Source organism: Camellia sinensis, chromosome 14 (assembly GCF_055761805.1).
Source record: "Camellia sinensis isolate YWXY chromosome 14, ASM5576180v1, whole genome shotgun sequence".
Classification (NCBI taxonomy): Eukaryota; Viridiplantae; Streptophyta; class Magnoliopsida; order Ericales; family Theaceae; genus Camellia; species Camellia sinensis.
This window is the reverse complement of record NC_138974.1, coordinates 137,454,622-137,526,710: the sequence shown is the minus strand read 5'-3', so window position 1 is coordinate 137,526,710 and position 72,089 is coordinate 137,454,622. Positions and strand designations below refer to the sequence as shown.

General features: G+C 39.0%; 2 protein-coding genes, 2 long non-coding RNA genes and 1 pseudogene across 5 annotated transcripts; 2 read left to right on the top strand and 3 right to left on the bottom strand.

Annotated features, from left to right (window-relative positions):
* Window positions 1–690: 690 nt before the first annotated feature.
* On the top strand, window positions 691–5,593 carry LOC114289440 (uncharacterized). 2 transcript variants are annotated; one of them, XR_014350171.1, is made up of 4 exons: window positions 691–1,353; window positions 2,770–4,370; window positions 4,841–4,909; window positions 5,308–5,593. It is a non-coding gene; the product is annotated as an uncharacterized LOC114289440 (long non-coding RNA). The 2 variants fall into 2 exon arrangements; XR_014350170.1 differs by having other exon boundaries at window positions 2,770–4,655.
* A 33,354-nt stretch (window positions 5,594–38,947) lies between these two features.
* Window positions 38,948–42,226, top strand: LOC114289430 (ADP-ribosylation factor). Its single transcript, XM_028233163.2, has 7 exons — window positions 38,948–39,259; window positions 40,343–40,498; window positions 40,972–41,042; window positions 41,347–41,466; window positions 41,582–41,700; window positions 41,854–41,935; window positions 42,038–42,226. Exons 2-7 carry the CDS (start codon window positions 40,351–40,353, stop codon window positions 42,041–42,043), a joined length of 546 nt encoding a protein of 181 aa, XP_028088964.1. The 5' UTR covers window positions 38,948–39,259; window positions 40,343–40,350; the 3' UTR covers window positions 42,044–42,226.
* A 530-nt stretch (window positions 42,227–42,756) lies between these two features.
* Window positions 42,757–45,972, bottom strand: LOC114289423 (Pentatricopeptide repeat (PPR) superfamily protein). The gene is made up of 2 exons (XM_028233152.2): window positions 43,180–45,972; window positions 42,757–43,081 (listed from the first exon to the last, which is right to left on the bottom strand). The coding sequence occupies exon 1, from the start codon at window positions 45,158–45,160 to the stop codon at window positions 43,589–43,591; it is 1,572 nt and encodes a 523-aa protein (XP_028088953.2). The 5' UTR covers window positions 45,161–45,972; the 3' UTR covers window positions 42,757–43,081; window positions 43,180–43,588.
* A 13,290-nt stretch (window positions 45,973–59,262) lies between these two features.
* LOC114288910 (potassium transporter 5-like) lies at window positions 59,263–68,775 on the bottom strand (annotated as a pseudogene).
* Window positions 63,658–64,487, bottom strand: LOC145789176 (uncharacterized). The gene is made up of 2 exons (XR_014350168.1): window positions 64,398–64,487; window positions 63,658–63,962 (listed from the first exon to the last, which is right to left on the bottom strand). It is a non-coding gene; the product is annotated as an uncharacterized LOC145789176 (long non-coding RNA).
* Window positions 68,776–72,089: the final 3,314 nt, after the last annotated feature.

The following is a 72,089-nucleotide window of genomic DNA, read 5'->3' as shown; positions in this document are numbered from 1 at the left end:
GTTATTTAATTATGTGAATCCGTGGTCCTAAACCGATCCAATCCGTATTTAAATGGATTGGTTCGGATTGGTTCCATGATTTAAATGGATTGAATTGGTTCCAATTTTTTAGAAACCGTAAATAACGGATTGGTCTTGGTTTTACCCCAATCCGGTCCAATCCGGACCATGCTCACCCCTAGAAAAAGATACTCTAATTTATTTTGTTTCATAAACCTCCTAAAGAGAAGGAGCATAATTGAGTAAGGATAAAGTAAAAAATATCTTTCTTTTTTTTTTATTAGATAATATTGTCAAAGTAACATATTACTGTGAATTAAAGTAACACATTACTGTCAAACGGAGTAACATATTACTGTTTACATCAATTTCGACGATAATAATAATAATAATATATATATTTTTTAAAGAATTTCACAATCAACATAGATCTTATTTGATATATTTTGATGAGAAGATTTTAAAAATATTAATTTGGTTAAAAATCGACAACTAAATCAAAAGTTATATTATTTTCAAATTTAATTTTTTAATAATAATAATATGTGTTAAATTTTTCAATAATAAATTTTTCATATTTATTATTAATAAATTAAAATTTTACTATGACCGAGCATTGATCAAATCTCAAAAACATAAAACTATATAAGGTTCCCCACCCACCGTAGTCCCTCCCCTGCCACTATCAATTTCTGACCATCATCATCATCATCCACACAATAGCATACTACACCATACCCCTGCCCTAATCACTAAATAAATAAATACTAAGAGTATCCACAGTGGATGTGTTTGTGAGTGTGCTAGTGTCGGTGGTTAAACTTTTAGCAAGCCAGTCACTTTTTGTCTCACAATGGAAGTGTTAAGGGCAACGTTAGGGATAAAAAATAGTGTCAGATGCTAAATTGTGTGTTAACTGCAACCAGCATTCTAGCCAGCGAGGGAGAAAAGAGAAAGAGAAAGAGAGAGAGAGGGGGACACTGGGGTTGTGCAGTAGGGTCGTCCGGCCGGACGTCCGGATCCTTACTGTTCTGGGCCTGTTTTGCAAGGTTGAATTTGGTTTGGGATGATGCATGTTTAACACTCTGATGAAGCTCCAAACTCTCAGGTTTCATGAAGATCTCACTATAGTCAGGACAAGAACAGTGGAAGCAGAAGAAGAAGAGTTAGAAGACACTAAAAATGAAGCCCCATTTAGTTCACTCAGAGGAGCTTTCATGGATCTACTGGAGCAACCAATATGGTTGTTAATTGAATTTGAACCACCCATTGATGCTCTATTTTTGTTGTTGTCTTCTAAGGATGATGATGATGGTGGTTCTGGCATGTGCATCACCTTTGTGTTGTTGCAAAGTGAGCCTGAACACTTCATTAAATTAAATTATTTATTTATTTTATTTATTTATTATATATATATATATATATTCTTAACACACACCTTAACACATCCATTGCACCACCACTCACTCTCTAAAATTAACAAACTCTTAACACACCTTAACACATATTTTTAGGTCCCACTTTTATCACTTTTTGTCATATAAAACACACTTTAACACATCCATTGTGGATGCTCTAATCTTTAATTGTGATGCGAGTTCTAAACATCATGATGGCTCCTTCAATCGTGAAACAACCAGGAGCCCTCCTCACTCCTTACTCTCATCTCAATGACTTCCCCCTCATAATAACTACTACTTTCACTTCAATCCTTTTTCCCAACAACAACAACAACAACAATAACAACTTCTTAAGACTTTATCTCCTCCACGTCACTTGAAATACATCTCATCTTCCTCCAATAAGAGCCCACATCTCTCCAGGTTTATTTACCCTTTCCAGAAATTTGTTACTGTGTTTTTCAATTTCCATATCTTAATTATTTGTGGGTTTTTTGTGTGTGTTGCTTAATTGCTTGTAGATTACACTCCAGATGCTAAATTTTATAAAGTGGAGGTGATTTTGAGGTCCTATATATCTTTCTATGTATATATATCTTAAGTTTCTGTTAAATTTAACTCATTGAGTTTTGGCATTTCTCATTCTTATTTTTGCTTCTGCTATACCAACTAGGCCATGGCGAATCCCACAGGTTTTATTAGTAAGAAAGACTTATGTTGTATTTGGTTGGGGGATTTGAGAAATGATTTAGAAAGGGAAATGGAAAAGGTAACTGAAATGTAAATAAAACATATCTATATTTCACCTAATTTCACACACATTTTCCCTTTCGCTTTCCAAATCTCTCTCTAAATCATCCAACCAAATACAACGTTACTGAATTTTAATACAGATTGTTTCTTTGTACTACAATTTACGCATACAATTTATGTCATTTATTTCCATTTATATGTGCAATAATGCATGCAATTGATTATTTAGGAAATATAGAAGAAACAATAATATATGTAATTTGGTAATCTATTTATACTCCCAACTCCAACCTGATAACCTCTTTATTTAGATAATAGTAATCTAATGCAACTTGTCTTTCAACATGGCTTGTACACCACTATTTTATTCTCAACTTCTCATATGCTACAGTAACAAGTAGCCACCGTTACTCAAATCCTTTGAAAATAAAAAGGGTACTTGATGATAATGTTGATTAGGCAAAAATATACATAGACAAAAGGGGTACTAGATGCATTGCTTTTTTTAGATTGGCATGCATTAACTATAAAAGATAATCTTTGTAAGTTATAACACTTGGTAAGAATTTGTCATATTGATACGTTTTTGAATTGTTATTTTGTGAACCTTTTATAGACAATGTCCACACAAAGTTGACAAGACAAAGCTGGATTGGTAGAGAGGGTCACATGGGTCTGATTATTGGCATTTCTGGTGGTATTAGTGCCACGTGCAGAGTTGTTGATATTACAATGGCCCACATAAATAAAACATACAGTGCGTCATTAAAGCATTGATAGCAGGCATTTGGCGTATTGATGGTGTTTGGATTGGTACGTAGTGACCTTTAAATCACAGGAACCATTCATAATTGATGAGCCATGGAAGGACTTCGTGCAACATAGTCCAAATAGTGTCAGTACAATAAATGTAAATGGATTATAGGGAGGAAAAGTTTGGTTTTGGACATTTGAACATGGGGGTGTCGATGGCACATGTGAAGTTACTGGACTTGGGAATACCTTGTATAAAAATGTTTCCAATTATTGATGACTAGATTTGGAAGATCAACATTTTAAATGTTGGTGAGCTTTCATGGTATAATACTAGTTGGACTACCATGTCTCGTCAGCATTTTTCTAGTAGTCCAAATGGTATCAATGCAACAAAATCTCAATAAGACATTTTATGAGGCCAACCGTCCATGCCAGATTTCTCAAAATTTTGAAATGTGCCAACTATATGGATGTTTTATGGCCATGCTCTCATCTCTGCCATCAAACTTTGTCGTAATTCTACCTTTTTTGACTATTGTGTTCTGTGGACCCAATGCACAAGACTTGTGGGAATCTAGATGACATGTAATTCAAAATTCTGGAAAATTAAGAATGATTGCTTACTATTATAATGCATAGTAATGGACCTTTGTTGTATTGAAACAATTTGGACCATGAACCCTTCTTTTATAATGCTCCAAGTTGTGGGAACAGGATGCATGCTAACCAACATCTTGTAAGGAGCATCTTGAATGTATAATTTTTCAGAAATTTGAAACATTAGGAGATCTAATGCATCAATATTTTGTCATACATGTTTTAAGCAAACAAATATAGTAAAATGTAAAAGAGTTTTTGGTTTCACATGACCATGGGTCTTTGTAATAGTCAGTATGACATTTTTTACTTATGGCAAGTTAATATAAAGTTTATGAACTTGACTAAAACATACACATCATACTCGTAGTTCAATGTATTTTGCCTCCTTGCTATGTTTTCTTCATTAGTTATTGAAGTCTCCTTATTGTCCTATCTATCACGTTTGGCATACAAGGAAAAATGAAGAGAAGACGAAAGGCTTCAGGCAGAAGATTTGTTTTTAACAACAGAGGCAGTAGTGAAGAGATGCAATACTATAATGGTAGATGAAAGTGTCAAGGGACGGGATAGGCCTAGATTAATGTTGGCTAGCATTGTAAATAGAGATATGGATCTACTTAATTTGACTAACGAAATGGCTTTTGATAGGGTCACGTAGAGAAGAAGGATTCATGTAGCCTATCCCATTTGATGGGACTTAAGGCTTGGTTTGGTTTGGTTTACCAGTGACCCATGTTGATTTTAACTTGTAGTATCTTTTGTGAAATATGTAAGGCCTGCTAAAAATAGGTATTCATGGTATTACGATGTCAGATGTTCAAGGCTTTGGTACCTAAGGTGGTTTGACAGAACGGCAGGCAGGTAAGTGCTTGACTTGTTGAGGTCCTAAATGATTCTATATTTAATTTCCATTTCTTATCCCTTTTCTTATTTTCTTCCCCCCCAAATTCATTTACATTTTCAATTACTTCCAAAAAGTAGACTTAAATGAATTTATTTACACCTCTTCCCCTTTTTGTGATGTAGAACAAAAAAATGTTTAACATGATTCCCTTGCCTTCATCTTTATCCACCACAGGCTCTGAATTTTGCGAAGACAAGTTCTTAGCTAAAGTTAAGATAGAGATTGTGGTGAAAAAAGATCAGGTATAAAAAAAAATTTAAAAGCTCTAAGAGAACTCTCAAGTGGTTTTGTGATCTATAAACTGAAACTAATTTGATTTCCTCTTTCCTTTTGTACCTGTGAAGTTTCTTTACAAGTTACCGCTTAGTGAAAATACAGTTTTGTTGTGTATATTACTCACGCAGAACCTCACTGCATATTGTCTTAGGTTGAAGCTGTAATAGACAAGATCATTGAAGAGGCAAGAACATGAGAGTTGGTGATGGCAAAATTTTCCGTAAGATTTCAGGCTTTCTCTTTATTTTTAACCACTAATAGAAATTATGTGGGTAATTGATGTGAAAAATGATATGTAAGGTAAGTTGGATGATAATGGCCATCCATTGAGAATATAAGGCAATTACTTGTGTAACCAAATCATTACATGGTGATACAAGGACAAATAAGTTAATACCCCATGTTTGTGGTCAGGGTTATTTCCTTATGGAACTTGCATCTAAGAAACCATGCAAAAAATTAAAATGGATTAAAATTTGGTTATATTTCTAATGAGGTTTCCGCTTGTTGTGTAATGATGCTTATTACAGATGTAATAAGAGTTTGCACTGGTAAGTAATTGCTTGTGTTTTGTTTTTTTAATGATGTCTTAAGTAATCTTCAATGTGCAATTTTTAGGTGAGTGGGGAAGAAAAAGGCTGAGAGGATGGTGGGAGGGCAAGCTGACATGTCGTCTGTGGTGCAAAATTACGGTTTGATCTAGTCAAGCGGAAGTACTTTGGTGCTTGAGAAGTTATAAGACTCCTAGTTTCTATATGTTATATCTGGTCAGTAAAATAAAAGGAAGGATTATATGTAATAGTATCTATCTGATACCGTTAATAAAATAAATGGAAGTACTAATCATGTAATCTCTAGAAATAAAATCTAAATATAATTCCAGAAGAAGTTGCTCTCTTTGGTAGAACAATTGCATTTGACTATAGTCAGTCAACATAGAACTGGCTGATTATGAAGCAATTTTAGGAATTTAAACTGGTTTGCTTATGTATTTACATTCTCTGGTTAAGGTAACCATGTTAACTGGTTTGGATCAGTGTTATTTTGGATTTGTTTTGGTTTGGATCAGCAATGTGCTGATATGTTCTGGTTTGGATCAGCATATTGTGTATTTGAATGAGGTAAGAAAGAGGACAAAAAGAAAGCAAGAAAGAAAGAAAAGAAAAAGATATGTAACTGGTTAGCTCAAAAGTCCAAATCCTAACAGTGATATGCACTTATCCCATATAGGCTAAGCGCATTGAACGGTTTAACCATTACCCAAAAAGAAAAATGAAAAAATTTGCTCACAAAAATGGGAATTAGAAGTGAGAGTTGGATAGGAAAAAAAAAATCTGATAATTTTTATATTTTTGCCACTCTTATATCTCTCTCTCTCTCTAACTTGTTACCATGTGCTTTCCCATCACTACCCCGCCCTAGCCACATTAGCCTCTCCCAACCACCATAACCACCATCGTCACCATCTCTTACCACTAGTACCCTAACTCTTTTCATGTCTCTTATTTCCTATCCTTGCAACCTCTACTATCGAGATCTTTTATGTCACAACATGCGTAGAAAATTGGTAAATAATATGTTGGAACAATCTTCTGTGTAAAATAAAAAACTTGAAACAAATCAAACAAATAAAAATAAATTACTTACAGAATTGATTTTACCGAAATGAATAAGTACAAAAATAGATCAAGTCGAGTGTGTGACACTCTGTTCTTAAGACAGATTCGCCCTGTTTCGGTGCTTACGGATTAAATGACGTCTATCTCCCAGGATACAATGATCTTTCACAAATTGTAGTAGCATTCCAAACAATATGTACAGCGAACCAAACCTGTGTTCTATACTCTCAAATATTTCTCCTAAAAATAATATGAAGAATAGATAATGCAAAAGAGCAAAAATGGGAAGCAAGATAAATTTTCTAGATGTTATAAATGTTGGAAAAAGTTAGCTTTTATAGGCAGATTGGTGATCATTCAGATCTGTCCGAATAGGTATGAAATTGAATGAACAGATATGTTTTTGAAATGAACAGGTATGGTTCAGACTGAATAGGTATGGTTTGAAATTGAACCTGTTCGGTGCACTTTTTGAATCTGTCCGCTAGATTGTTTGAACCTGGACCCAAAGGGCACTGTTTTGGACAAAAAATTGAATTCAATTTGACGCAAAATTTGAATTAATTTCGTTCAAAAAAATTAATTTTCCAGCAAGAATTTTTAGAAAAAATTCAAATAAATTTTGTCCAAAAAATTAATATTAGAACCAATCCGACCCACAACCCACACCCGCGCCTGGCACGGCCAGCTAGTCGGACAAAAGGCGACGGCGGTGCGTGCGCGTGTAGTGGTTTGAGCCAAAGGTCACTTTGTCCATAACTCTTCATTTCTACAAACTTGGGGTGCCCCTTGGGGCCCAACTCAAGTGTTGCCACCTAGAACTTATATACATACACAAGCTCTTTTAAAGTTTCAATGTGGGATAAGCCTTACAAGGAAATCCACATTTTATTCTTTAATTGTTCATTCCATGAACCCAAAAACGACGTCAACTTTCCATTCACTCATAAATGGTTTTGATGAACCATTTGTACCATGTGAATTGCCATGCGGCAAGGAACACGCCACCTCTTTGGATCCCCCCCAAATAACGTTTGGGACCCACTCAAATTTGGGCTTAAAGTTGGCCCAAAATAAGCCTATAAAACCATAAATTCCAACAATCCCTCACATGAATGAAATTTGATGGAGAGAAAATGCAACAACATGATCTAATTACAGAGAGTACAAAAATTGAAAATATTCTGCAAATGATAGGTAGCTTTTGGTTTTGAACCTTCCCTTGTGAGACACTATCGGATTTACTAGCTAACCAGTGAACATGATATCTTGAACTGTTCAACTATTTGTGTAAACCAAGACAATGGAACTCACACAGTATATCACCAGACACAATTTAGTTCTCACTATTGTGTTCATTTTAGCCCTAAACAATCTGGTCTTCCAAGAGTGCTCCAAAAAATTGTAGCCCTTCACAAATCTCACAGAACCGGCCTAATTCATACTTATATAGGTGATTCTTCTTGTAACAACCCTCATACTATTTACCGATTAATGACTGATTGATTACCGATAAATATTTATTACTGTTAAACTGAACTGATTATGACTGACAATTGGACTGGTTAAAGTACTGAACTGACTGACTGAAAACTGGAACTGAATTGACTGAGTGTGTATGTTAATTTGTATTCTATCTGTTTGATTGATTATTTGATCTGTTCGTGTTTTATGTTTAAACTGCTAATTGAAGGCCTTATCGGCGGCCGAACCGGGAATTGGTTAGTGTTCTATGATCCTTAGAATTAATGTGATTTTATGGTATAATTATCTGAAAACTGTTAGGTATGATTAAATTAGATTAAATATTGATCAATTGCATAGTTTGATTTATTTTCCATTTTGCCACATGAGTGGCCCACTCAATACAATATACTTAAGCCTCATTATACACCTAGATCAAACATTTGCTCAGCCATTTCCCTTGTTCTTGCCGACCAAGAGAGGAGATAGGAGAGACTTGAGTTCATTTTGTTGAATTGGCTTGAATTGCTTGGAATTGAAGTGTAAATTGTCAAATTGGACTCCTAAACCTTGAATACAAGACTTAGGTAAGGGTTTCAACCTCTTAATTGTGTCTTAAAGTTGATTCTTGCATGGTTCATGTCATATTGATGGAGTTTAGAGCCAAAACATGGTTTAGATGTTGAATTGTAGCTTGATTGTTGCATGCATGTTGCCATTCTTGAGTTTTGAGGTTGTAAGTCCATAATTCCTCATTTGCATGTCCATCTTTTGGTCATACTCCATGAGTTCATCTTGTTTTTGAAGGTTTGAGCTCCTTTGAAACAGCATTAAAGCTTTGAAAATGATTTAAGGTCATGCATGTTTGGATGTTCTCCATGTTCATGAAAATGGTTTGAATTTGGACTTGAATTAAACACCCTTGGGCCTTGATTTCTCAAAATTGAGCTTTGAGCCATGTCATTCTATATGTTTACAAGTGTTTTCTGGAAATTCAGCCCAAGAGGATCGGTTTTGATGCATTTAAACATGGTTTTAGAGCTTGGAGGTACAATCTGGATTTTCCAGATTTTGCACTTCCGCTCGAGCGGGGAAATTGGCGCTCGAGCGTGGAATCCGAGCATCCAGTATTTCTCTGCACTGTTTTACAGTCCGCTCGAGCGGAGGATTGGGAGCTCGAGCGGAGATTTCACCCATCCAGTACTTTTACAGTACGCTCGAGCGGGAAAGTTGACGCGCGAGCGTGTACCTTTGTTGCATGTACGCTCGAGCGGGACTCTGTTTTTCTGAATATTCTGAAACTGCTTTTTGAGTACATCTTTGCATCCTCATCCCATTCTAGGCATTCTTAGACCTAGTTTAAGACATCTTGTTGAGGATATAGATGTAGAACACACCAAGGCAAATTAGGGATTAAGTTATGATATTTCCCAACTGTGTAGCTTAGTGTGTGTTCAACCTGTGAACTGTGTAGGGTTGGCGACTGGGGTGGCACGCTCTAGCATACTGTAGCCCAAACTCTGTGAGTAACGATTGTGTAAAGATATGTTCACAAATGATTATCTTCTGAACAACTGAACTGTACTGTTTTCTAAACTGATTACTGTTAATTGAATGAATGTATGTCCTATATTCTGAACTATATTGTGGCATCCTTAGCACCTACTGTTTACTGGTACTGTTACAGAGATCTCTGTCGGTTCCCTCGTGGGACCACTACTGTTTACTGATTGATGGCCATCATTACTGTTCGGTCTTTAAGACCTACTGTTTACTGCACTGTTATGCTAATGGGTGTACCACATATGACTGTACTGACTGAACAACTGAAATACTGTTTAAATGAACTGTTTTCATACTGTAAGGACATTCATTCTTAACCTCTTTACGCATTATGTTATTCACTGGGCTTTAGCTCACTGTTGATATATATATGTAGGTGCTCAGCCACCAGATCGGAGCTAGGAGCGTGGGTTAGACTCCAGTTTTGTCAAGCCAGCCTTTGTGCCTCACTGCGAGGTTCCGAGTTGCCATGCTATGGCTTTGGGGTGTTTTGTTTTTCCCCCGTCTGTCTCCATACTGTTTGGATTACTGTATAGACTGTCAGCTACTAACTGTACTGTTGTCAAGGGATTAGGTCCCTGTACTGTGTGACTGTAAATTTGGTATAGACTGTATTGTTTGTATGTACGAATGCATGAAAAATCTTTTTGGCATTCAGACTGTCACAGCTCAATGGACATTATTTATTTACTGTATTGGCTTCCGCCGGGCCCTGAACTCTGTTTTACTGTACTACTGTTAAGCAGGCCTTCGGTAATCTCGGATTACTGGCCGGTTACGGTGCTAAACCCATGGGGCCGGGTTTGGGTTGTGACAGAGTGGTATCAGAGCGATACTTAACCACGAGTTATACCGCACGCATGTGTCCAAATGAGCTATAGGGTGTCCTAGAAAAGTGATTAGGGCATTTCATGAACTTGAAAAGTGTGTGGCTATGTTATGACTGAATACATGTTGATGTGATAACTGTCTAAATATGCAACTGTTTATGTTACAATTGCTATAACTGTTATAACTGCTTATAGTGAAATGGACAATGCAAATGATCCTGAATCCTCATCTACTGAGGCAAGAACGGAAAGAATGGAAAGAATGATGGAACTGATAACTGCTAGACTTGAACAACAACAGAACCAACAGCCCCCACCTCCTCCTCCTCCGGTACAGTCAGAACCTAATGCGAATGTGAATGATGGGGATATTATTGCTCTCACCCATAAATTCAGCAAGATGAAACCGCCATCCTTTCAGGGAGGAGTGGAACCGCTAAAGGCTGAAGCTTGGGTGCTTGAAACAGAAAAACTATTTGAGGTGTTTCCGTGTTCAGAAGCGAATAAAGTATTGTTAGCTACCTTCACCCTACAAGAAGAAGCTAGAAGGTGGTGGATGTTGATCCGCGATACAAATACTGTTATGACTTGGGCTCAGTTCAAGGAGTCATTCTTTGAAAAGTATTTCCCTCAGTGTGTCAGGGATAGAAAAGTGACTGAATTTGAACAGCTGAAGCAGGGCACAATGTCCGTTGCGGAATATGAAACAAAATTTACTGAACTTGCCAGATATGCACCACACATGGTGGACACTGACTACAAGAAGGCCAGAAAATTTGAGGGTGGCCCTAATGTTGCAATACTTGACCGAATAAATGTTTTGAAACTACCGACTTTTGTGGGTGTTCTCGACCGGGCATTGATGGCCGAGTCAAACATTGAAGCGCTAAAAACTGAAACACCAACGTCGGAATGGCATGGTAAGAGGCAGGGTTTTAAATTCAAGAAAGACAAGCACAACCCGGCCAACAAGAAACAGAATACGGGGTCGACAACTAGCCCCAGTCAAGGGAGTGGGTTCATACCACCCTGTTCTGAGTGTGGCAAGAAGCACAAAAGGGTCTGCTACAAAATATCTAGAGCCTGTTACAGGTGTGCAAGGTGGGTCACATGGTTAAAGACAGCCCCTCTGCCCCGCAAGCCAGTAGTAAAGCTACGCCAAGCGCAGCAGCGTCAACTGTAGCACCAAAGCCTAACCCCAAAGCTACCGGGAAAGAGCCCATGAGACAGAGCCGAGTGTTCGCCCTAGTACCGGGAGACGTGCAAAATACTGAAACTGTTGTGTCAGGTATCCTCTCTATTTGTACACAAAATGCATATGTATTGATTGATTCGGGGTCTACACATTCTTATGTATCGCATGCTTTCTCACGAAAATTGAATAGACCCTTAGAACCCATGAACTATCTGCTAGCCGTATCATCACCCGTAGGAGGATCCATGACATGTGCTTATATGTACCCCGCATGTGAAATCATTGTTGGGGATATGCATCTATTTATTGATTTACTACCATTGAACATTGATCATTTTGATGTAATATTGGGGATGGATTGGTTACAAAAATATCATGCCACTATTGATTGTGTGACCAAGCAAGTTGTTTTCCGTCCACCTGGTTTGCCTGAATTCGTGTTTAATGGGAGTGGAGTAGTACCTCCTCCGTATTTGATTTCGTCAGTGAAAGCTGTTAAATTAATTAGAAAGGGGTGTAAAGGATATCTGTGTTCTGTGCTGACTGTGTCTACTGATGATAGTGTTAAAACTGATATGAATTGTATTCCTATAGTCAGGGAATTCCCAGATGTATTTCCAGATGATCTGCCAGGGGATTTGATTGACAGGGAGATTGAATTTGCCGTTGATGTGATTCCGGGTACACAGCCGATATCGAAAGCTCCTTACAGAATGGCCCCAACTGAACTGAAAGAGTTGAAAGTGCAATTGCAAGAACTGTTAGACAAGAAGTTTATCAGGCCTAGTACTTCACCGTGGGGTGCACCGGTTTTGTTTGTAAAGAAGAAAGATGGCTCGCTGAGACTGTGCATTGATTACCGTGAATTGAACAAGGTGACTGTGAAAAATAAATACCCATTGCCACGTATTGATGATTTATTTGATCAGTTACAGGGTGCACAAGTGTTTTCTAAGATTGATCTCAGATCGAGGTATCACCAACTGAAGGTTAAACCGGAAGACATTGATAAAACTGCTTTTAGAACGAGGTATGGCCATTATGAATTTTTAGTTATGCCATTCGAAGTCACGAATGCCCCTGCTGCTTTTATGGACCTCATGAACAGAATTTTTAAACCATACCTTGATGATTTCATTGTAGTATTTATTGATGACATATTGATTTACTCCAAAAGTATAGAACAACATGAACATCATCTGAGACTTGCCCTGCAGACCCTAAGAGAACAGAAAGTGTATGCTAAACTGTCTAAATGTGAATTTTGGCTTGACCATGTTATGTTTTTGGGGCATGTTGTTAGCAAAAATGGAATTTCTGTTGATCCGCAGAAAATTGAAGCTGTAGTGAACTGGCCTAGACCAACAAATGTGACTGAAGTCCGAAGCTTTTTGGGATTGGCTGGATATTACAGAAGATTTGTCAAAGATTTCTCCAAAATTGCCCTACCATTGACTCAGTTAACTCAGAAAGGGACATCATTTGACTGGATTGATCAAAGGGAATCAGCATTCCAAGAGTTGAAAACTCGACTTGTGACTGCACCGGTTTTGACTTTACCTTCAGGTACGGATGGTTATACTGTATTTAGTGATGCTTCTCATAAGGGTTTGGGGTGTGTTTTAATGCAGAATGGGAGAGTTATTACTTATGCTTCCCGACAGTTGAGACCACATGAAAAGAACTACCCGACCCATGACCTGGAACTTGCTGCGGTGGTGTTTGCGGTGAAAATTTGGCGTCACTATCTGTATGGGGCGACATGTGAAGTATACACTGACCACAAGAGCTTAAAATATTTCTTCACACAGAAGGAACTAAATATGAGGCAGCGTAGATGGCTAAAACTGATCAAAGACTACGATCTACAGATTCTGTACCATCCGGGAAAAGCCAATACTGTTGCCGATGCATTGAGCCGAAAGTCAATTGCCAACTTAGCTTGTTTGCTCACCGGACAGAAAGAGCTGCTTGGTGACCTTGAAAAATTTGAAATTGAAGTTGTTTTGAGAGAACAAGGTGGAACGCTAGCCGCTATTTTTGCTCAACCAGCCTTGATAGAAGAAATTAAAGAGAAACAGCAACAGGATGACTTCTTGAAAAAGATCATCGAAGAAAGAGAGTCTAAGCCGAGACCGAGTTTCAAATTCGAGAACAATGTACTGAAATTTCAAGAAAGACTGTGTGTGCCGAATGACACTGAACTGAAAAGAAGAGTTCTGCAAGAGGGCCACAATTCAAAATTGTCTATCCACCCGGGGAATACGAAAATGTACCAAGATCTGAAACATAATTTCTGGTGGCCGGGAATGAAGAAAGAAATTGCCGACTTTGTGTCCAAATGTCTTCATTGCCAACAAGTCAAAGCTGAACATCAACGACCTGCCGGATTATTGCAACCCCTACCCATACCAGAATGGAAATGGGAGCATATCACGATGGATTTTATCGTTGGGTTACCTCGCTCCAGAAAAGGTATGGATTCAATTTGGGTTATTGTTGATAGACTAACCAAATCTGCTCACTTCTTACCTGTCAAGACAATCTATAATGCGGACAAATTGGCTGTTATCTATATTGATGAAATTGTGAGACTACACGGAGTGCCTGTGTCTATTGTTTTTGACAGGGATTCGAAGTTTACATCGAGGTTTTGGCAAAGTCTACAGACTGCATTGGGTACTGAATTGAGGCTGAGTAGTGCCTATCATCCTCAGACAGATGGACAGTCAGAAAGAACCATCCAAACTCTGGAGGATTTACTGAGAATGTGTGTCCTTGATTTTCAAGGAAACTGGGAAAGCCATTTACCTTTGGCTGAATTCGCCTACAACAACAGCTACCATTCGAGTATTGGTATGGCGCATTTCGAGGCATTGTATGGCAGAAAATGTAGATCTCCGATTTGCTGGGTAGAAGTTGGAGATGGGCCTTTGCTTGTGCCCGAGATTGTTTATGAAACAACTGAGAAAGTGAAATTGATACAACAAAGATTGAAAACTGCACAGAGCCGACAGAAGAGTTATGCGGATGTCAGAAGACGAGACAGAGAGTATGAAGTGGGTGATCACGTTTTTGTGAAAGTGACACCAATGAAGGGCCAGACTCGTTTTGGAGTCAAAGGCAAGTTAGCGCCAAGATACGTCGGACCGTATGAGATTATTGAGAAAATTAATCCGGTGGCGTATCAAGTTGCGCTCCCTCCTGAAATGGAGCACATGCATAATGTTTTCCACATTTCGATGTTAAGAGATTATCTCCGGGATCCCTTCCATGTAATTGAGCCTACTCGAGTAGTGTTGAGTGATGACTACACTTACGAGGAACGGCCTATACAGATTGTAAACAAACGGATCAAGAAGTTGAGAAACAAAGAGATCCCATTGGTGAAAGTCGACTGGCAGAACCATGGTGGTGTGTATGCCACTTGAGAAATGGAAGATGACATGGCTAAAAGATATCCTGAACTGTTTCCACTGAACCCTGTTTTCTTCCAGAATGAAGGTAACTCGAGTTTAGAGGACAAAACTCTTTATAAGGAGGGGAGACTGTAACAACCCTCATACTGTTTACCGATTAATGACTGATTGATTACCGATAAACATTTATTACCATTAAACTGAACTAATTATGACTGATAATTGGACTGGTTAAAGTACTGAACTGACTGACTGAAAACTGGAACTGAATTGACTAAGTGTGTATGTTAATTTGTATTCTATCTGTTTGATTGATTATTTGATCTGTTCGTGTTTTATGTTTAAACTGCTAATTGAAGGCCTTATCGGCGGCCGAACTGGGAATTGGTTAGTGTTCTATGATCCTTAGAATTAATGTGATTTTATGGTATAATTATCTGAAAACTGTTAGGTATGATTAAATTATATTAAATATTGATCAATTGCATAGTTTGATTTATTTACCATTTTGCCACATGAGTGGCCCACTCAATACAATATACTTGAGCCTCATTATACACCTAGATCAAACATTTTCTCAGCCATTTCCCTTGTTCTTGCCGACCAAGAGAGGAGATAGGAGAGACTTGAGTTCATTTTGTTGAATTGGCTTGAATTGCTTGGAATTGAAGTGTAAATTGTCAAATTGGACTCCTAAACCTTGAATACAAGACTTAGGTAAGGGTTTCAACCTCTTAATTGTGTCTTAAAGTTGATTCTTGCATGGTTCATGTCATATTGATGGAGTTTAGAGCCAAAACATGGTTTAGATGTTGAATTGTAGCTTGATTGTTGCATGCATGTTGCCATTCTTGAGTTTTGAGGTTGTAAGTCCATAATTCCTCATTTGCATGTCCATCTTTTGGTCATACTCCATGAGTTCATCTTGTTTTTGAAGAATGATTTAAGATCATGCATGCTTGCATGTTCTCCATGTTCATGAAAATGGTTTGAAATTGGACTTGAATTAAACACCCTTTGGCCTTGATTTCTCAAAATTGAGCTTTGAGCCATGTCATTCTATATGTTTACAAGTGTTTTCTGGAAATTCAGCCCAAGAGGATCGGTTTTGATGCATTTAAACATGGTTTTAGAGCTTGGAGGTACAATCTGGATTTTCTAGATTTTGCACTTCCGCTCGAGCGGGGAAATTGGCGCTCGAGCGTGGAATCCGAGCATCCAGTATTTCTCTGCACTGTTTTACAGTCCGCTCGAGCGGAGGATTGGGAGCTCGAGCGGAGATTTCACCCATCCAGTACTTTTACAGTACGCTCGAGCGGGAAAGTTGACGCGCGAGCGTGTACCTTTGTTGCATGTACGCTCGAGCGGGTAAACCTGCGCTCAAGCGGGACTCTGTTTTTCTGAATATTCTGAAACTGCTTTTTGAGTACATCTTTGCATCCTCATCCCATTCTAGGCATTCTTAAACCTAGTTTAAGACATCTTGTTGAGGATATAGATGTAGAACACACCAAGGCAAATTAGGGATTAAGTTATGATATTTCCCAACTGTGTAGCTTAGTGTGTGTTCAACCTGTGAACTGTGTAGGGTTGGCGACTGGGGAGCCACGCTCTAGCATACTGTAGCCCAAACTCTGTGAGTAACGATTGTGTAAAGATATGTTCACAAATGATTATCTTCTGAACAACTGAACTGTACTGTTTTCTGAACTGATTACTGTTAATTGAATGAATGTATGTCCTATATTCTGAACTATATTTTGGCATTCTTAGCACCTACTGTTTACTGGTACTGTTACAGAGATCTCTGTCGGTTCCCTCGTGGGACCACTACTGTTTACTGATTGATGGCCATCATTACTGTTCGGTCTTTAAGACCTACTGTTTACTGCACTGTTATGCTAATGGGTGTACCACATATGACTGTACTGACTGAACAACTGAAATACTGTTTGAGAGGGTAATTTATGATCTGGAGTTGGGCCGAGATAACGACCGAGCAGATTGAGAGCCCAACGGTGCATGGGGCCGAGATGATTGACTATCCGCCAAGAGATGGGCTGCCAGAACTTGGGCCGGGCAGAACTTGGGCCGAGCGTGTACCGCCCCAGACCGTAAAGAAGCTGCTCGGCAAGGCAGTGCTCGGTTGGACCGAGCTGCCCGATCGGGGGATGGCCGAAGCCAGACAAGCAGAGTGACCGGCGCCTAGAAAGGCGTGGCCAGCCGAGGTAACTGATTGACCGGCAGGAAGGCTGACCACAGGAGGAGCCTCGGGCTAGGCTTTGCCGAGATGCCGCCTAGCCCGGTCCTCCTTGGGCTTAGCCAGTGAAGTGCTTGGGTATGAAGCACGGCACGGCACATCAACGGGTAGAGCAGCTCGGCTGCCGAGCTCCAGCTATGAAGGCAGGCAGTTGAGATTAGGTGATGTTCAGCAGGGTTTATGCTGACAGATGGATAGCGGAGCCATGTGTCAGGAGATGACTGGGAGTAGATATGGGGCACAGAGGGTATATAAGCTTGTCTGCGCCCCCCATACGCGACACGCGAACATCTCTGTAAGGATTTCTTACGCTCAAACACTCCTCCCTCTCTCTCTCTCTATCCTAAGGTGTGTGCTAACTTGATCGTCATAGGGTTTTTCCGGCCACACACCGCCGGGTAGCTCACTGTTATTTGCTCGCAGGTGATCGGACATAAACGGAGCTTGGAAGAAAGGAGTACGGGCTTGCCGGAATATTTGCTCCCCGTACAATTGGCGCCGTCTGTGGGAAGCTTGACAGACAAAACCTTGTCTTCCAGGTTCATCTGATCGCCGTCCATGGCGAACAACGATGAGTTTCCGTTGTCTGCCATAGATGGAGCTACCCCGGAGTTCACCCGAAGGAGAGAAGGCCCTTTCGCCATCCATCCAATGGCGGACTTGGGGACGCCCACCGGAGGACAGTCAGGAGACGCGCGGGATAAGTGTGGAAGAAGTCATGGACATTCACGGAGTCCAGATGGTCACCGGCGGAGGAGAGACTCACACGCCAGGCGACTGGAGAGCAAATTGAGGGACCAAGATGCTGTCATCCGGCGAATGGCGGCGGAGATGGAGGACCTGAAGCGGCATGTCAAAGGGAAGGGAGTAGATGGAGTGGGAGACCACAGTGAGCGCACCCCATCCCGTCGTTCAGGCGGTCAGAGTCAGCGACGTACTCAGTCCATATCTATTACCAGAAGTTACCAGGTTGGTGACTCCGACGCGCATGCAGAAAAGTCTAGCGCGCAAGACAGCACCTACAAACCCTCACGTCCGGCGACGACGTCGAGGTATTCTTACTCTGCTCAGTCAGGGGATTTACGGGCGGTCTTAAAGGAGCAGGTTCGTCGGCGCGAGGCCCAGAGAATACCTGCTTTCCAGCGGCTTTCATACGAGGTCCACGCCAGCGAGGAGGTCGGAATGCCTCCACCCCACCAAGTAGTGCCACTCTTTGAAGATATGGACTTGGCTAGGCTGAGTGCCACCCCTTTTTCCCTGGAGATAGAAACAACGCCGCTTCCGGTAGGCTTCCACCAACCTAAGTTCACACTTTACGACGGAAAGACCGATCCATACATGCATGTGAGCCACTTCCGACAGGTTATGGCCGGACATAGGCGCAATGACGGACTTATGTGTCTAATCTTCCCGTCAAGTTTAGGCGAGCTGGGCTTAAAGTGGTTCGAGAGGTTGCCGGAATGGAGCATACAATGGTGGCATCAGTTGGCCGAGGCGTTTGTTACACGCTTCAAAACCAACACAAAGACACCAAAGGAAGTCGATCATTTGCTAAGTGTCAAGATGGAACCGAGCGACACACTGAAGGTATACAACTCAAGGTACTGGGAAACCTTCAATGAGATCTTGGACTGCCCGGTCAACCTTGCAATCACGCAATACAAGCGTGGTCTCCCGGTCGGACATAGACTGCGGGACTCGCTTACCATGCACCAGCCGACATCCATGGGCCAGCTCATGCAGCGCATCAATGAACACATCCGAGTAGAGGATGACGCGTCAGCCTCTACCGTGAAGGCCACTCCGGTAGCAACAGACAAGAAGACAGCAGGCAAAGTGCACGCAGTTGGGCAAGAGTCCAGTCGCTCAGGTGACCGAGCAGAGGAATCGGACCGTGGTTCGAATCGTAAGAACCGGGGTAGAGGATGTCGTAATGACCGGGATAGCTACCCCCGAGATGATGTAGCGGACGCAAACAGAAGGATGAAGGCAAGGACTGGCATAACCACGGTCTTCAAGATTCCAATCTATCGCATACTTAGTAAAATCTGAGACGAGGAGTATGTCCGGTTTCCTGCTAAGTTGGGCGATGGACAAAAGGGCTATAATCCGCGGTATCGTTGCACGTTCCACCAGGAGAGAGGCCACCAGACTGAGGATTGTTTGCCTTTACGGCAACACTTGGAAGAGCTGGTTGCGGCCGGGCATCTGGACCTTTACATTGATGGCGGCGTGAAGCCGAATCAGGCTTCGGTCGATCCCAGGGGACAGGATGACCGAGACGCACCACCACAAGGAGTTATTAATGTCATCCACGGCATCGTCGAACCGGAGCGTGTCTGCGAACTCCGGGGCATGATAAAAAAGGCAGAGCATATGAGGAAAGTTTTGTTGGTACAGTCTGCCATCAAAAGGGGGAAGACTGAAGAAAAAGACGTGATTAGTTTCACCTTAAGGGATCTAGAGCGTATCCAGACGCCGCGCAACGATGCCCTAGTAGTAACACTATGCGTCAAGGACTTTGATGTTAAGCGGATCTTGATCGATCAGGGAAGCTCGGTTGAGATCATGTACTATGATGCGTTCAAGCAGCTTAAACTCCGGGAGACAGACTTGGCTCCGGCAACTTCGCCACTGGTCGGATTCAACTCGCAACCAGAGTGGCCTTTGGGAAAGATTATCCTGCCGGTCAAAGCGGGATCCGTGGTCAAACAAGTTGAGTTTTGGGTGCTGCAAGTGCCTTCGACGTACAACCTTATCCTTGGAAGGGGATGGCTACACGCCATGCAAGCCGTGGCATCAACTTTTCACCAAGTAATGAGATTCCTCTCGGCTATGGGGGCAATCGAGGAGATTTGGGGCGATCAGGTCATGTCCAAGCAGTGCTTCGTGGCGGTCAACGGCAGCCGGGCTGCCAAAGGATTCGTTCAAATGATTGAGGGACCGGAGGACCTGGGTGTCTTGGATGATGTGGGCACCGAGGCCGAAGACAAGGCAGTTGAGGAATTGATTGAGGTGCGAATTGATACAGAACAGCCGGACAAGTTCTTCTTGCTCGGCTCAAGTCCCACGGCCATAGAGAGAACCGAGATGGTTGAATTTTTGGTGGCCAACATCGAAGTCTTCGCATGGTCGCCTTACGACATGCCTGGCCTCGATCCAAGTTTTATCTGTCATCACCTCAACGTCTTCCCTGGAGCAAAGCCAGTCATCCAGTGAACAAGGAGATCGGCACTGCATCACGCCGAGGTAGTTGCGGAGGAGGTGAAGAACCTGCTTGAGGCACGAGCAATCCAGGAAGTGCACTACCCTCGATGGATTTCCAACACAGTTGTGGTGCCGAAGAAGAATGGAAAGTGGCGAGTTTGTGTCGACTATAAAACGGTCAACCGAGCTTGTCCCAAAGATAGTTTCCCTTTGCCGCGAATTGACCAGCTCGTGGACTTGACGGCTGGACACAATAGGCTTAGTTTCCTGGATGCCTACCGCGGCTACCACCAGATCGCCATGCATGGGCCTGACCGAGAGATCACCTCTTTCACGACTCCAAGGGGACTCTTCTGCTACCGAGTCATGCCTTTTGGTTTGAAGAACGCCGGGGCAACCTTTCAGAGGATGGTGACCAAAATGTTTGCTCCTTTGCTTGGCCGGACAATGGAGGCTTACATCAATGATATGGTGGTAAAGAGCCGACTGGAAGCAAACCATTTGTCCGACTTAGCCGAGATGTTTGCCATTCTAAAGAAGCACAAGCTGCGTTTGAATGCGTCAAAGTGTGCCTTTGGCGTGGGATCCAGGAAATTTCTGGGATTCTTAGTCACGAACCGAGGCATCGAAGCAGACCCTACTCAGATCAGAGCCGTGCAAGAATTGAAGCAGCCTAGCTCGGCTAAGGACGTGCAGCATCTTGCCGGGATGGCCGCCGCACTTAATCGGTTCATAAGCCGGTCATCAGATCACTGCCGCCCTTTCTTTCAAGCATTGAAGTCGAAGTTCTCGTGGGACGCGGAGTGTGACCGAGCTTTGGCCGAGATCAAGGAATATCTGTCTACTCTGCCACTGTTGGTTACACCAAAGCCGGGAGAGGAACTTTATCTTTACCTTGCCGTCTCCCAGCACGCAGTCAGTGCGGTGCTAGTCCGCGCCGAAGGAATCAAGCACTTCCCAATTTTTTATGTCAGCAAGACCTTGCTGCCGGCTGAGACGCGATATCTGCCGCTGGAAAAGCTTGCCTTGGCATTGATGATGGCTTCAAGGAAGTTGGCACATTATTTTCACGCCTATACCATCGTCGTACTGACCGAGTTCCCCCTCAAGGCCTTGTTTGAACGGGCGGACTTCTCAGGCCGAATTCTTAAGTGGGCGGTGGAGTTGGGGCAGTTTGAGGTGAAGTTCCAGCCGCGCACTGCTACCAAAGCGCAGACTTTGGCCGACTTCGTCGCCGAGTTCTCGCCTGGCATTCATCCGGTATGCCCGGTCGAAATTACCGAGGCAGATGATGAGATGCATGCAAGGCCAACCAAGGTACAACCAGTTAGAGGAGGTAGCGACGCGGAGTTTGCGCGCATCATTGAAGCACCCTCAGTCTGCACGGTTATACCACCTGGTGATGCGATGACGGAGTTGAGTATCACCGACCCATCCACTCTGTCCGGTCCCGCATCACCGAGAGGGGACGCAATTGAACCACACAGCTTAGGACCTGCGGTCGGAGTAACACCGCAACCTGATGATTCGCCTACGGACATAGGCATTACAGATCAACTTGCCGAGTCCGGTGTCGAATCATCAAGGGGGGCAGGAATGGATCCACACAGCTTAGAACCTGCGGCCGGCTTAACACCGCAACTTGATGATTCGCCCACGGACTTGAGCATTACAGAACTTGCTGAGTCCGGTGTCGAATCACCAAGGGGGACTGAAGTGGAACCGGTTAACACAGAGCATGAAACCGCACAGCCGAGCAGTTTTGATCCCATTGCCCTTTGCAACTCTCAGGACCCATCCGACAGCTGGAAGCTTTTTGTGGAGGAAATGTGGAAGCTGTTCGTTGATGGAGCGTCCAACCGTCATGGTGCCGGCCTAGGTATCGTTCTTATCTCGCCGGATGGCCTAACCATTGAACATTCTATCACGCTTGGCTTCCCAGCATCTAACAACGAGGCTGAGTACAAGGCACTTCTCGCCGGGCTCAAGAGCGCAATTCAAATGAAGGCTGCCGAGCTCTTGGTGTACAGTGATTCCCAGCTTGTAGTTAACCAAGTCTCTGGGATTTACGAAGCAAAGGACGACAGGATGGCGAAGTACCAAGCTCTGGTCAGGGAACATATCAAACAGTTTGAGGCGATCAGAGTCTAACAGATCGGCCGGGAAGAAAACAGCCGAGCTGATGAACTGGCTGGCCTCGCTTCCATGGTAGATAGGACATCTCCAAACCCCCTGTTGATTGACTTTCTTCCGCGGCCAAGCATTGAAGACGCCGGGCAGACGGATGTACTCTGCGCCGCGCTAGTTCCTTCCTGGATGGACCCCTTGATCTTGTTCCTCAGAGACCGAACTCTTCTCACTAACAAGAAAGAAGCACACAAAATTCGGGTGAAGTCAGCGCGGTTTTGGCTCTCTCCATCTGGCGCGTTGTATAAGAAGTCCTTCACTGGTCCTTATCTCAAGTGCGTGCACCTGAATAGTGTGGAGGCCTTCTTGTTTGAAATTCACGAAGGCCTTTGTGGCAGCCACATAGGGGGCAGGTCTCTGGCATACCGAGCTATTTCGCAGGGATACTGGTGGCCGTGCATGCAGGCCGACGCACAAAAGTACGTCCGCAAGTGCGAAAAATGCCAGAAATTCGCCCATCAGATCCATCAGCCTGCTAGGGAACTTCTTCCCCTCACCAGTCCTTGGCCCTTCGCCATGTGGGGGCTAGATATAGTGGGACCACTGCCAACAGCACCGGGCAACCGGAAATTCTTCATCGCGGCCACAGATTACTTCACGAAGTGGGTTGAAGCTGAGCCCTTGGCAACCATTAAAGAGAAAGACGTGAAGCGGTTTGTCTGGCAGAACGTGGTCACGCGGTTTGGCGTCCCCAAGATCTTGATCTCTGACAACGGCACCCAGTTTGATGGTTGCCTATTCAGAGGATTTTGTGAAGATTTAAAGATAGAATTCTACAACTCCACCCCGGCTTACCCGCAGTCCAACGGTCAAGCCGAGGCATCAAACAAGACCATACTGGATGGGTTGAAGAAACGCCTGGAAAAGGCCAAGGGAAAATGGGCTGAGGAATTACCCAGCATCCTTTGGGCATACCGAACAACCCCGCGACGTTCTACCGGGGAAACTCCATTTGCTTTGGCTTACGGCATGGAGGCGGTCATACCCTTGGAAGTTGGAATGCCCACCCTTAGAAGCGAGAGTTTTGAGCCCGAGCTGAACGCGGAGGCTATTGCCTTGGAGCTGGACCTAGTGGAAGAACGTCGGGAGAAGGCCCTCATCCATGTGGCCGCCTACCAACAGGAGCTCTCAAAGAAGTATAACAAGACGGTGCACCCCAGACCGTTCAAAGTTGGTGATTGGGTTTTGAGGAAGATTACGGGCAACACCCTGGTGCCAGGAGAAGGCAAACTAGGGGCAAATTGGGAAGGACCCTACAAGATCACTGGTCTGGCGGGCAAGGGGGCTTACCACTTGGAGGATTTAGAGGGAAGAGCAATACCCCGGCCATGGAATGCAGCCAACTTGAAACTGTATTATTTTTAAGCTTTTGCTTTCTTTTCTTGTGCAAAGAAATTTTTTGGCTTGCACCACAGCATGTAATTCTTTTTGTCAATTTATAGAAGTAATTTTGCTTTAGCACTTGGACTGTTGTTTTAATGTTACGGACCGTGATGATGTATTCCGGTTGGAAGAGTTGGTGTTTTGTCCAACTTTGGATTCCCAACCGTACGGACCGTGATGATGTATTCCGGTTGGAAGAGTTGGTGTTTTGTCCAACTTTGGATTCCCAACCGAGATGATGTACTCCGGTTGGAAGAGTTGGTGTCTTGTCCAACTTCGCTTTCCCAACCGAGATGATGTACTCCGGTTGGAAGAGTTGGTGTTTTGTCCAACTTCGGATTCCCAACCGAGATGATGTACTCCGGTTGGAAGAGTTGGTGTCTTGTCCAACTTCGCATTCCCAACCGAGATGTTGTACTCCGGTTGAAAGAGTTGGTGTTTTGTCCAACTTAGGATTTCCAACCGAGATGATGTACTCCGGTCGGAAGAGTTGGTGTTTTGGCCAACTTTGGATTCCCAACCGAGATGATCTAATCCGGTTGGAAGTGTTGATGATTTGTTCAACTTTGTTACAACCGAGATGGTTATTTCGGTTCATGAAATTGTTTTGTTCTGCTGAAGTGCTTCATTCGAGGTATGAATTCCAGTCGACGAGGTGTTTTGTTCAAATAATGATTTATACCGAGATGTTTTGCTGAAGATAAATTGGATGAATACCGTGCAAACACTTGGCAAAATTTGAACTTTTCATTGACAAGAAAATCAATACAAAAGGTGGGGACAGAGCCCGGTTACATCAAAAGCGTTGAAAGCAAAAATATAAAAGAAAAGAAAACTAAACTAAGGGGGAGAGATTGGTGAACTCGTCCTCGCCAGCATCAGCGTCAAGGTTGATGGCTGGACTTGCTTCTTGGGCGCCGGGCTCCTCATTGCCGGGCTGCTCTTGCACCTCGGCCTCCTCTGCCTCGGAATCTGTCTCGCCGCCTCCCTCTTCAAGTCCTTCCTCGGCCTCAGCTTGCAAAGTGCTGAAGACGTCGTTTGCATAAGACACGAGGTAGACCGGTAGCGAAGCTGGAGGAGGGTTGGCAAATACGTCGGTGTCAGAGCCCTGGCCGAGGTGTTCGCAGGCGGACTTCCAACCGGCCTTGAAGTAGATGTCTTGTGTTGCAAAGACCTGCTTCTTGTAGCTCTGCTCGGCCTCGTTAAAACCGGTGTTGTTGGCAGCCCGGCAAGCCTTCTTCTTCGACTTCTTCAAGGTGTCCACCTCGGTCTGGAGCTCGTTTTGTTTTTTCTCAGCCTCATCCAGCTGACCGAGTAGTCTGTTATTGTCGGTGTTGGCCATCTCAAGGGATGACTTAGCCCGGCCTAGCTCGGCTTGAAGGCTCTCGACCTGGCTGGCTGTGTCGTTGGCCTTCTGCCGGAGTCTGTGGATGCGCTCCATGACCAGGTGCTGCTTTTGGATGGCCTGCAAAATTAGAATTTGATCAGAGAAGAAATCGTGCAAACACTTGCAAAAATTGAAACAGAGGATTGAACTTCTTACCCTGGTCATGGACTTCACGGCGGATTTGACCAGCCGGGTGTCAGGGACATGGTCGCTTCCAACCACATCGCTGGGAAGCAGCAAAGCCTTGGAGAGATCGAAGGTGAGTAAGTGCTCCTTGTCTCCCTTGATCGAAGCATTTGCCGGGATCTCTTTTCCCCGGTGCTTCAGCTGCGGCCGCCATGCTGGGATGGAGCTGACCCTGTCGACCGGTTGCTCGGTTGCCAGCTCGGTGATGAGCTCGGCAGAGGGATCGGCCCGTGGTCTTTTGCCAGCCCGGCGTGTTTCTTGGCCAGACTGCCCGGCAGCTGGAGAAGCTAGACCAACCACGGCGGCGCTCGATTGACCGGCAGCCGGGGAGCGAGCAACGACACTTGGTATCTCGGCTGAGGTCGCGGTTAGATGGTTTTTGATTCGACTTCTTTTGGCCATTTCTTGCTCGTCTGTTAACCGGATTAACGGGACGTCGGGTAGGGTTGGATCTGGAGGTGGCGAAGGAGCTCTGAGGAAGTCAGTTACTCTACTCCGGCGCGGAGCAGAATATCTGTAAGTCGGGGTGTAGCCGAGTAAATCGTTGCAATCTCGGTGGGAATACCGAAGCACGGTCCGAATTGCCTCAACGTTGGGAAATTGATAATTGGCTTGCAAGGCTTGGATTGCTGCAAAAGAAACAGGAAAACCGGTTAGTTACAGAGTAAAGAGTTAGGCTGACCGAGCAAGTTTGAGTGGCTTACATGAAGAACCGAAGTCCTTGTTTATAAACCAGCCCGGCACCTCGGCTGTTTCGTAATTGCCCGACACCCAGAAAAAATCGTCGTCGTGAAGATCTTTATTCGGGGTGCCGGTTACAATTTTTTCCTTGCCCGGCCTTATCTTCAGGTAATAAGCTAGGCCGTCCCCGGTGTGGCCCATTGTGTATTGCCTCAATATCTCGGCTAGACCTAAGTTGGTGCCTAGCCGATTGTTCAATTCGTGAACGCCGTTGATTATTCTATAAGTATTGGTGGACACTTGTGTGGGTGCCAGCCCGGTACGGCGGAGGAACTCGGTTATAAGTGGATTGAGCGGGAAACGGAGGCCCCCTTCGACAATTGAGAGCATGGTGAAGGGGCATTGGTCTAGTCTGCCCCAAGGTGTTGTCTCCTCTTCAGCCAATTCGAGATGGACGTCGGCCGGGATGCCGTACTCCTCTCTGAAAGCGGCTAGCGCGGCCGGAGTATCCACTAGGAAGCGGAATTTTCCCATTTCTGGCCGGCTTGTTATAGCCCGGTTGAAGGGTTTGGCACTGTGGTAATTGGTTGTTGCTCGGTCCTGAGAGCCTCAGGAATGACAGTGGCCCCCTTGGACTCTGCAGGAAAAGCATGGCAAGGTAAGTGTGAGCGCGGTCGCGCAAAACGAGCTGGACTTTAGCTCGGTCATTTAGAGTGCCAAACCACCTCGGTTATCTAACTTGGGAGCCCGGTCGCCCAAGCAGACCAGATGTTAGCCCGGTTGAGCGACCAAGCCCCTTTATTATCTCGGTTTTTGTTGGGGTTGGGTCAAACTTGTTATTTGCTCGGTTAGGCTGGTTTTTTGGATCAAAAAAGGACCAGGAGCCCGGTTCGCCCCAGTTCTTCAGTGTTCTTCATGAATATGAAGAACACCAAGAACAGTGGGAGGTTTGGGACGGATTCTATGGCCTATGCCCTAAGAGCTACGTTTTTGTACCCTAATGTGTGTAATATGAAAGAAAACAGTAACTATAGATGGGTTGAAGGTCTTACCTGTGAAAGGCAGAAACTGCTCCTTCAAGCACGAAGAATGGCAGCAAGGTCTGGATGAAGATACTAGAGCTTTGGAGTCGAATAGCAAAATGGCAGTAGGAGGAAAGTGAGTTTGGGGAGGTCTTGTATGTATAGACGAGGGAGAGACCGCCCAAATTCAAATTCAGGTAAAAACGGCAGGTTGGCTGCTCGAGGACCAATGGTAGCCTGCCACGTGTCCCCATTTATGGAGACATCAGGACTGAAGCGACGGGTTGAAGAGTCGAGGAGCCAACTGAGCTACTTTCAAAGAAAAAGATGTCAACCGAGGAGTATAACCGGGCAAGTTTGCAGACAGTTATATTAACTAGACCGGTCGCGGTTTGACATCTGGTAGATCGGAGAAATGTTATCTCGGTCGACGTGAGTAATCCCAGTCACACTTTCGCAGACGGAATTAAGGGGCAATTGAGAGGGTAATTTATGATCTGGAGTTGGGCCGAGATAACGGCCGAGCAGATTGAGAGCCCAACGGTGCATGGGGCCGAGATGATTGACTATCCGCCAAGAGATGGACTGCCAGAACTTGGGCCGAGCATGTACCGCCCCAGACCGTAAAGAAGCTGCTCGGCAAGGCAGTGCTCGGTTGGACCGAGCTGCCCGATCGGGGGATGGCCGAAGCCAGACAAGCAGAGTGACCGGCGCCCGGAAAGGCGTGGCCAGCCGAGGTAACTGATTGACCGGCAGGAAGGCTGACCACAGGAGGAGCCTCGGGCTAGGCTTTGCCGAGATGCCGCCTAGCCCGGTCCTCATTGGGCTTAGCCAGTGAAGTGCTTGGGTATGAAGCACGGCACGGCACATCAACTGGTAGAGCAGCTCGGCTGCCGAGCTCCAGCTGTGAAGGCAGGCAGTTGAGATTAGGTGATGTTCAGCAGGATTTATGCTGACAGATGGATAGCGGAGCCACATGTCAGGAGATGACTGGGAGTAGATATGGGGCACAGAGGGTATATAAGCTTGTCTGCGCCCCCCATACGCGACACACGAACATCTCTGTAAGGATTTCTTACGCTCAAACACTCCTCCCTCTCTCTCTCTCTATCCTAAGGTGTGTGCTAACTTGATCGTCGGAGGGTTTTTCCGGCCACACACCGCCGGGTAGCTCACCGTTATTTGCTCGCAGGTGATCGGACATAAACGGAGCTTGGAAGAAAGGAGTACGGGCTTGCCGGAATATTTGCTCCCCGTACACTGTTTAAATGAACTGTTTTTATACTGTAAGGACATTCATTCTTAACCTCTTTACGCATTATGTTATTCACTGGGCTTTAGCTCACTGTTGATATATATATGTAGGTGCTCAGCCACCAGATCGGAGCTAGGAGCGTGGGTTAGACTCCAGTTTTGTCAAGCCAGATTTTGTGCCTCACTGCGAGGTTCCGAGTTGCCATGCTATGGCTTTGGGGTGTTTTGTTTTTTCCCCGTCTGTCTCCATACTGTTTGGATTACTGTATAGACTGTCAGCTACTAACTGTACTGTTATCAAGGGATTAGGTCCCTGTACTGTGTGACTGTAAATTTGGTATATTTACTGTATTGGCTTCCGCCGGGCCCTGAACTCTGTTTTACTGTACTACTGTTAAGCAGGCCTTCGGTAATCTCGGATTACTGGCCGGTTATGGTGCTAAACTCATAGGACCGGGTTTGGGTCGTGACACTTATGAAGAGTATCTTGCCATACTCTACTAGGTATTTCTAGATATAAGAATCATTAAAAGTATTTACTTAACCTAAAACGCTGTAGACATCACTATTTCATCATAGAAATGGGTAGGAGTTTGACTTCCCAGTGATCTTTATGAATCATACACAACTTGGTTGTCCTTTTGAACTTAGATCTTGGGATCTCTAGTCAACTAGGTTGGGTTTTCGTTGTGGTAACTCTTATTTAATAGGCTTAAGTCCCATTCCTCTCGATGAATTCTTAACTACCTCTCTTGCTAACCCTATGATTAGTGGATCTGCTATGTTGTCTTTAGACTTCACATATTCAATGGCAATAATTCCATTAGAGAGTAGTTGTCTTACGGTGTTATGTCAACGACGAATGTGTCGTGACTTACCGTTATACATATGACTCTGTGCTCTACCTATTGCTGATTGACTATCACAATGTATGTATATAGTAGGCACTGGTTTTGGCCACATTGGAAAATCTTCAAAGAAGTGACGAAACCATTCTACTTCTTTCCCAACTTTATCTAAAGCTATAAATTTTGATTCCATAGTAGAGATTAGCACATTCACAAATGTGTCGAAGCTAACTCACTCGCGTCCTAATGTGATGGGTAATAGTAATTCACTCCATATAAGCACATATTCACATAAACACATACGAATTTCACTCCTAGATAATGATCGTTCCGCGGTGTTGCTAGAGTTCCAATTAGAAACAACAGTGATCAAGTGCTCTTCTAATAAGACTTCCAGAAACCCGTAGACCCAATTAATATCTTAGGAACTAAACCTCATACTCATATAATCATATAAGCATGTTATCACATAAGCATACAATACATACTAACGTTTCAACCAAGTGAGACAAACCCATTGTGGTAATAACCACTTCCCACGTACCCAAGTATTCAAACGCAGTACGCTCTGATACCAAGTTGTAACGCCCTCAAGTAAATACACAAACTTATCTCATAAATGGAAATATAATTAAATTAACATGCTTTCGTTCATCAGAGTTTAATATACATGAGAGACAGATACAAGAAGGAATAAAAGTTATATAGATATTCATTTGCCCTAATAGCTTACATCTTTCCAAGTTCCTGCTTAGTTATAACAAAAATGAGCCTAGCTCAATACAATTTTAAGCCCTCGGCTATACAAAATAGATACAACAAAAATAGAAGCTTTTGCTCCAAATTTCTCCAAGTTACTGCCTTGGTGGAAGCATATCATCAACACCTGAAAATGTTTCTCTCATATAGGGTGAGCCAAAACCCAGTAGAAATAATTTAGTACAACATATGAAACTTAACGAAGATATGAGAGTAAAGATGCAATTATAATGCCACTGATAAACCGTTTCATAATTTCTTTACAAAACATGCAGCACCAATAGTATTATTACACTTCATAACAACAGTCCATTTTATTCAGACGACCAAACTGAGACTACAACTCAATAAGTCTTTAGCCAGAATAATCATCATACAATCACTTCTATCTACCATTTTACGGACATTTTGTCCGCGAGAATCGACACCCATGTATAATCATGATTTTCAGAACTTTCACCCTGGACGCTCTGGCCAACTTAATTCAATGGATTCCATCCCCTATCTCTTCCCAAACATGAAGTACATCCCTTATCTCCTCTCAAACATCATATATATATATATATATATATAATGTAATTAAAGACATAATCGTACATGGAATACATCCCTTATCTCCTCCTAAACATCATACATATACAATGTATTTAAAAACATAGTCATATTCAATGACAACGGATGAGAAATGAGTTTCAATTTACCTAATCCTCATGCAATTTTTACAACAATCATGCTACTCTTCACCGATAACCCAGAACATATATTTTTAAATAGATATACAATCTCAAGACAGATAAATTATGTAAATTTCCATCGGGTGTGAGGTAATACATACCTAATTCCACTATTTATATCAACATTCATCCAATTTCACATTTACAATACCAATTTCATTTATTTATACAAAATAAATATTTAAAACATTTTAGGACAAACTTTCCATTTTTCCAAACTATTTAACCCAAGTATCAAAATCAATTATTTGGTTACCATATAACCACATAACCATTTCCATAACCATTTTCAATACTCCCATTTGAAAACCTCTCTTTTGAATTTACACCAAAACCCTAGGTTTGTGCCAATCCTCCCAAAATCACAATGATGTTTATACAAAACAAATACCTAAGTTAAAAGTCACATAGAAGCATAGAAAATCCCTACCTTAAGTTTAGAAGACCAAAGGAAGCAATGGAGGAACTCCAAAGACGCCGAAATCAAGTTCTATCCAGAACAAAACGTAGCCCTTGAGATGCTTTATCTTTTTAACAAAGGCACACGAGTAGAGAAATCACTAGATCTAGGTGAAAATATAAAAAGAAGGTAAGTTTTAGAGAGAGAGGCTCTAGATCTAGGGTTTTGAGAGAAAAAGATATGAAAAAGTGATGTAAAAAAGTGTTGTTGCGATCTGATATACGCACAGTCCACTCGAGCGCAAGAATTGACGCTCAAGCGTCAGACACAATAAGTTATTCCACTCGAGCGCAAGAAGTGACGCTCGAGCGTAGAAAACACACATCCAGTAGTTTTGCAGATAGAAGGACATCACTCGAGCGCAATAATGGCTGTTCGAGCGTAAGAAACGCTGCTCGAGCGTAGAATACACTCTCCCAGTATTTTTACAGACCTGAAAAAGTGCTGAGAGTTTGCAAAGCCTGCTCGAGCGTAGGAAGTGCTGCTTGAGCGGAGGATCAAAAATCTGGGCAACAAAAGATTTGAAAAACAACCGACCAACCTGTCCAAACACAACCACAACAACTTAAAAGCCCAATTCAAGGAGATACAAGGGAATCAAGAGGTAAACAACAATATGAAATCATTAAACCTGAATCCGGGATGCAACCAGAGTCCGGTCAAAACCGAGATCACTATAAGTTTCATACCAAGTATTATATCAGCAATCCCTAAGTCTTTCATGTCAAAATGTTTATTTTACATCTTCTTGGTAGTTTTAATTATGTCATTATTACTACCTACGATGAGCATATCATCCATATAAAGACATACTATAATATAACTTTTGTCTGTGTTTTTAATGTAAACACATTTGTCACATTCATTAATTTTGAATCCATTTGACATCATTGCTTTGTCAAATTTTTCATGCCATTGTTTTGGCACTTGTTTAAACCATATAATGATTTAACCAATTTACACTTTCTTTTCTTTTCCTAGAACAGAAAATCCTTCTAGTTGTTCCATGTAAATTTTTTCATCTAACTCACCATCTAAGAAAACGATTTTCACATCCATTTGATGACTTTTTAGATTGTACAAAGATGCAATGACAATTACCATTCTAATGGATGTTTATTCTAGTAACTGGTGAGTATGTGTCAAAGTAATCAAGACATTCTTTTTGTCTATATCTTCTAACAACAAGTCTTGCCTTGTATTTGTCAATTGATCCATCCGCTTTTATTTTTCCCTTAAAAATCCACTTGTACCCAAGAGCTTTACAACCTGGTGGCAAATCCATCAATTCCTAAGTGTGATTTTGCAACATGGATTTAACTTCACTATTGACAGCCTCTTTCCATAAAGGAGGTTCAGGACTGGACATAGCTTCTTTGAAAGTTATAGGCTCATTTTCTAACAAAAATGTTAGAAAATCTGGACCAAAAGATTTTGAGGTTCTAACACGTTTACTACGCCTAGGTTCATCTTCCTCAGTTTGATCTATCTCTTGCTTTTGTTCTTGATCTTTTTCTTGATCATGACTAGTAATACTATCATAAGATCTTTTATTAACACTAGTTTCTTATCCAGTCTTATTTGGAAATATATTTTCAAAGAATGATGCATTCCGAGATTTAATAATAGTATTTACATGTATTTCGGAATATTCTGACTTATGAATCAAAAACCGATATGCACTACTATTCTTGGCATAACCAATGAAAATGCAATCAATATTTTTAGGACCTATCTTAGTCTTTTTAGGACTAGGAATAACAACTTTAGCCAAACACCCCCACACTTTTAAGTATTTGTAGGATGATACTCTCCTATGCCACAATTCATAAGGTGTGTTATTCAGTTTCTTTCGGGTGTACTTTATTTAGAATATAATTAGCAGAAAGTATTGCTTCCCCTCACAAGTTCTGAGGTAATCCAAAACTTATTAACATGTCATTCATCATTTCTTTTAAAGTCCTATTTTTCCTTTCAACAATTCCATTTTGCTGACATGAGTAAGGTGCAGTGGTTTGATGAATTATTCCATGTTCTTTACAAAACTCACCAAAAGGTGATTCATATTCACCACCTTTATCACTTCTTAGTTTTTTAAATTTCTTACTAAGTTGATTTCCAACTTCATTCTTAGACTGAATGAAAGTTTCTAAAATTTCATCATTTCCAAAGTTTCATCCTTGGTTCGAATTAAATAAACATAACTATATCTAGTATAGTCATCTATGAAAGTGATAAAATATTTTTTCTCACATCTAGTTTGAATTGATTTAAAATCACAAATGACACTATGAATTAATTTAAGTGGCTCCGTACTTCGTTCAATTGAATGAAAATAAGTTTTAGTTAATTTTGCCTCAACGTAAATTTCACATTTATGATTTAAATCAATGTCAAATGTAGGTAAACATTCCATATTAATTAATCTACGCAAAGATCCATACTTAACATGTTCTAGTCTACCATGCCACAAATTTGAAAACTAATGCAAGTAAGAAGAAGATGTATTTTTATTAATAATAGAGGGTACAATAATCATTACATTTAGTGTCACGACCCAAACCCAGTATCCAAAGGCTCGGCGTCGTAACAAGATAAAAACAAAATAATTCGGATAATTCTGTAGTCACAGCGCAAGCGGATAAATTAAATAAATTAAAATAAATAACTGGGTACCAACTGTTTATTTAAAAAGAAGTAAAACATAGTTACTTGAACTTCATTGTATTACAAGAGTCTAATAATAAAAGATAGAAAACAAATAACATAGCGATTCATTTTCCATCTTGATCCCACTAAACCTCGTCACCTGAAAGGGGTAACAATTATAAGCACATAGCAGAGTGAGAAATATCATACTATGAGTGTAGGGGCACAAAATGGCCATGGATATTTATTTAAGCTAAAACATTAACATAAATTGAGTTGAATTGAATACACAAATTAATTAAGTGACAGAAACTGAAATAATCATTATAACCACGGTACATCACTAAAGTAACAATCACTATAGAGGTCAATGGATCCATGACAACACTGGACCACAAAGTGGTCAAACACTAGTCAATGGTTATTTTAAGTCCCTCAAGACGTGGAACTCCCGTGGTGGTACTTACAAAACATAATTGCTTATAAGGTCATAATCAGATATTCTTTAAAATATAAACAAACATATCCATGGGTTTCCTTTTAAGCAAATAGGGTTCAGAAAATAATCCACGTAACTGAAACCTTTATAAAACATAACTTTTATTAATATACTAATAAAACATAACTAGTATAAAATAAATTTTGGTAAGTCAAAACATTAGTAAAATACATTTTGGTAACCCAAAGTATAATATAACTCACCTTAAATTAATTTCTTTATTCCTTCTTTCCACTACTCACGATCTGCACCCGCCCCTTTCTCTTTTCTACTCTCTATTTTCGTTGCCTTAAACCTATCCTTCTTCCCTATTTATAGGATGAAAATCGTGGGTGACAAGTATATGGAAGGTTCCGTATTTTGAAGCGTGGAGATCAAATCTTGCTGATCACTTCAGTTGATCACTCCAGTCCACCACCCTTATCTTATTTATTTATTAATTTGTTTTTATCTCTTTGACCATTGACTACTCTTAAAACTTAGGACTATTTTGACCACTTTACTAATTTTAAACATTATTATCTTCCTTGGTAATTCATGATGACACCTAAAATTATATATGACTATAAGTTAGGTTCATGTCTAAAAACTTTACGACCCAACTTCACTTACCACTTACTAAAATATTTAAGGTGTAGTTTTTTTCACAACGTATTTATTTTTATTTTTATTTTTATTTTTTTTTCTTTTAACCATAAAATTCCCAATTTCCTAAATTATGCCTTTACTTATTATTATTTATTTAGTTACCATTATTGTCATTGTATATATATATATATATATATATTATTTTTAAGTTCTATTTATTGTAATTTAAGACATTCGGGTGTCACATTTAGTTTGAAAAGATCATCAGACATGTAACATTTCCCTACATACATCCCGTTTTTGGTAAGTACAAATTTGCCACTTTCAAAAATTAACTTAAACCCATTTTTACTCAATAGAAATCCGGAGACTAGATTCTTGCTAATGTCCGGTACATGTATTACATTGTTGAAAGTGAGTTCCTTTCCAGATGTCATTTTCAGAATAATCTTTCCTTATCCTTCAACTTTAGAAGTCAAGGAGTTGCCCATAAAAAGTTGTTCACTGTTGTCCATTACAAAATAAGATGTGAACATCTTTTTGTCGGCATAAATGTAGCGAGTAGCACTAGTGTCCACCCACCATTCTTTAGGGTTTCCGACAAGGTTTACCTCGAAAACAACTGCAGAAATATTTATGTCCTTAACACCATTGGAAATTTTTTCTACTTTGGTCATATTGGCTTGGGTAGGCTTCTTGCTTGATCTTCCTTTGCCTTTGCATTTGCTGTGACAATCTTTGACCCGATGTCCCTCTTTGTCATAGATGTAACATCTACCATTGAACTTGTACTTTTTAGTTTCCTCTCCTTTAGAGCCTTGTGCGAAACTTTCTCCAGAAAAATTTCGTTTATTTGCTTTTGGAGCATGTTCCATCACATTTGCCTTAGACTCCATGGGATGCTTACCAGCCCGCTTCTCAGAATTGTGGTTGTCCTCCTCAATCCTCAAACGCACAATCAATTCCTCTAAAGTCATTTATTTGCGCTTGTATTTGCGGCAGTTCTTGAATTCCTTCCAGCCTTGTGGTAATTTTTTAATTAAGACAACAACTTGGAAGGATTTACTAAGAGACATGCCTTCTGCATGAATGTCATGCAGAATGAGTTGGAGATCTTGAACTTGGCTGATCATAGTCTTAGAATCAACCATCACAAAGTCCAGAAATTTGCCTACTATGAATTTCTTCGAGCCAGGATCTTCTGTCTTGTATTTTTTCTCCAAAGACTTCCAAAGTTCTTTTGCCATCTTGATAGGACTGTAGATGTTGTATAATGTGTTGTCAAGTTCGTTCAAGATGTAGTTCCGACAAAGGAAATCAGTATGTTTCTAGGCATCGACAACAGTAATCACTTGCCGGTCGGTTTCATCCTCTTTTAGAGTAGGAGCATTTTCACGGAGGAAATGTGCCAGATTGAAAGTAGTAAGATAGAACAGTATTTTCTGTTGCCATCTCTTAAAATCAGTTCCTAAGAATTTTTTTGGCTTTCCACTGTGATTGACCGGCACAGTCATAACAGGAGAGGGGGTTGGAGCAATTGCAACCACTATACCAGTACTAGTTTGAGCATTAGATTTAGTAGCCATGAATTCTAAATTATAAAACAAAATTATAATAACATTTTATACTACACAGAAAATTAAACCAAAATCACAGAATTAAATTCTGTAAAAAGAAAAGAAATAAGAATTGTAACTTTTATTTCTAATTAATTTGAAAATAAAATAAAAGTTTATTTAAACAAATTAATTCCACACAGAAAAATATTTCTGTAACACTTCAAAAATTAAAATACTGAAAACAAAATTTTAATTAATGAAAACTCAGAAATTATTTTTGAAAATCAAAATTAATTTCTGACCAATTTCACAAATAAATATTATGAGTTGTTAATAACTACCAATATATTACTACTAGTTGTCAAAGAAAATAAACAATATATTACTACTATTTATTTTTCCAACCATAACATTATTTTGTAAAATCAAAGAAAATAATTTCTGTAAGAAGAAGAAAAGAAGAAAGGAAACAAATGAAAAATTCTATTTAAACAGAATAATTCGAATCTATCTTAAGATTGTTGGAACAATCTTCTGTGTAAAATAAATAACTTGAAACAAATCTAACAAACAAATATAAATTACTTATAGAATTGATTTTACTGAAATGAATAAGTACAAAAATAGATCAAGTCGAGTGTGTGATACTCTGCCCTTAAGGTAGATTCGTCCTCGTTTCGGTGCTTACAGATTAAATAACGTCTATTTCCCAAGATACAATGATCTTTCACAGATTGTAGTAGCACTCCAAAAAATCTGTACGGCGCACAAAACCTGTGTTCTATACTTTCAAATATTTCTCTTAAAAATATTATGAAGAATAGATAATACAAAAGAGCAAAAACGGGAAGCAAGATAAATTTTTTGGATGTTAGAAATGCTAGAAAAGGTCTGCTCTTATAGGCAGATTGGTGACTATTCAAATCTGTCCGAATATGTATGAAATTGAATAAACAAATCTATTTTTTTAAATAAATAGGTATGGTTCAAACTAAACATGTATGGTTTGAAATTGAACTTGTTTGATGCACTTTTTGAATCTGTCCGCTGGACTGTTTGAACCTGGACCCAAAGGGCACTGTTTTGGACAGAAAATTGAATTCAAATTTGGCGCAAAATTTGAATTAATTTCATTTAGGAAAATTAATTTTTCGGGAAGAATTTTTGATAAAAATTCAAGTAAATTTTGTCTAAAAAATTAATATTAGAACTGATTTGACCCACACCCGCGTCCGGCACAGCCGGTCGATCAGACGAACGGCAGCGGCGGCGCGTGTGGTGGTTTGAGCTAAAGGTCACTTTGTCCATAACTTCTCATTTCTACAAACTTGGGGTGCCCCTTGGGGCCCAACCTAAGTGTTGCCACCTAGAGTTTATATATATGCACAAGCCCTCTTAAAGTTTCAATGTAGGATAAGCCTTATAAGGAAACCCACATTTTGTTATTTAATTATCCATTTCATGAACCCAAAAATGACGTCAACTTCCCATTCACTCATAAATGATTTTGACGAACCGTTTGCATCGTGTGACGTGCCATGTAGTAAAGAACACGTCACCTCTTTGGACCCACCCCAAAAGACGTTTGGGACCCACTCAAATTTGGACTCAAAGTTGGCCCATAATAAACCTATAAAATCATAAATTCCAACATAGTAATGGTTTGGGGTGAGGGGTGGGATGAGAGGAGTTTGCGGCAATAGTTTTGGGCAAAAGCTGTGGTCAGTGGTTAAGAGAAAGATAGAGAAAGAAGAGAGAAGAAAGAGGAAAAATGAAGAAAGATATACAAGAAAGAGACATAGAAACTATTTTGGTAAGGGAAAATGAGTGAGATTTCATTTTTGGAAGACTCCACGACTCCCAAAATGATCCACACCGCTTATAATGTGTGGGGCCCACATCATGAGTGGTGTAGATTACTTTGAAGGTTGTTGAGGTCTTCCAAAAAGGGATCTCTATCATTGTTGTTTGGTAAGTGCAATATATTTATAATAATAATAATAATAATAATAATAATAATAATAATAATAATAATTCCCTACTTTTTGTAAATATTAAATATTATTGCCAAATCTCTCTCTCCCTCTCTAAAAAAAAAATCTCTCAATTGAAAATTACTTTGATAAAATAGGAGTAATATTCACCTTATTTAGTTCTAATTTTTGGAATTTAATTTTTTGTATTTTTTTTTTGTTTTTAGTAAATATTTTTAATATTTTTAATAATTTTTTTACTTTTTAAATGTATCTAGATATACTTAAAAAGTAAAATATTTGTAAAATAATAATAAATATACAAGAATATGAAAATATATTGAATTTTTATATTTTTGGTATTTAGTAATTTTTTTAATATTTTTTAATTGTATTTAAAAAGTAAATTTAAAAAAAAATATGCAAAGAAATTATTAAAAATAAAAAAATATGAAAAATAAAAAATTTAATTTTCAAAAATCAGAAAATTGAAATTATTTATATTGAATTTAAAAAAAAAAATTAAAATTTTGTTGCGAGGGAGCGTCCGTTTGTTAAGAAGAAAGAGGGAGGGAGGGAGGGTGGGCGAGTGAATAAGCGTGTAGATCGAGAAGTATCCATATAAATATAGAAAGTAGTCGGTCCCTTATTTTCCTCCCCCGCTGTTGTTTGTTGAGTTGAGGTCTGGAGTGGAGGACAGACCCATTGCCATTCTGTGGAAGGAGGGAGGGGGAGGGGGAGAGAGAGAGAGAGAGTTTGAGACAAAGCTTGAGAGAGACCCAGAACAAGTTACATAGATCTGCTTTTCTCTTATCCCCACACCCCAATTCGCTTCCTTCCTCAGGTAAATTCCCCTCTGTTTGTGTGTGTGTGTATATGTATCTATGCATGCATTTTCTTTTGCATCCGTGTTGTTAGAATTCGAAAAACCCTAGATACATTTGGATCTGTGTTTTGACGTCGATTAATTGGTGAATTTTGTGTACCTCATGTTAGATCTGTGTGCCGGTGAATGCCAATGTTTGAAGGATTGATCGATGCTCCATTTTGTTTACAATAAATTCGTTATTCGTTTCATGTTCAAGTTTGACAAATCTTTTGATTCTTCGAGACTGAATTCTCCTTTGTTCTGCTTCTCTTCATCTTTACATTCACTAGATCGGATTGATTCATAATTACGTATGCAGATCTGGATCTTGTTTCATCTTAGTCTGTTGGGATCTCATTCCTTGTTTGTTCCAACATTTGACCTCTTGCTATGTGAATTCGTTAAAGACTTTGTACTCTAATGATGATTTTTCTTTTTAATTCGGTAAATATTATTTGAAACATAGATCTGATTAATGGGGATGGTTTTTAGATCATACGGGGTTTATAGATCTTTTCTTTCCTTTTATGCTGTGTGTTTGGTTCATGGATTATGGATTTATGGATTTGGGAAGGGAAAGGAAAATGTGTGGGAACCAAATCTCTACTTTTTTTTCATTTACTTTCACCTATCTTTTCTATTTTCCTTTCTAAATTCTTATCCAAATTCATGAACCAAACACAACATTAACTCTTTTTTTTTTAATTTTTTTTTTGTTTTTTTTACTATTAGGGAAATTCCTTTTTATTGTTTTGCTTTTTGTTTAATATAAATAATTTTTGCTTTATTTGTTCTAGTGTGTCCTGTTATCGCAAGTTTGTTGTGGAGGTAAATCTTTTGGCTGTATCTAATTCAATTAAGCTATCATCTTAAAGTGCTGAAGAGTTTTGGTGGGTTTTATATGACTCTCTGTCCACCCTCTAAAAGAAACAATTTAAGCTTGCATTGCAAGAATACTGCTTGCATTTTCCGGTTGAAACTTATGAGTATGGCAATTCATGTAAATACTTAGGTTCATAGTGAATTATGGTTTGATTTTGTTTTGTTGGAGTTTTACAGACACAAAGATGGGGCTGTCTTTCACCAAGCTTTTCAGTCGGCTGTTTGCGAAGAAAGAGATGCGCATATTGATGGTGGGTCTTGATGCAGCTGGTAAGACGACCATTCTTTACAAGCTTAAGCTGGGAGAGATAGTCACTACAATTCCTACTATTGGTAAGTTTAAGGAAGTTTAATTTATTTCTTGCTATTTGTTTGTTGTATGTAGCACCACAAAATCCTGATGCGAGTTTTCTTATCTAGAAGTTGATTTTGAACACATTGACTCTTGGTATTACTGAAGATCTTAAGTAGCATTATTGTTTTCCTCTTTTATGTTTCATACTCTTTAGATTGTAGTAACACAAGCTTTGGACTCTTAATTGTTTGGAAAATAACATTGGATGGAACAGTTTCTTTTTTCAACTGAATGTTTTGGTCTAAAATTTAAAACATTCATTTTGGAGAAGATGCATCATTTGCAGTTCGTTGATTATGGTATCGTCAAAGGTTGCCATAGCCAATTGTATTGTTAAGTGAGATGTTTTATGTCAGTCTTTTCATTCAAGTGGCATCCTTCTTACTTTATAAAAGTTTTTTGCAGTGGACTAATTCTTCTTTGCATTGGGACTGATTTGTTATTTGGTCAGGATTTAATGTGGAGACTGTGGAGTATAAGAACATTAGCTTTACTGTTTGGGATGTTGGTGGCCAGGACAAGGTATGTAGGCTAGTGCTGATTGTGAAACACTGTCATTGTTGCAACCTAGATGACAATAAATGGCATAGTGCATTGCCTTCAGTTCCCTAAATGATATTCTAGTAAAATTTTTGTTCCTTTCTGCTCATCTTTTTGTTGTACTTGCTATAGATTCATACGCTTTGAATGAAGGTGAAACCACTACTCTGACTCGCATTATTTCACGATTAAGCATCTTGTATATGGAATTCAATCTGAAGTTAATAGCAATGCATGTTGTCCAATCAACTGCATAGATGACCATCTAGGATTTTTGTTTCTCCAGATCCGACCTTTGTGGAGACATTACTTCCAAAATACGCAAGGACTTATCTTTGTGGTTGATAGTAACGACCGAGATCGTGTGGTTGAAGCGAGGGATGAGCTGCACAGAATGTTGAATGAGGTAAGAAATTATAATTTCATCAGTTGGAACAATGGTATTGTCCTGTGAGATTGTCTCACATTTAGGAATGCATGCTCTCTGTCATTTGGTAATTAGAATTCATTGGCCGTTGCAGGATGAATTGAGGGATGCTGTGCTGCTGGTATTTGCAAACAAGCAAGATCTTCCAAATGCAATGAATGCTGCTGAGATAACTGATAAGCTTGGCCTTCACTCCCTCCGCCAACGCCACTGGTAAAATAAATTGTTCTCTCTCTCTCTCTCTCTTACACACACACACACACACACACAAAAACACACACAGCTTGTGCAAATGCATGCACATGGTCATAGATGGTGGACGTAGCTAAATTCAGTCAGAATCTCATTATGCATTGGATGCTGCAGGTACATCCAGAGCACTTGTGCCACTTCTGGCGAAGGGCTGTATGAAGGACTGGACTGGCTTTCAAACAACATTGCAAATAAGGTGAACTCATACAACTGATTCACACTATTGTTTGCAGATATGAGTTCTGCAATTTTCTCCTATCATCTTCCCCTTATACTATTTGTATAATCGTATTTGCAGGCATAGACAGCCGGATGCTGAGTTTGGATTCCAACTAGTGCCCGGATAGAGTTTAACATTTCTTTGGTGTTTGGATTTTCAACTTTTTAATTTGATACCTACCTTGAAATTTGGGATTGTTTCTGTTGCAGATATTGCCATTTGTTTCATGTAGTTTCAAAATAATTCATAAATTTTTATTCATCCTCATCTATATCTTGTTTATTTGAGATTGTTTGGATTTGAGGTTAGATTTTATAGAATTATAGAAAAAGTTAGGTATTAATATGATTTAATAAATTTAAAATTGATGATTGAATAGAGGTAGGACAGATATTTTGTTGAATTGTATTCATTATTGGTTGGTATGATATATATTTTATCAATATCAATATGCAAGTACAATCTTAAATGGAAGGAATTAAATTAACAATTTTTGCATGCTATTTTTAAAATCCATTAATATAGAGCTATCTAATTCATTCTTACAATTTAAATCTAAAACATGATATGGAATTGAAGTTTATACTTGTTAATTTTATTATTATTTATTTTTTGGCAATATAAAGGACTTGCTAAATTAAATGTCAAATTCATAAATTTAAATGTAACCCGAATTTAGAAGTATGGCAGACTATTATTGTGTTTGTGTTTACCCATTTATCCGCAGATGGTCAAGTTTCTGGGAGGGGGATCTGTGTAGCCCATATATACTTCAAAATTTTTGTAGTGATGATAAATTGATGAATTATTTGGATTTCTCTCATATATATGACAAAAGATTATCAACTGAGTATTAATGAACATCCAAAAGCTTAATTTGCTTCATAATGGAAATACAAATCCAGCACAAAGATAGCAATCATTTCAAATAATTATAACAACGCAGAAGCTGCTACAGGAACCAAAGTTCATGCAATTGAGTCTGCTGATATACACATCAGATTCCTTGTTGGGCTTATATTATTTCTGCAATTGAAGCTAGCCTTTCGCTTTGGAAAGCTTTGCTTCGACAACCAGAACATGTAGAGTGAGCACCTATTCCTCGCTCAGGATAACATGTTTCTGCAAATCAAGAAACATTTGTGGCTATTAATATTTCTGCATAAGCCCATTTGTATACATGTGTGTGCGCATGCCTGCATAGAGTAAGGAGCCCGCACCTTTTAGACGAGAATCTGTATCGAAGATGTATTCTCTACTTGTTTCAGAAGTGAAAGCTCACTCAGCCAGACCAATTTATATGTATCCCTGGAGCGTAACACTCAAGTTCCTTTATAAATTTTGACAGATCAAACTGCTTCTCTTTCCTCTTTTTTTTTTTTTTGATCGGACATCTTCTCTCACCTCAATCCTTCTCTTTCTGTGGCCAATCCCAGCCACTCCCGGTTAATTCAATCAAAAAGAGGGCCACTGTACCCAACAATAAGTATCTTCTTCCAAGAAATTTTGTAGCAAAGCATTTGCAAGAGAAACTCGAAGATAGGCATCATAAGAGAGAGTGAATTTTCTCCGCCTCAACTTGAACAAATAGAATAGGAAAAGATAATTGAGTTCCCAGATGCCCAATTCTTATCCCATATATTTGACGGACAACAGCCTTCTAGCATTGAAGTCTGAACTTGACATTTCTGTTGAACCATCTTCACTTTTTGGAACTTGGATTGATGAACCGAAAGCAGCCATTTTATCTGATAAATTCTGAAGTGCTTCCTGCTTGTTAGCCAATTCCATGAGTACCTTGATCCTCCTATATGAAACATTGCTCGGTTTGTACCCCTTCTCCACCATCTGCAAGAAGCACTTCTCTGCTTCCACTAACTTCCCCATATCACAAAGCAAATCAAACAACACATCGGATACCAAAATATAGGACCCAAAGCCCTTTTCCACCATGTCATTCCAGAGAGCAAGGGCCATCTCAACCTTCTCCTGCCTCTTGAACAACCTGATTAGAAACATACAAGATTGTGTGTTTGGTAGGCACCCAGTTTTCTTCATCCTCTGATACAAACTCCATGAGCTTTTCAAATCATTTGACCAATAAAAACATCTAAAGAACAAATTGTAAGTAGTTGCATTTGGACTCAAACCTTTTCGCACCATCTCATCCACCAAATCGTATGCCTCACCAAGCCTCTTTGCAATGCAGAAGTTCCTAATTGTAGCGTTATATGCTGCTGCATCGGGATAACATCCATACTCCCTCATCTCCTTCAAAACGTCTCTAGCTTTATCAGGTTGACCAACCAACCCCAAACCCCCAATTATACTAGTGTATGATATCACATCAGGCAATATATCCTCTTCTCTCATCTTGTCAATTACCTTATAAGCTTTGTCAATTTCTCTACCTTTACAATGCACGTCAATCAAACAATTGTAAGACACAAGATCAGGTTTGACACCCATTTCCCTCATCTCTTCAAAGAACCCCACAGCTTCCTCCGATGACTTCCAACCAGACAAAAGTATGTTAAAAGTCTGCAAATTTGGCGGAAACAAATGTTTCAAACTATGATACACATTTCTTGCATCAGTCATGCTCTTCTCTTGACACAAAGTTCTCAACAAGCCATTAAAACAATTGGTATCGAATTGGGGAACAAGCTTTCGGAACCTTTTAAATGATTCCACGGTCTGCCTAACCGAACAAAGCTTAGCAATTCTAGCTAAGACTACCTGAACAGTTCGTGGAGATATCAAAGATTGGTCTTTTCTCTTTATTTCAATCAAAACATCCCAAATTTGATCAAATTTCCTACTTCGGCCTAAGATATAGAGCATTGTATCCAATGAGAAAGAAGAGTGATAAAAGCCTCTTCGTCCAGCGGTGAAATTGAACAGCTCCAAAGCCTGTAATGCGTTCCCATGGCTAAATCTAACCCTTTTCAGAACCTTATCGATCAAATCGTTGGAAAGAAACACTCCGCTTGATTTCAACGACTGTTTCAAGTTGTTTGAAGACGAAGAGTTACTGATTATGCGGAATACAGTTTCGACGTCGTGGTCTAGAGCAGAGTTGTTTCCAGAACAGAAGGGTCGAGAGTAAGATGAAATAGGGTTCTGCAGATAGAAACAGAGGAAGGTTGAAGGAACGTACCTTGTTGAAGATCGAAGAGAAAGGGGGTTAAGAACAGCCATTGTTGATTTTGCTTGCTTTCTTTCTTCCTTTTGAATTGGCGATCTATTCAGGTTGGAAATATACGGATTCTGAAAAGATAATTGCAACCCAGTAGCGATCGATGACTGATCAACAAAACCTAGAAGTTGATTTTCAAAGACGGAAATTCAAATGCAGCGCAACGAATCAACGATGGATGGAGCCCGATTAGGTTAGGGTTTTGCCATCACCCTGCACACGGCGTCGTTTTCTTCATCTCTCGCCTAAATAAACGGTACATGTAATTCTCCAATTCTTATTTGTTTTACTGTAATATTCCAATATTACTTGATTATTTTTATTATTAGTATAAATATCACAAATTAATTTTCCCATTTTAGTATGTAAAAAAATTAAAAATTTTCACTTTGGCCTCATCTTTCTTTATAGTAGTCTTTCATCTCAAAAAAACAAGGCCAAAATACTTTTTGCTATTGATTTTCGGAAGTGGCTCAACTTTTTACCTGAGTAATTATTGCTATTGAGATTTTAACAAAATTGTTTTTTACTAATTCAAACTTGAAAAATTGACTTAATGATTTTTTTGAGTTTATACGAATAAATGTAAAAGAGTTGACATTTTTTTAATGATTTTTTTGGTTCAAATTGTGATTTCTCAAAATAGGCCTTAGTTATGATCTTTGTAATTTTTATTTTGATTATAATCAAATAGGCGTTTGGTTATACTTTAAGTGATATTTGGTTATAATCATTGGTTATGATTCATTGTGATGTCGATTATGACCTATTGTAATTATGATCGAAGAGATCTTTAATTAAATCTCAAGTAGTGTTTAGTTGTAACTTATTGTATTTATTTTAACGGCGATGATTCGTAGCTCGAATTCGAGGCTCGAATTTGGCTTGAATTCGTCGGAGTCGGAGTCGGAGTCGGAGGGAGGAGGAGGAGGAGGAAGGGGGAGGGAGGGAAGGGGGCCATAAAAATGGCTGGAGGAGGAGTCGGGGCCGGAGGTGGGGCTGCGCGGAGCTGCGGCGTGCTGCGACGGGGACGGCGGGCGGAGGCGACGAGCTCCTCGCGACGAGGACGGCGGGCGGAGGCGGGGGAGCTCCCTCTCTCCTCTTCCCCTCTGTTCCTGGTTTCAACGAAGAAGACGAAGAAGAAAAGAGAAAAGAAAGAAAGAAAAGGGAGAAAAAGAAAGGGAAAAAAAAAAAAATGTAAAACGACGTCGTTTTACAGATTCGAGCCAAAATTCGAGCCAATAATTCGAGCTACCAGGAATTATCCTTATTTTAATTATGATTTAAAAAATAATTTATTTATGACATTTGTACATCACAAATGACATCTTGCATATGGTATCAAATAAGGTAATTATTTAGTAATCTCGAAACATGAACATGTGGTATTTCATAGTATTATGATTGGTAGAGAATATGAGTATGTGGAGCATTATGTTGAGTGACTGAGGAATATGAGAGATATATTAAATGATAATTGATTAAAAAGTACATATATCTCTAAAATATTGAATAATAGAGCTAGAGAAGAAATACACACGGCTAGTGCTACGCTGCTAGCTACCACAATTATGTAGATGTTTATATATATAGATAATACTCATATATATATACATATATACTCAAGGATGGATCTAGGGGGGGTAGGGGGGGCGGCCGCACCCCTAAATATTTGAAAAATATCATATATTATACTAGAAATTTTAAAATAATTTAAAATTATAGGAGTTTGCACCCTCAAATTTTTTTTAGATAATTTTAAAATTATATAGAGTAGCCCCCAATTTTTTAAACTATTTGAAAATTTTTATTTTTATTTTTTGAATTAGTTAACATATATAATAATCTATTTTAAATTTCATGTATATGTATTTTTTAAATTAGGTCAAGATGAAAGCAAAATTTTAGAAACTTTAATGGGTCAAAGTGTAAAATATGAAACTTTTACAAATATATAAACTATAAGGCTTGTTGGAGAAGTTTGTTCAAACAAAGCACCAAGATTAAAAAAAGAAAAGAAAACAACTGATTTGAGAAACTTGTTGCGATTTGAAAGAGAGGAGAGGAGGGAAGAGATGAGGGAAGAAATGGAGAAGCTTTGTTGTCGGACTTCGTCAGAGCTGGTCGGCGTAGATGGTGGAACCGTGGACTCTCATTGGTAAGTTATGTGATATCCCTTCAGCTTCAATGTGATTATTCTGTTTTTAGACTGAATATTATGATTGATTGTGATTTTAGACTGAATAATGCAATTATTTTGCCATTAATTTGTTATTGGTTGTTATTGGTCACACATAAGCCTGCAGACAACTAGAAATCTTCAACTCAATTTTCAGTTTTGGTATCCCAAACTTGAACAACCCCAGTTTTTATATCGTCCATCTCCATTAACCTGAACATTAAAAATAAAAATACATCAAATTACAATTCTAAACAGTTTTAAAGTAGATTTGACTCCTTAAAGTAATTTTGCATTCCTTTCCACTAACAGTAGCAGCCACTAAATATATGACACCCTTTTGAATGCTTCCAACATTTCCCAACAGCGTATCTTTGTAGTCCGTCCAAACATCAACTGGGAAGAACCGGTCTACAACTTCTATCCCGTGACGAACGTACTCTTTGTCCTTGCCACCGACGAGCTTGAATCTCATTTTCTTTAGCATCCGAAAACAGTCAGACTGGTCAGGATCAACAATCCAGGTCTCAGGATTAGTTTGTCCTCCAACGAAGGCCATTCCGATTCTGACACGGACTAAGTCTGTTGGTTTACCGGAGAGGCGAAGAGATTTGTTGTTAGGAGGTTTTGGAGAAAGTGGTTCAGTCATTCATGAACGCAGAGGTCGTCTGAGTTTGTCAGAGATTGATGTACGCAGAGGTGGTGATGAATCTAGTGATGTTGATCCTGGTCCGTCGATTTCAGAGGTTGGTGAACGCAAAGAGGAAGTTGATCGTAGAGGATCAGTTGTTATGGATGCAGCAGAATTTTCTAATGTTTTACGAAATGTAATCATCAGTGTAAAAAATAGTGATGTGACTCAAGATGTAATAGTGGATGATAAGGGAAATGTAGTGAGTAAATAAAACTTTGAGCGGTTTCATAAATAATATTAATAAAATTTTTCATTAATCATAACAGTGGTCACATTAACATCAAACCATTCTCTCATTAATGGGGACATTGCATCTAACCAACTACTGTCCCCATTTGTTAATAAAATATAAGGAATTCCTCCTCTAATAGTGAGATCTGGTTGGAACTTAACAAATACATGGAAATCTCTCTGGCAGCCTACTAAATTCTTCATTAATTCGGTAGGGACTGTCGAGTATTTGATGTCGTCTATGACATTGTAGGCGGCGTCTTGGTCGTAGTCCCTGAAGCTTATTCTGCCAGAGAAGTAATTGTGTCGTCCGAGGCTTCTGGCCCAGGCGGTTTTGCCTGTTCTTGAGGGTCCTTCGAGGTAGGGAGAGATTGGGCGGATGGGCCTCTGCTCTGGTTCCTGTTATCAGAGGAGGAGGAGAGTTCTTCGTCAGTATATAAATTGTTTATATTATTTTTGTGTATCCCTAATCTAAGGAAATCGTCTTCCCTCCAAACGGAGAGACAACAATTTTGACATAACTCATACTGAACGCAATTTCGACTTACAAACAAAATATTATTTTCTGCCCATTTTTTTACTTCTTCATTTAAAAAAGGAAATGAATTAAAAGGGCTAGTATATGGGGGCTTCTCTCTTTTGTAATGATCCCGGGAAAATGTTTTTAATTGGGGGTATTTTGTGACGTAATCGGTGGGACATCTTTCTTTGGAGAGAGCAAAGAATTGTTCCTCCGTTTCTGCTTCGCCAAGTATTCCCTTCCAGAGTTCGTCTCTGTTTTTCGAAGGACTTCTCCCCTTAGATGAAAATTCTCCCCATTCGACGAACTCGCCCCCTTTCTGTATATACTGTCGACTTGCTGTTGGCGAGTGGAGTTTTTCTATATTTGGATGGTAGATCCTCCCATTGGTTCCACTGAGATCGAAAAATCTCGGGTTGGAGGTTTGGATCTTCTTCGTGCATTGGACCATGGCATGAAGGTGTGGGTTTCCATCTTCATGGAGCTCCCTTGCGACAAGTATGTAGTATGGTTGACAGGCTAGTTGGAGGAGAGACTGGAGGAGTTCTAAGAGTTGTTCTTTTGGGCATGGGCATTGTGGGTAGGTAAGGAAGACATTCTTGGCATAAAAACGGAAAGAGGCTTGGTGAGGCATTATTTAGCTTATTTAGTGATTAACACTTAACTTACACCGGTGTGAATGTTGTTAGTGGAGGCTTTATATAGAGGGAGGTCACACCAGCTCGGGGGGGGGGGGGGCGCTATATATAATATTACTAGCGCCCCCCTGTTAAAATTGTACCCGATAGGCAATTTCATCCGTCGATGGACGTACGGATGGTGACGTGTAAGGTGGAGATTAAATCCGTACTCACACCAAATAGTAATCACTATTTGGTGTGAGTGGTGTGAGTAGACGTGGCCGGATCCTGTCCACCCACGTGTCACGATCGTGGTGGTTTTGCTTGGAGATAAAGCAAAAGGTGCACAGAATTCCGCGTGAATGAACAGTAATGGGCGGGAATTCAAATTTTAAATTCCGAATCTCCGTATTTACAGCTGTCTATATATCTGGGTCCAGCCTCAGATATTTGTCGGTGGAGAGAGATATGAGAGATATGCTTTTGCAGTTGGAGAGTTATTACACTGAGGTGATTTTCTGGTACCTTGTTTCGTCCCTCCTTTTCTTTCTGCCATTTTTGTCGATTTATTTGGTATACAATGTTGTACTCCTTAGAAGAGTATCCCGAGAATTACGGGCAATTCACTCAAATGTGTGTAGATCGCTTTTTGACGTGGCAACTAGGACTGTGGGAAGAGAGCCGGCGGAGAGCTCCGGTGAAGTTTGTTCCGGTGTACGAAGATCAGAGGGCAAAAATATCAAGGCTAAGGTGTCTGAACAGAAGGGTTAGCAGAGATAACAGATCCTGTAGAAGTGTTCGTATAAAAGATTTGGAGTTATTTATAAAAAATGGAAGGAATAGGAAGCAGCCATTACCGGACCCCCCTTGCGTACCGGAGGTCAAGGACACCGGCGGCCAGTGGATATAGGCGTAGTTACCGTAGTCGTGCACCTTTCAAGACCCAGTATATTCACAGACGGTACGTTCAAAATATTCCCCGATTTATTAAGAAGACTAAGAGGGGAGTAAGGAAATTACAGCTATACGATGAACAATTAAGGGACGTTAAGTTTGATAATAAAGGCGTGTCGAGATTACTTAATGGTTTGATGTTAATGTAACAACTGTTATGATTAATGAAAAATTTTATTAATTTTATTTATGAAACCGCTCAAAGTTTTATTTACTCACTACATTTCCCTTATCATCCACTATTACATCTTGAGTTACATCACTATTTTTTACACTGATGATTACATTTCGTAAAACATTAGAAAATTCTGCTGCATCCATAACAACTGATCCTCTACGATCAACTTCCTCTTTGCGTTCACCAACCTCTGAAATCGACGGACCAGGATCAACATCACTAGATTCATCACCACCTCTGCGTACATCAATCTCTGACAAACTCAGACTACCTCTGCGTTCATGAATGACTGAACCACTTTCCCCAAAACCTCCTAACAACAAATCTCTTCGCCTCTCCGGTAAACCAACAGACTTAGTCCGTGTCAGAATCGGAATGGCCTTCGTTGGAGGACAATGCCAGACATCAACATTATCATTAGTATATTTTTTAGATAACACAACAATAGAGGGGGCCCTCATTTGCGAATCTTCTGGCATGTCACTTGTAGAATACTTTAGATACCCCTTCATTTTACAATACGTAACCCCCCTTTTAATATTGGAATTTTCAAGTCGATACTTCACCATCCATGGCACCTGTTTGTCGTTAATTGAACAATAACCATTCCCATAATAGACTAACTCGCATTGACAATCTGTTGGGAAAATAAACCATGCTTGCAAACTGTCATTACCGTCTAACCTCCGATCATAAACATTTACTCTGACCAACCCACTAGCATTGGGTGCGCAAAGGGGGGAATATTTTATCAATATTTTATCAACCTTAATACTTTTTTGTTTGTATCTTAACCTCAATTGAGAAAATAAATTAGGCAACGCAAGTTCAATACAACTGAAATCACTTGCCGAAACACCTTCAACAACCCCAGTTTTTATATCGTCCACCTCCATTAACCTGAACATTAAAAATAAAAATACATCAAATTACAATTCTAAACAGTTTTAAAGTACATTTGACTCCTTAAAGTAATTTTGCATTCCTTTCCACTAACAGTAGCAGCCACTAAATATATGGCACCCTTTTGAATGCTTCCAACATTTCCCAACAGCGTATCTTTGTAGTCCGTCCAAACATCAACTGGGAAGAACCGGTCTACAACTTCTATCCCGTGACGAACGTACTCTTTGTCCTTGCCACCGACGAGTTTGAATCTCATTTTCTTTAGCATCCGAAAACGGTCAGACTGGTTAGGATCAACAATCCAGGTCTCAGGATTACCCTCGCCAACTCCAATAAATATCTTGTCAGGTGTAGGGACGGAGTCTGACGGACTATTATCACTGATGACAAAAAACAACACGTGGTGGACCACAGCTTCGTCCTTAGCATCCTGTCCCAATTGGACATTACCAATGAATTTGATACCCTTAACCACGATCTTGTCTGATTGACGGTCAGATCTCTTATTACCCAACTCAATACCATTAAGTAATCTCGACACGCCTTTATTATCAAACTTAACGTCCCTTAATTGTTCATCGTATAGCTGTAATTTCCTTACTCCCCTCTTAGTCTTCTTAATAAATCGGGGAATATTTTGAACGTACCGTCTGCGAACATACTGGGTCTTAAAAGGTGCACGACTACGGTAACTACGCCTATATCCACTGGCCGCCGGTGTCCTTGACCTCCGGTACGCAAGGGGGGTCCGGTAATGGCTGTTTCCTATTCCTTCCATTTTTTATAAATAACTCCAAATCTTTTATACGAACACTTCTACAGGATCTGTTACCTCTGCTAACCCTTCTGTTCAGACACCTTAGCTTTGATATTTTTGCCCTCTGATCTTCGTACACCGGAACAAACTTCACCGGAGCTCTCTGCCGGCTCTCTTCCCACAGTCCTAGTTGCCACGTCAAAAAGTGATCTACACACATTTGAGTGAACTGCCCGTAATTCTCGGGATACTCTTCTAAGGAGTACATCATTGTATACCAAATAAATCGACAAAAATGGCAGAAAGAAAAGGAGGTACCAGAAAATCACCTCAGTGTAATAACTCTCCAACTGCAAAAGCATATCTCTCATATCTCTCTCCACCGACAAATATCTGAGGCTGGACCCAGATATATAGACAGCTGTAAATACGAAGATTTGGAATTCAAAATTTGAATTCCCGCCCATTACTGTTCATTCACGCGGAATTCTGCGCACCTTTGCTTTATCTCCAAGAAAAACCACCACGATCGTGACACGTGGGTGGACAGGATCCGGCCACGTCTACTCACACCACTCACACCAAATAGTGATTACTATTTGGTGTGAGTACGGATTTAATCTCCACCTTACACGTCACCATCCGTACGTCCATCGACGGATGAAATTGCCTATCGAGTACAATTTCAACAGGGGGCGCTAGTAATATTATATATAGCGCCCCCCTCGGCTGGTGTGACCTCCCCCTATATAAAGCCTCGACAAACAACATTCACACCAGTGTAAGTTAAGTGTTAATCACTAAATAAGCTAAATAATGCCTCGCCAATCCTCTTTCCGTTTTTATGCCAAGAATGTCTTCCTCACCTACCCACAATGCCCATGCCCAAAAGAACAACTCTTAGAACTCCTCCAGTCTCTCCTCCAACTAGCCTGTCAGCCATACTACATACTTGTCGCAAGGGAGCTCCATGAAGATGGAAACCCTCACCTTCATGCCATGGTTCAATGCACGAAAAAGATCCAAACCTCCAACTCGAGATTTTTCGATCTCACTGGAACCAATGGGAGGATCTACCATCCAAATATAGAAAAACTCCACTCGCCAAAAGCAAGTCGACAGTATATACAGAAAGGGGGCGAGTTCGTCGAATGGGGAGAATTTTCATCTAAGGAGAGAAGTCCTTCGAAAAACAGAGACGAACTCTGGAAGACGATACTTGGCGAAGCAAAAACGGAGGAACAATTCTTTGCTCTCTGTAAAGAAAGATGTCCCACCGATTACGTCACAAAATATCCCCAATTAAAAATATTTTCCAGGGATCATTACAAAAGAGAGAGGCCCCCATATACTAGCCCTTTTAATTCATTTCCTTTCTTAAATGAAGAAGTAAAAAAATGGGCAGAAAATAATATTTTGTTTGTAAGTCGAAATTGCGTTCAGTACGAGTTATGTCAAAATTGTTGCCTCTCCGTTTGGAGGGAAGACGATTTCCTTAGATTAGGGATACACAAAAATAATATAAACAATTTATATACTGACGAAGAACTCTCCTCCTCCTCTGATAACAGGAACCAGAGCAGAGGCCCATCCGCCCAATCTCTCCCTACCTCGAAGGACCCTCAAGAACAGGCAAAACCGCCTGGGCCAGAAGCCTCGGACGACACAATTACTTCTCTGGCAGAATAAGCTTCAAGGACTACGACCAAGACGCCGTCTACAACGTCATAGACGACATCAAATACTCGACAGTCCCTACCGAATTAATGAAGAATTTAGTAGGCTGCCAGAGAGATTTGCATGTATTTGTTAAGTTCCAACCAGATCTCACTATTAGAGGAGGAATTCCTTGTATTTTATTAACAAATGGGGACAGTAGTTGGTTAGATGCAATGTCCCCATTAATGAGAGAATGATTTGATGTTAATGTAACCACTGTTATGATTAATGAAAAATTTTATTAATTTTATTTATGAAACCGCTCAAAGTTTTATTTACTCACTACATTTGCCTTATCATCCACTATTACATCTTGAGTCACATCACTATTTTTTACACTGATGATTACATTTCGTAAAACATTAGAAAATTCTGCTGCATCCATAACAACTGATCCTCTACGATCAACTTCCTCTTTGCGTTCACCAACCTCTGAAATCGACGGACTAGGATCAACATCACTAGATTCATCACCACCTCTGCGTACATCAATCTCTGACAAACTCAGACGACCTCTGCGTTCATGAATGACTGAACCACTTTCCCCAAAACCTCCTAACAACAAATCTCTTCGCCTCTCCGGTAAACCAACAGACTTAGTCCGTGTCAGAATCGGAATGGCCTTCGTTGGAGGACAATGCCAGACATCAACATTATCATTAGTATATTTTTTAGATAACACAACAATAGAGGGGGCCCTCATTTGCGAATCTTCTGGCATGTCACTTGTAGAATACTTTAGATACCCCTTCATTTTACAATACGTAACCCCCCTTTTAATATTGGAATTTTCAAGTCGATACTTCACCATCCATGGCACCTGTTTGTCGTTAATTGAACAATAACCATTCCCATAATAGACTAACTCGCATTGACAATCTACTGGGAAAATAAACTATGCCTGCAAACTGTCATTACCGTCTAACCTCCGATCATAAACATTTACTCTGACCAACCCACTAGCATTGGGTGCGCAAAGGGGGGAATATTTTATCAATATTTTATCAACCTTAATACTTTTTTGTTTGTATCTTAACCTCAATTGAGAAAATAAATTAGGCAACGCAAGTTCAATACAACTAAAATCACTTGCCGAAACACCTTCAACAACCCCAGTTTTTATATCGTCCACCTCCATTAACCTGAACATTAAAAATAAAAATACATCAAATTACAATTCTAAACAGTTTTAAAGTACATTTGACTCCTTAAAGTAATTTTGCATTCCTTTCCACTAACAGTAGCAGCCACTAAATATATGGCACCCTTTTGAATGCTTCCAACATTTCCCAACAGCGTATCTTTGTAGTCCGTCCAAACATCAACTGGGAAGAACCGGTCTACAACTTCTATCCCGTGACGAACGTACTCTTTGTCCTTGCCACCAACGAGCTTGAATCTCATTTTCTTTAGCATTCGAAAACGGTCAGACTGGTCAGGATCAACAATCCAGGTCTCAGGATTACCCTCGCCAACTCCAATAAATATCTTGTCAGGTGTAGGGACGGAGTCTGACGGACTATTATCACTGATGACAAAAAACAACACGTGGTGGACCACAGCTTCGTCCTTAGCATCCTGTCCCAATTGGACATTACTAATGAATTTGATACCCTTAACCACGATCTTGTCTGATTGACGGTCAGATCTCTTATTACCCAACTCAATACCATTAAGTAATCTCGACACGCCTTTATTATCAAACTTAATGTCCCTTAATTGTTCATCGTATAGCTGTAATTTCCTTACTCCCCTCTTAGTCTTCTTAATAAATCGGGGAATATTTTGAACGTACCGTCTGCGAACATACTGGGTCTTAAAAGGTGCACGACTACGGTAACTACGCCTATATCCACTGGCCGCCGGTGTCCTTGACCTCCGGTACGCAAGGGGGGTCCGGTAATGGCTGCTTCCTATTCCTTCCATTTTTTATAAATAACTCCAAATCTTTTATACGAACACTTCTACAGGATCTGTTACCTCTGCTAACCCTTCTGTTCAGACACCTTAGCTTTGATATTTTTGCCCTCTGATCTTCGTACACCGGAACAAACTTCACCGGAGCTCTCCGCCGGCTCTCTTCCCACAGTCCTAGTTGCCACGTCAAAAAGCGATCTACACACATTTGAGTGAATTGCCCGTAATTCTCGGGATACTCTTCTAAGGAGTACAACATTGTATACCAAATAAATCGACAAAAATGGCAGAAAGAAAAGGAGGTACCAGAAAATCACCTCAGTGTAATAACTCTCCAACTGCAAAAGCATATCTCTCATATCTCTCTCTACCGACAAATATCTGAGGCTGGACCCAGATATATAGACAGCTGTAAATACGGAGATTCGGAATTTAAAATTTGAATTCCCGCCCATTACTGTTCATTCACGCGGAATTCTGTGCACCTTTGCTTTATCTCCAAGCAAAACCACCACGATCGTGACACGTGGGTGGACAGGATCCGGCCACGTCTACTCACACCACTCACACCAAATAGTGATTACTATTTGGTGTGAGTACGGATTTAATCTCCACCTTACACGTCACCATCCGTACGTCTATCGACGGATGAAATTGCCTATAGGGTACAATTTCAACAGGGGGGGCGCTAGTAATATTATATATAGCGCCCCCCCCCGGGCTGGTGTGACCTCCCCCTATATAAAGCCTCGACAATGCCACACACCAACATTATCATTAGTATATTTTTTAGATAACACAACAATAGAGGGGGCCCTCATTTGCGAATCTTCTGGCATGTCACTTGTAGAATACTTTAGATACCCCTTCATTTTACAATACGTAACCCCCCTTTTAATATTGGAATTTTCAAGTCGATACTTCACCATCCATGGCACCTGTTTGTCGTTAATTGAACAATAACCATTCCCATAATAGACTAACTCGCATTGACAATCTACTAGGAAAATAAACCATGCCTGCAAACTGTCATTACCGTCTAACCTCCGATCATAAACATTTACTCTGACCAACCCACTAGCATTGGGTGCGCAAAGGGGGGAATATTTTATCAATATTTTATCAACCTTAATACTTTTTTGTTTGTATCTTAACCTCAATAGAGGGGGCCCTCGTTTGCGAATCTTCTGGCATGTCACTTGTAGAATACTTCAGATACCCCTTCATTTTACAATACGTAACCCCCCTTTTAATATTGGAATTTTCAAGTCGATACTTCACCATCCATGGCACCTGTTTGTCGTTAATTGAACAATAACCATTCCCATAATAGAATAACTCGCATTGACAATCTACTGGGAAAATAAACCATGCCTGCAAACTGTCATTACCGTCTAACCTCCGATCATAAACATTTACTCTGACCAACCCACTAGCATTGGGTGCGCAAAGGGGGGAATATTTTATCAATATTTTATCAACCTTAATACTTTTTTGTTTGTATCTTAACCTCAATTGAGAAAATAAATTAGGCAACGCAAGTTCAATACAACTGAAATCACTTGCCGAAACACCTTCAACAACCCCAGTTTTTATATCGTCCACCTCCATTAACCTGAACATTAAAAATAAAAATACATCAAATTACAATTCTAAACAGTTTTAAAGTACATTTGACTCCTTAAAGTAATTTTGCATTCCTTTCCACTAACAGTAGCAGCCACTAAATATATGGCACCCTTTTGAATGCTTCCAACATTTCCCAACAGCGTATCTTTGTAGTCCGTCCAAACATCAACTGGGAAGAACCGGTCTACAACTTCTATCCCGTGACGAACGTACTCTTTGTCCTTGCCATCGACGAGTTTGAATCTCATTTTCTTTAGCATCCGAAAACGGTCAGACTGGTTAGGATCAACAATCCAGGTCTCAGGATTACCCTCGCCAACTCCAATAAATATCTTGTCAGGTGTAGGGACGGAATCTGACGGACTATTATCACTGATGACAAAAAACAACACGTGGTGGACCACAGCTTCGTCCTTAGCATCCTGTCCCAATTGAACATTACCAATGAATTTGATACCCTTAACCACGATCTTGTCTGATTGACGGTCATATCTCTTATTACCCAACTCAATACCATTAAGTAATCTCGACACGCCTTTATTATCAAACTTAACGTCCCTTAATTGTTCATCGTATAGCTGTAATTTCCTTACTCCCCTCTTAGTCTTCTTAATAAATCGGGGAATATTTTGAACGTACCGTCTGCGAACATACTGGGTCTTAAAAGGTGCACGACTACGGTAACTACGCCTATATCCACTGGCCGCCGGTGTCCTTGACCTCCGGTACGCAAGGGGGGTCCGGTAATGGCTGCTTCCTATTCCTTCCATTTTTTATAAATAACTCCAAATCTTTTATACGAACACTTCTACAGGATCTGTTACCTCTGCTAACCCTTCTGTTCAGACACCTTAGCTTTGATATTTTTGCCCTCTGATCACATAACCTACAATTTCATCCCCACTGTCAATAGATTTCGCTCTTCTCTCCAAACACTCTTTTATTTTACTATGCCCATCGGAAAAATAAGTATACATACACTCTTTCAACACACACATCAGAACCCACCACATCTAACATTATCTGGGTTAGCAATTGATTTTGAATTTTTTTAAAAATAAATAATAATTTAATGACAATGTGGGGCCAATGCAAGCTGGTTGTTTTTTTGGGTGAAATTGTGGCAGAGAGGCTGGCATAGGGTGGAGAAGCCAGGAGTTGCGATGAATATTTGATAATTGTTATTGGTACAATTGTTAACTAAATATTGTGAATTTTTTTTAATACTATGATTTATTGTAATTGGTAGGTACTGTGTTGTGTGATTTCTTGATAATTGAATAGGCTTTTAGGTTATGATTTGTTGATTTCCTCTAAGAATTTGGATAAAAATCTAAATGTTATTTTGTGCTGCCATATATTTTATGACTTTTAAGAATAGGATGGAAGATGATTTTCTGGCTAGTTATTTGATTACGTACATTAAAAAAGACATTGCTCGAGGGTTTGATGTAGACTCTATCATTCATGCTTTTGATATTATAAAAGAGCGTCTAGCTCAATTGAAAATGCTTAATTTTAGTAAATAAATGCATGTAGAAATAGTTACTAATTTTTGTAAGTAAATATGAGCAAAAAAATATTCTCAATTGTATGATCATCTTTTGTTACTCAACTATGTTGACAAGGAATATATAGTTCAATATTTTATCATAGCATTATTGATTTTTTTTCATGTTGGTAGAAACTGGTATTGAATTTCAAATTTTATTGGTTAGAAATTAAATGTATTTTGGCCCTCCCAAAATCATAATCCTGGATCTGTCCCTGTATATACTTGATGACGATGATGATGATGTTCTAAAGCTCATATGCCATTCCCACCTTCAGCAAGCGCTTGTGAGGAATAACAAACACCTTGTCAGCTTGTCTCAAATTCCGCCTTATGAAACTGTATGCGTAATTTATCAAAATCCTCTTCCCAATTCCACTTCCTTCCCCTGCTACCACCTCATTCTCACCCAAGAAGTGCACAACACCACCACGCCATGCCTTGTCCACCACCCCTATTTCTCTCTCCATTGCCTCTTCCACTCCTTCTACTCCATGTTTCTCCTCCTTTTCAACTTGCTTTTCATCACCATCATCCATGTCCTTGTTTACAATTTTGTCACCACCGCCATTGATGACTGAACCACCATCATCTTCACCTGACTCATTGCGAATGTTGATAATTGCAGAAAATATATAATCCCTTGTTATGAACTCCTTCAGCCTTCCCACCAATATTGTTTCAAAAGGCTGATCATGTTCTTTGTTTCGCACATCTGTGTATCCATATCTCACCACACAGCGGAACATATTCAGCTGTTTTGGTTGTACTCTGCGAAAGAGAAACCGCTCTTCCACTGGAACTTTGCTTATGGGTAGTGATTTAATAGAGACAAAAACAAGGAAAGTGTGCAGTGCAGGTACATTTTCCCCATAATGCTTGAAGATTGGTGGGATGCCATGAACAAGCTCTGAGTAGAAGATTGCAAGTCCTGGAATTCGACAAAACTTTGTTTGATCATCATCATCAGAACCAACAATCTCCTTTTAACTTTTCAGGGCAGATTTTGTGATCAAGCTCGTAGTAGTACTTCCTTCGGTACACATCATTCCAGATGTACGTTATAACCATTATAAAAAACGCAAAGGCCAAAGGTAGATATCCTCCTTGATCAAATTTGTATAGTACTGAACTCAAATAGAGAAGCTCGACGGTGCCAACGACAACAACGTATAACATCACGAGTAGTATGTGGGTTTTCCATATCAGTATCATGATGAGCACTAGGAATGCCGATGTAAGCACCATCACTAACACCACAGCAATCCCTGCAAACCTCAATAATAAAATAAATAAATAAAAATCATTCCAATTGAAAAAAGGGATGATAGAACACAAATATTAATTAATATATATTAGTTACCGTATGCATTTCCGATCTTGGCAGTAGTTCTGAATACAGCAGTGACGACAACACAAGCCAGCATGAGGAGATAATTGATTTCGGGTATGTAAACTTGTCCTTCAAACTTGGCCGATGTGTGAATGATTTTAACCCGAGGGAAGCAGCCTAGTGAGAGGGATTGTTCCAAAACAGCCACCACAAACATTGGCCAATACCTAGGACCTGCACCAACAATTTGATATTGCATAAATAAATCTGCTAATTGAATGAATGAAATAGCTAGAAAAATCTAATTGAATAAAACAAAAGTATATGAAGAAGAAAATTAAGCACCTACCTGGTATGGACTTGAAAAAGGCATCTGAAATATACTCATACTGATTGTGCTTCCTAAGGAAAGAGGCTTGTCCGGTGTAAGCTAGTATGAGTGCTGGATAAGTCACAGCGCACATACTTATTTGTATTGAACCAACAGAGAAATGACCAACATCCGCAAACATAGCTTCAGTTCCTGTGTTTGGCAAACGGAGTAATCATTATGCATACAAATTCTGAATAATTCTTTTTTTCTTTCTTGGGTTTTGTATAAAGAGAGCATTACTGATAAATTTAACTAGGGAAAGAGAAGTTGATACCATACCAGTGATGCAAAGGACAATGCCACCAAGGGAAATCCATGCATCTTTTTTGTTTCTCTTGAAATAATGGATGATGTACAGTGGATTTAGAGCTTTGACTACTGTTGGATCGAACTTGATGAAATTGTAGACTCCAATGCCAGCTATAAATAGAAGGGGCGAAGCTGTACCCAACTTTGTCTGCTGCAAATCTTTGAACCATGAATAGGCATACTAGGATCCTAATTGATAAAACAACCCCAGTCCACCACACTCAAAACAGGCTTACTTGAAAACCGCCCAACTCAACTCGTTTGGGCCGACTACTAATATAGTACTAGTATCTTAAACTCATGTCATGGGGAAAGCCTTATCTTATCTTTGCTTAATACCTTCTGTCATGGAGGGTGTTGCTTCTTTAATACCTCCCACAGCAGATAAACTGGAGTCCAGATCCTCTGCCATAGTTTCCTACAATTCTTCCTGCCGTGGTTCCCAAACGACGTCATTTTGGTCCTTTTTTTTTTTTCATCTTTTCTTTTCTTTTCTTTTCCCCATTGTCTTCTCTCTCTGAGGTAGTCTGAGAGCCCTAACCCACTCGATGAGCAAGAACAGAGATACGAAATGAAAAGAAAGGCGATGGCGGCGAGGCGATGCGATGCTGCAGTGGAGGCGAGGCGACGGTAATGGATTCTCAACCTCCTCCTCCTCCTCTATCTCTCCTCTTTCTCAACCTCCTCCTTCTCCTCTCTTCTTTTTTTATTTTCCATCCTTGAGAGAAAACAGATGTGAGTCTTCTTGTTTCAGATATGCTTTATGTTGTTTTAGGTGATCGATCTGATCATGTTTGCTTTCAATTGGGGCTTTGGTTTTTCAATTTTTATGGCTTGAATGGTGTTGTTTGATATAATAATTTATCTGGGTCTTTGTTTTGACTATATGATTATGTTATGAAAACCTTTCGATTGTATGATTATGGAAACCTGTTGAAAACCTCAAACCAATGATTTTTTATCCCAAAATGAAAATAGTATAAAAAAATAAATTTGTCAAAGTTGTTTAGAGTTTTTGTATCTTTAAGAATATGGGTCTGATATACAAGGGATTCATTAGTCCAAATGTAAATATTACAGACTCATTAGTCCAAGAGATTGAATGATACTTGAACAATCTTGAAGTTGATGAGGCAGGTCTTGTGTTCATATGGAGTTGAGTTCTATATTTTTTCTTTGTTACTGATGAATTAAAACTCTCCATCGATTTGATTAATTTTTTATATCAAATTTGTATTTTGTTGTTTGATTTTCCTTCTAAGGGCTTCTTGAATTCTGAAGAGAATTCACAGAATTATGTTGTGAAATTCTTTTTGTTCAAAACTATATCGGATATGCATATATGATTAAGATATTAGGAGGATTTATGTATTTATATCAGATATTAGAAGAATTTATGTTGATTTTACACCACTTGGTCAAAACTATATCAGATATGTATATAGGATTAATATTCAAGTGATCATTTCATTTTCATGACAAACAAAAATGTTTTGCAATGCAGATAATGTATAATTCTTTTGTTGAACTATTTTACATGTTGTGCTGTTTTCAAAATATTGCAGGAATTGAGGTCCCATAAGAATGAAGTTCTATTTATTCAATTTCACATAATGAAGTGAAACGTTATCATTTTCACATATATATGATATAATGAAATATCCAACATAACTAGTACTACTGTAATGCAAATTTTGTAAGATAGTTTCACATCTATGGTTATGGTTGTGTCTGTGTTAGTGTTGCTATGATTTTTGACTTGGTAAGATAGATTGACTAAGAGACGGGTATGATTTGATATAAACCCGTTGACATGCCAATATATGTTTTTCTAAAGTATACTAAGCAAAGTAATGATTTTCACTGATCATTGAAAATTTTCATTTTTTGACTCGTCTTCACTTCAATCATTGAATGCAGGTGCCCAACCAAGGTAATTTGACAATGGAACATACTCTATGCGGCCATGAAAACCGTGTTTCTTTTCTCTCTAGAGTCTTGATGACTCTGTGATAGCAACGAAATGGACCATCTGCATATGGATTGCTGCTTCTCATATCAACTATGATTCATCGTCATCAATTCATTTCATGATCATGCGTCATCGTTGCTGATCTCTGAGCATGTTTCGTTTAAGTTACTGATGCTACCTAGTTGAAACAATCTTCTGATGATATTCATTTGAAACGAAGCAATTTTGGAAAATATCATTTTCATAGCTTTTATTTTTTTCATTTTTTTTCTTTTATTGTATTAATGGAATTGCAAATTTGAGTATTGTTATATTATATAGATCTAATCAGTCTTTTAAGAGATTGATAAAGTCATTTTGTATAGATCAAATGAGTCCTAGGAAATTGTTTGATAAAAAAAAATTTAGTCTGTCATATGTTTTTATGCAATTTTGATTGTGACTGAATGAGATTTGTAGAATAGTTTTGTTATATATCATTGTTTTATTAAAAAATTTAGTCTGTCATATATCTTTGGCCTTTGCTTTATCTTTCTATCTTCATCTTTACCTCTCTCATTTTCCCCCCTCTACATCCAAAATCTGTAAAAGACAAAATAAGGGCATCAATAAAAGTTTAGATTTTTTAATATTGAATGCCAATAGCAGCTGCAATATAGAAGTAGCAACAACATTTTCAGATTTCTAAATTCCCAACTATTTCAATAATATCAACAACATTTTCAGATTTCACAATTTTCAAAAGTTCTACATTCCCAACCATTTCAAAAATCAAACTAGTCAATTACAACATTGAAACATAGTTACTTCTTCATAATTAAAATAATAACAATTACAGTAGCATAACTCTTTCTCTTATAATTCCATCATTTCTTTGTATTGCATTTGTAGGACACATTACTCATTGCTGGTATACAAGGGTCTCCACATTGATAATAGCACACTTTGTTGGGCTTCAACCCTGCAAAAAGAACCAAAAAAAGAAGAAAAAAAAAAACAAGCTCAAATTTACGCATCACAGTTAACTCATCAATATTGTGTCTATGGCTTCAACCCTAATGTCCATGATTATAGGTTTAACAAAATTAATTTCCAATGGCACACACACACACTCATGTGAAGTGGAAAAAATTGAACTGCTCTGTTTTGAGACATAGCAATTTCATTCATTGAAAACAACAATTGTGAATCAGCTTAATTAAACAGTGAACTAAGAAATGAACATTATACTAACACAATTCATTGAGGCCTAACTACATACACATCATATGTGCCACTTTGACAACACAAACCATATCTTGTTTAAGTAATGCACAACAAACCAAAATTATCTAACCAACAACTTCAGTTTATGTAGTGGGATTGAAAAATTAGAATAGTAGAAATCCTTTACTACCTTAGAATTTGACTTAGATTTGCTATTGCTGTGATTTGAGATTGATGACTTCTCCTTCACTTGTTTCTTGGTCGTCCCTGTCACAACTTCAAATATTGTTGGAAGATCATTTATCATGTTAAAAAGGCGTTTCTTGCAATAAAAATATACCAGCAAGATGTAATTAGGAAGATGCCCAATGCATCATAATGCAGAAATTACAAAGAATCAATTGAAAAAAAGTATATGAAAAATTACAAATCATATATGAAAAATATTATAGGAAAAAGCATATTATATTTGCTTTAACAAGTCTCAATCAGGTCCCCCTTGTTCAAACAATGTAATGGGGGAAATCTCAGATTTTTTTTTATAGACACAAAATGATTTGGATAATTAAAAGTTGATATGCTCAAATGAAAAATCATACATACAATTTGATCTTTGGATTCCTATTTTTAGGAAGGAGAAATTGTAAAGGGGAAAATAGGGGGGAAAAATCCCTAGAAAACAAACCCATTTACGGAATCAACAAGAGTTCAAACCCTAGAAATTAAACCCATAATATCTTAGAAATCAAACAACTTAAACAAAACCCATTTAAGAAATCAAAAAGAAATTCAAATAAAGAAATCATATACATATATATACATATAAACCATATATATATACATACGTATTTAAGCACCACATGAGAATGAAGATAGAAGAGGAGACCTCACAGCCGCCTCACTTCGCCTAGCTGCAGCCGCTGTCACCTCCGGAGTCGTCGTTGCCCACCCTCCTCTGCGCCAGAGGAACCGTTCGAGTTCGGCTCTCTCTTGAGGGGTTAGGCTGGCTGTCTTAACGATTGAGGGAGAATGGGAAAAAAGAGAAAAAAAAAAAATTTGAATTTAACATCAAAACGATGTCGTTTCGGAACCACGGCAGGAAGAATTGTAGGAAACTATGGCAGAGGATCTGGACTCATAAAACTGATACACACATTGGAAAGGAAATTGCTTTGGAGCTCTAAAAATGTAGCTCTAAACTGGCATTAAATTGTCTTTTTCTTTCCTTTGTTTTGTCTTTTTTTGGTTCTTTTTTTTTTTTTTTTTAAAAGGGGTTGCCAGCTCAGTAGAGCTCTCTAATAGCAACTCTACTAGAGCTCTCAATCACTGCCGCATTGGAAAATATATAGGATTTGTCAGTCAAATGTCAATCATAGAGGGTAAGAGACGAAACTATATATATATATATATATATATATTTTTTTTTTATAGTGTTTTCCCCTTCAACTTTCAGCAAAAATCCAAATAAATTGGGTATGAATTGTCATGTACCACAATCTTTCAATTTTGCCATGCAAATTTATAGGATATATATATATATATATATATTTAAATGTTAATTGTCAGCACATGATTTCACTCTCTTTATTTTTTAATTTCTTAGATACAATTAAAGTTATGCTTCACCCATAATCGAGACCAATGTATCTTTCAGAAAAAAAGGAAAAGAAAAGAGGTCATAATAAAATATGATATTTATTGAGTAGATCTATATGTAAAAAAGGTAAGAAAAACAGTGTAATCTATGGAGTGAACATAATAGCGATTTAATTTTAATAGGGACACAATTCGTCCATAATAATGATGTCGCACTGTTTTTGGATTGAAATAGAAAAGGAATGAAACTCTGCCCATTTCAAGTCAAAAGTAATAGTAACTTTATAATTAGGTACTTTGTTATATATATATATATATATATTGAAAAAAAAAAGGAAGCAATAATGTCAAGTTTCATGTTCAAGTTATATGCGTGCTAAAAAAAAATAAATAAATAAAAAATTAAGGCATTTTAGTGAAAAATAAATAATAATAATAATAATAATAATAATAATAATAATAATAATAATAATAATAACTAGTATAGTAGCGAGGAGAGTGAAAGAAATTAAACCAGAGATGCAAGGGGTGAGGATGCCATCGCCGATGACCATAGAAGTGCCAAGCATTGTTGCAAACAGTAGGAAGGACTTTGCAAATATACTCTTCTCCAGCTTCGACTTAAGCCTCGCTGCTGATAGCACTCGATTGTTCGGGTTAGGAGGAGGGTTAGGCAACTCAAGGCTAAACGTCGAAACATCTCTTTCTTTTGCCTCTTGACTTGGTACCAACCCTACTTGCGCATACCTACTGTGCGGGAAATCCCACATCGGTCTGTGAGGGACTACTTTCCCACCTTATAAGCAGGCTGGCTCCTCTTATAAAGCCTATACAAGGTAAGAGAAGCTAGCCTGCTTATAAGGTGAGAAAGTAGTCCCTCACAGACCGATGTGGGATTTCCCGTCCATTAGCTCCCAGCCGCGCTAGCTCTGGTCACCCCGGAGGGAGTTCCCACAGACGGCGCCAAAGAAAGCCACCGGTCCCCGTGCCTTGCACATATTGTCCACTTTGGCATTCTGACCGCACGGTTTTGTTCCTCCTCCACTGGGGGAAAAGGCCTATGCAAGGTAAGAGGAGCCAGCCTGTTTATAAGGTGGGAAAGTAGTCCCTCACAGACCGATGTAGGATTTCCCGCACATTAGCCCCCAGCCGCGCTGGCTCCGGTCACCCCGGAGGGAGTTCCCACAGACGGCGCCAAATAAAGCCACCGGTCCCCGTGCCTTGCACATATTGTCCGCTTTGGCATTCCGACCGCACGGTTTTGTTCCTCCCCCACTGAGGGAAAAGGCCTATACAAGGTAAGAGGAGCCAGCTTGCTTATAAGGTGAGAAAGTAGTCCCTCACAGACCGATGTGGGATTTCCTGCATATTAGCCCCCAGCCGCGCTGGCTCCGGTCACCCCGGACGGAGTTCCCACAGACGGCGCCAAATAAAGCCACCGGTCCCCGTGCCTTGCACATATTGTCCGCTTTGGCATTCCGACCGCACGGTTTTGTTCCTCCCCCACTGGGGGAAAAGACCTATGCAAAGTAAGAGGAGCCATCCTGCTTATAAGGTGGGAAAGTAGTCCCTCACAGACCGATGTGGGATTTCCCGCACATTAGCCCCCAGCCGCCCTGGCTCCGGTCACCTCGGAGGGAGTTTCCACAGACGGCGCCAAATAAAGCCACCGGTCCCCGTGCCTTGCACATATTGTCCGCTTTGGCATTCCGACCGCACGGTTTTGTTCCTTCCCCACTGGGGAAAAAGGCTTATGCAAGGTAAGAGGAGCCAGCCTGCTTATAAAGTGGGAAAGTAGTCCCTCACAAACCGATGTAGGATTTCCCGCACACCTACATATCAACGAGTAAAGAGCAAATGTTCCTCCTGCAAGTGCAAAAACAACAATTCATTTCGTGGTGATTGTAATGATCAGGAGGATTCAGAATAAGACTAAATTAAATTAAGCAAACAAGCAAGCAATCATAGAATGAATGAATGAATAAATGAATGAATGATTGTTTTTGTTGAATAACAAGTTGATTACCATTGCCATTATCATTCGCACATAAGACGACCAAGACGTACTTGAAAAGGGGAATCAAAGTGAGGGTGTACATGATCAAAGACATAACCCCAAGAATGTCGTCGTTGTGGTTGATCCCACTGCTGAAGGTGGATGCATAGACGTAGAGAGGGGAGGTACTGATGTCACCGTACACTACCCCTATGCTCTGAAACGCTAGATGCAACACCACCCCCCACCTCTTTCCTTCCTTCATTTCACCAACAAATACTACTTTACTTCTATTATTGGATAATTCTAATATATATATATATATATATCAATATCAAATCTTTATATATTTTTAAATTTCAAAGGATTGATGATTCGAATGATCAAAAATAATATATGAATGAAAGACTCATACTATCAAAACAAGACTTCTAATAGACTTACAAACTTTAAATTTGAGATAATTCTCAACCTAAATTTCATAATGTCTGGTTAATCTATTTTTTTACATCCATCAATCACTCATGAATCACAAAAATAAGCTCACGTTGAGGCACAACTGTAATCCAGTTCCCTTATTACATTTAATAATTTGACCAAATTAACACATTAATATAAAAATAAATAATATAAAATCCACACAATTAGAAATAAATTGATCAAATTGACTCGTTGGATTGGAAGTAAGGTATTAGTCATATAATTTACCCAAGTTCCTGTTTATTGGTTACTTATATATATCTGTGTTTGGGGGGTGGGGTTAAGAAGAATAGTAGGAGAGTAAGCAGACCATGGAGGGGTGGGCATGATGGGAGTGAAGCTTGGTGGATTCGACATCCAAGGAGTCATATCGCCTCAGCTTTTTGTGTGAAAGTTTTCTGCCTTTGATTTGTTGTTCTTGCTGTCGATGATGTTGATCAGAAAAATCCACCAGGCTAACTTCAGGCGCATCTACTATCCTATCACTGCTAGACATTTCTCTAATAATCCCTCAATGTTACAACCAACAGCATATATATAGATATATATAACTATGATGGGAGATCAGAAGTCCCTTCCTCATATTACGGGGAGAGAGAGAGAGAGAGAGAAAGATCTATAGAAAGGGAGATGGTTGGAACTAATGTCAAGGGGGTCAGCATGTGATATTCTCGTACATTATACTATCATATGTACGGAATAAAATAACATATTATTTATTAAAAATATGATAATTATATTTAATTTTTTTTATGTTTTATTTTTTGTAAATAAAATTTTATTTAAAAGTTTAAAAGTTTTCTTTTAAATATTCCTTTATAATAATATATAGTATAGATAAATTAAAATTATTATATTGACAATTAATAATTAAAATTTTGCTTTGTTATAAAAAAAAATAACATAATTTTAATACTTCACTATTTTAGAATAAAAATATATGAATTTTAAAAAATCATCATATTGATTTTTGAAAGGGAAATAATTAAAGGAATTTAAAAAACTTAATAAGTAAGAAAATATCATCGTAGCATGTAAAATCGCTAAAATTACGATTAAACCAGCAAATCTTTTAAACCAAAACAATTTAACTTAATCAGTTAGGTTAAAAGACCAACTATACAAATTAATTAATTAAAATTTTTAAATTTTATTTTATTAAAATTTAAACTGTCACTAAATATAGAAAGTAATCTATTAATTTAAATTTAAAATCGACGCAATATAAATTTAAAATTATAATAATCTATCTCATAATTTATAAGTTTTAAATACAAATTTAAAATTCTCATAATTATTGTATTAAGGAGCAGTAAGAGTGACATTGAAATTATCGATATATCTATATACTTTTTAAAAGAATACTTTTAATAAGAGATATTATAAGAGTCTCAAAATCCCATACAAAATTATTTTAAAAATCAAGCTTTCAAAAAATTTAGTATGATATATCGATCATAAGACTTCTCATTAAAAATCTTATTTTGTTATATAAATTGGAGCATAAGATTCACTTTATGTAAGTGAAACAATTCACTTTTTCTTTCTTTTCTCGATGTGAGATTATAAAATAAAAGTTAAATGAAAGCTAGCCAATGGAGGTTTTTTTAATTGTTTAAAAGTTAACAATTGTTTGGCGGGAAGTTTATTTTGAACAATCAATCTTAGCAGTTTAATCTTTAATTAGGTCAATCTTTAATTTATTTTGAATTAAAAAAATTTAACAAATATATTTTGATAAAATCGCTAAAATCACACTTAAACCAGCGAATCAATCAAACCAAAAACCTTATCAGCTTGGTCAAAGGGCCAGTCAATTTATACAAAAATTAATTAATTAAAACATTTAAATTTTATTTTAATTTTAAAATTTCAACTGTCTTGAACTGAAACATACACAATACTACAATATTAAATGGGAGTATAAAGTTTATATAGTGAAACAACTCATTTTTTCCTCTCTTTTTCCTGATGTGGGATTGTAAAATAAAAGTTAACAGTTATTTAGACGGACAATTCATTTATAATGTAGTAATCTCAGTCGTTTAATTTTTAATAAGGCCAATTTTAGTTTATTTCAAATCAAACAAATCTAAACAATATATTTTGATAAAACAGTTAAAATTGCAGTTAAACCAGTGAATCAGTCAAACCAAAAACAATTGAACCTAATCGGCTAAGTCAAAAAATCAACCAATTTACAACAAAATTAATTAATTAAAAACTTTAAATTTTATTTTAAAATTTAAACCATCTTAAACTGAAACATGCAAAATACTATAATATTAAATGAGAGTATAAGATTCATTTTATATAAGTGAAATAACTTATTTTTTCTTTCTTTTCTTGTAAAATAAAAGTTAAATAGAAGTTAACTAATGGAGAATTTCTTAATTGTTTAAAATTAAGAAGAAAAAAAAAATGGTATTCATTATAGGGCTTCTCACTAAAAATCCTCTTTTGTTTATATAAATGATAACATAAGATTTACTTTATATAAGTGAAACAATTCACTTTTTCTTTCTTTTCCTGATGTGGGATTGTAAAATAAAAGTTATATGGAAGCTAGCCAATGAGGATTTTCTTAATTGTTTAAAATTAAGAAAATTCAATAATTTATATAAATTGGAGTATAAGATTTACTTTATGTAAATGAAACAATTTACTTTTTCCTGATTTGGGATTGTAAAATAAAAGGTAAATGAAAATTAGCCAATAAGAATTTTGTTAATTGTTTAAAATTAAGAAAATTCAATAATTTTAGAATGAGGATTTGGAGTTTCTAGAAAGCTTCTCTTTCAAAACTCCCTTTATAAGATTCACTTTATATAAGTGAAACAATTCACTTTTTATTTCTTTTCTCGATATGGAATTATAATTATTTTAAAGTTAAATATTTTGAGAGTTTCAAAATCTCATACAAAATTATTTTTAAAATCAAAACGTTAATGTGGGATTGTAAAATAAAAGTTAAATGGAAGTTAGCTAATGAAGATTTTCTTAATTGTTTAAAATTAAGAAAATAAAAAAAATGAGTATGTGAAGAAAGAAAAAGTGAATTGTTTCACTTATATAAAGTGAATGTTATGTTCCAATTCATATAAGCAAAATGAGATTTTTAATGAGAAGCCCTACGATCAATATCTGATGTGAGATTGTAAAATAAAAAGTAAATAGAAGTTAGCCAATGAGAATTTTCTTAATTGTTTAAAATTAAGAAAATTCAATAATTTTAGAATAAAGGTTTGAAACTCCTAGAAGGCTTCTTGTCACGCTTCAAAATTTAGACAATTAAATATTAAAGTAGGACTAAACCCCAATCAATATTCCATCATCTAAATCCTAGGGGTGAAATAAAAAAAACTAAACGCAACCATCTTCCATAATTTCATAACTAACCAATACCTCAACATTAAAGTAACACTAAATAGCCAAAACAACTTAAATAATATACGGTTACAAACTATGTCAAATTATCCTAATATTAAAGTCATAAAAAAATAATAAATACATAAACTAATATCAACCCAAAGCTCAAGAAAACAAAAGAAGTCTAAACGACATGTCCTACGATCATAGTTATTTCTTGTCACCACCATAGTCTCAAAATAATCCTGCAAAGGAAGCTCGGCTACGCTCAAACAGAACGCACCTGTGTTGCTAAGAGACAAAACGAGTCAATATATAGGTATACTGGTATAAGTACAAGATTTAACACCCACGGGTCCACCAAACACAAACAAAAATATATTTAATTCTTGTTACGAGACAAGACAAGTAGTTCTAACCGCACTGAGACGAATGGGTAGT

Bases quoted from the DNA above. Each gene is read 5' to 3' on its own strand.
- LOC114289423 (XM_028233152.2), bottom strand. From the start codon at position 45,160: ATGGCTGTTCTTAACCCCCTTTCTCTTCGATCTTCAACAAGGTACGTT.
- LOC114289430 (XM_028233163.2), top strand. From the start codon at position 40,351: ATGGGGCTGTCTTTCACCAAGCTTTTCAGTCGGCTGTTTGCGAAGAAA. The intron at 41,043-41,346 runs GTATGTAGGCTA...TTGTTTCTCCAG, and splicing joins ATGTTGGTGGCCAGGACAAG to ATCCGACCTTTGTGGAGACA. The intron at 41,701-41,853 runs GTAAAATAAATT...TGGATGCTGCAG, and splicing joins TCCCTCCGCCAACGCCACTG to GTACATCCAGAGCACTTGTG.